This window comes from Amphiura filiformis, chromosome 20, assembly GCF_039555335.1.
Source record: "Amphiura filiformis chromosome 20, Afil_fr2py, whole genome shotgun sequence".
Classification (NCBI taxonomy): domain Eukaryota; kingdom Metazoa; phylum Echinodermata; class Ophiuroidea; order Amphilepidida; family Amphiuridae; genus Amphiura; species Amphiura filiformis.
Genome location: NC_092647.1, coordinates 8,379,016 through 8,431,573, shown reverse-complemented (window position 1 = coordinate 8,431,573; position 52,558 = coordinate 8,379,016). Strand labels below are relative to the sequence as shown.

At 34.6% G+C, this 52,558-nt stretch overlaps 1 protein-coding gene across 1 annotated transcript; it reads left to right on the top strand.

Moving 5' to 3' along the window:
* Positions 1-7,516: 7,516 nt before the first annotated feature.
* On the top strand, positions 7,517-47,682 carry LOC140142633 (uncharacterized). The gene is made up of 5 exons (XM_072164637.1): positions 7,517-7,956; positions 39,226-39,312; positions 41,745-41,858; positions 43,400-43,701; positions 45,603-47,682. Exons 1-5 carry the CDS (start codon positions 7,884-7,886, stop codon positions 45,624-45,626), a joined length of 600 nt encoding a protein of 199 aa, XP_072020738.1. The 5' UTR covers positions 7,517-7,883; the 3' UTR covers positions 45,627-47,682.
* Positions 47,683-52,558: the final 4,876 nt, after the last annotated feature.

Genomic DNA, 52,558 nt, shown 5'->3' with positions numbered 1-52,558 from the left:
ATCGTCGGCTTTTGCAGGCAACAGAATGCAGATTGGCTCACGATAGATGTCGTATTCCTCTATGTGGTTCACTCATTGATAAAATGAGTTTGCACATGATGCAGTCATGTCTACAGTAGAATTCATCTCGACCTTTGCAGGACTTAACCCCATTAAAAGCTATTAAACCAAGATAACACTCATTGAAACAGCTCAACTGATTAAATCGGATCTTCTCTGGTTGTGCACAAGTGACTGTTTTCATGTGCGATAGCGCAATAAAGCTGGTATTCATAGCTTCAGTTGGGTAACCGATTATAAAGGAAACGAAAGGAAACAATGTTATGTGTGGCTTTGTTCACGAAATCAGACAATGGCGTGCTTTTTGTAAACCAGCATTCTTGAATATGAGCAACATAATGATTTTTGACTTAACACGGTTTGGAAATAATTTCTTCATATTTTTGGTGTTATCTGTCGTTTACATGTCCTTCCTAAAACACAAAAGTACGACCCTCTCCAAACACCTAAATTAGCTAAAATTTAGGACATGTTACAAAACTATATTGTAGAATTTTAGAAGAGTACTTTTAATATTGGCCGGTTATTTTTCACACAGCGACGTTAACTAGGCAATGTACTAATACCTATAACATTAACTAAAACACCAAAGGACGAATATTTCCAAACATCTAAATTAGCTAAGAATTTAAGACATGTTAAAAAACTATATTTTCTAGAACTTTAGAAGAGTACTTTTAATATTGGCCGGTTATTTTCACACAGCGACGTTAACTAGTCATATCCCCATACTGTTAACGTAGGGCTATTTGTAAAGGTCACGCGTCAATGGGAAAGAGCACTGTGTATTGTGTATAGGAAAACGGACAGTAACTGCAGTATGATTCCTTGTAACAACACACACATTGCCGTCTGGAAACCGGGTCTGGTACTGATTTTGGGACAGCCAATAGACTTCAGCGCCGTATCAAATCTCATAAAAACCACACGACTGACGACTATGTGTTTATGTTTCCCGCACGAAAGCTTGTGTCTACACAGGGATATAAAGGGATAGGCATCGTAGCTATTACGTATTAACACACCGAATGATGTAGTTTAACTCTAGACAATAGGCGCCATATTGCAGGAGGGTTAGAGTTCATAGAGGAAACGTTAAAGGTTAGTAGATTAGGTCACCCAGGCACATCACTAATGTGTTTCACGAGTTGTAATACCGACAGGTAAAACATTGATTTTGTAAAATTCTCCCGATTTTTAAAATTACTAAATAAGGTTAGTACTTCAAACCATTCTTTGATGAATCTATGCAATATGACGGTAATTTTTGAAACATCTAAGAATCAATCTTAAACATCTTCATGATATTCATTTTTTGCGCATGGTCAAAGCATGCTCTTGCGCTATCCACAGACTATCCGGTGGAAACTTCAAAGCAACGATCATGCGTTAATATTTACAAAATGGCGAATGATGTAGTTTAAGTCGAACAATAGCGTGACCGGCGTGACGTAGTTTTTGGCATTGTTCCTATATGCACTTTCACCCTCCTGGTCTACATCTATTACTATACTTCTTTGGAAACGTTGACCTTTGACCATTCTTTGTATAACGCCCTGATATGACCTTGATATGTTCGCTTGATTGGGTACGTTATAGCATCCATTTCATTGAGGTGTTGGACTTTGTCAGTAATACCACAGAGAACCTATTCTTGAGAGGGCACTCTATTCACGTGGTTTCTTTTCCAACGCTAAAAGATCACGAATTTTGGTGGTTTGCAAATGAAAAGTGTCCGCACTATCGATTGATTACGTAACTGTTATGAATAATTTATTAGGTTTTTCAATGCAATCGCCTCGACCCATTAATACATATTATCTGTATTATCAAAGTACTTGGAATAGCAATACGGTGAGTTCACTGAACTACGCTCTAATACTGATGGAGTTTTAATGGCGTTTAATGGCGTTAATCAGGAGGGTGAAAGTGCATATAGGAACAATGCCAAAAACTACGTCACGCCTGTCACGCTATTGTTCGACTTAAACTACATCATTCGCCATTTTGTAAATATTAACGCATGATCGTTGCTTTGACGTTTCCACCGGATAGTCTGTGGATAGCGCAAGAGCATGCTTTGACCATGCGCAAAAAATGAATATCATGAAGATGTTTAAGATTGATTCTTAGATGTTTCAAAATTACCGTCATATTGCATAGATTCATCAAAGAATGGTTTGAAGTACTAACCTTATTTAGTAATTTTAAAAATTGGGAGAATTTTACAAAATCAATGTTTTTACCTGTCGGTATTACAACTCGTGAAACACATTAGTGATGTGCCTGGGTGACCTAATCTACTAACCTTTAACGTTTCCTCTATGAACTCTAACCCTCCTGCAATATGGCGCCTATTGTCTAGAGTTAAACTACATCTTTCGGTGTGTTACGTAATACTACGATGCCTATCCCATTATATCGATCCCTGCGTTAATCCTCTCCATACACAGATGAACAAATACAATAGATGCCGGTCAACACGTATGACCTCCTATGTGACATGTTATATGTGATGTACAAAAACCTGAATACCATAAAGATCAGTATTCGTTTGTGCATATGAACTGCACATTTACGTTGCTAAATATTACTCATTATATATAACGACAAATATTGGTATTATGACAATACGGTATATACATTGTATATAAAACGACTAATAGATCCTACTATCATGGCGTCAGGTCAATGATCATCATATCCCGTATGTTTCTTAAAATTCATTCATATTTGAGACAAATTGCTGTGCCCATTTTATAGGTGCACAGGTAGATCCGTGTTTTTTTAAATTTTCATTTCCTAGTAATGAAAGAATTAAGGTTTTCCACTGCACGGGGGCCACAAGGGTGATACTAATTTTAATGCTATATTTTCAAAACGAATACGTGTTCCCGGTTGGCTCTATAGCGATTTCACAGAAAAGGTATTTCTAGTGCAATGCAGCGTCGGACTCTAGCTGAGAGCGTAGCCTAAGTCATTACGGACTCCAAGAAGGGCTCTCCATACACAAATGAACAAACACAAAGGAGGGTAGTCTTCTCCGTGACCAGCTTGATTTCGATGGAGCGGAACCAAATTGGCTGCGGAGGAGACGGGTTATTTTGCCATGATAATTTTTCAGTGTCAGCCGCCTGGTAATACTTGCAGGGATACAATAGTTTAACATGGTGTGTGAGCATGGTGAAAGACTCATTATTGATTAGGCGCGGACATATTAAAGGCACAGGTCCTTTGCGTGTATAGCAGAAAATTATAATAGAATGTGTGAATAGAATGTTTGGAATTTTGCAACTAAAATACTAACTGCATTCTGCATTATGTATTTATTTATTTATTTAGGCCTATGCCTATTTATTTATTTACTGACTTATTTATTTATTTTATTTATTTGGTATATTAGTTAGTAGGCCTAGTTAGTAATATTCCATGATAGGCCTACGTCGGTTTATTATTGATTGTTGATAACTTGACAACTTGATTGATTGATCGATTGATAGTCATTTCACATTATATTCCTAGTTTATAGGCCAATTTGAATAACATCGTACCACACCACATTTCGCCATAATATATTCTAGAAACGCTTGCTGTTAGAATAAGAAAAATTTTAATTGTAATTATTGCACAGGTCACGACGACCCTGTGACTTTTCCGGAAAAAGCCGAGTGGCAGGTTTTTCAAATAAATATTTTCTGTGTAAAAACTGTACCATCAGATAGGTAATGGAATATATGAATATTAACTGTACATCTATCACAACAATTTTTGATAACAACTTGCGTCACAATTGATCTAGTATAGAAGGTAGATAATTTATTTCAATCTTATATACGCCATTTTTTTGGAATTAAGTGAAAATTAATTCTGTAAAAACTGTATTTTTAATGTAATTTTCACATTAGACCCGACAAAAGATTACCGTTTTGTTGTTATGATAATCTAATCTTTTGATTTTGTAAATAAAATTAGGGGTCTAATGTGGATTTAGGATGCAAATGGAACAATCCAATGCCTTGTCAAAATCATTTGCTTCAAAATGGAGTTCGGATGCACTTCGTAATACAACTTCCGCCACTGCGGGAAACCACATGCACAGCAGAGCACATGGCCGATATCAAAATCGATTTTATGTATTGTGTATGTAGGCCTATTCATAGGACCCTCGTATTAATTGTCTCTATGCGCTTGAGAATTCAACAATATAAATAATGGTAGCTTTATTATAATACACATTAATGTTTTAAGCAGATAAAATTCCAAAATATGATGCAGTAATGAAGTTGCGATTTATTAATATTATATGTATAAATTTTCACGATGACACTATCAAGTTCTTCGTGGTCGAACGGTCTAAGGCGCTGGACGTATGGTATACGTGATACTAGCCAAAGCGGTGAGCCGTGAGTTCGAACCCGCCTCTGCCAAACTTTAAAAAGAATTAAAATTAAAATTTTACTTTTTTAAAATTTCATATTGGGGAAATGTGACTGGGAGAATTTATGTATGGCGTGGAGTGGTGTGACATCGTACATTAGATAAATAGACCTATCAGTATTGATTTATTCTATTCAGCAATATCAAGGATTACTATCAAACTCCTCATAGCTGATTGTCAGTTGGCTCAGTGGTAACGCAGTAGGTTTTACAACACCGAGGTCCCGGGTTCGATTCCCACCTCTGCCTATTTTTTGCAAGGCTGAGAAAAAAAATGAAATTTCTGGACTGCAAACTTATTTGGCGCGCGATCTGAGCTGGTCCTTTTCTGGTGGCTGTGTCTGTTACAGGCACACTCCCTCTGCATCCAAACCAGGTTCACGCTCATTGCACCTCCCTTAAGGGAATTCTTTGTATCAGTAAGCCAAAGATTAGGTACCAGTTATGTTCACCCCATGTATATCCTACACAAATACAGGTATATCATAATTGGAACCAGCAGCAAATAGCTGCATCTTTCAGCTCAAATTTAAGACCTCATTCGTTGAAATTGTTCAAGAAATAAAGACACGACGATCCAAAAAGCCAAGGAAGATGCCATTTTGAAAGTTGCAGTTTGTGCCATTGCATGGCTTATTGATTTGTACACAAAGCGTTCGCGAACAAAAGAACTAGCGCCGTACTTCCATTGATTAGTACATTAAAACTAGCGATGTGCTTTCATTGATTAGAACAAACAAGTGCAACTTTTGATTTCGATTCTTCATTAGGTTTTAGGTCACCGTTTCTTTAATTCTCGACCAATTTCAACAAATAATGTCTTAAATCAGAGCTAAAGAGTACAGGTATTTGCTGCTTGTTTTAATTTTGACATATTCTTCTATATTTAGGATATTCAGGGGTGAACACAACCGGTACCTTAATTCTTTGGCTTACTGACATGTAGATAAAATGTTTATACAACATTAAAGTATGCAGGAATTGTTGCATATTTAATTGTGTGACGGGTGGGTGTGGTTAAGGGGTGGGGGTGTGTTTGGGGTGGGTGGGTGTGGGTGTTCTTCGTCTCATTCCTCGTCCTTATGTGCTATTTAATAGGAATATGCAGTGGAGATTAAACAGCTTTATATACTTATGTACAATGTTTTGTATATTCCATTTTCTTGTACATGTACATGCCATGCAGCTACGTCCTTGAATCATCGATCAATAATAATCGAGGTAGGGGATTGTGGGAATTCAACTATTTTTCAAACGAAAACAAATCGCGGTTCCGCAAGCGCTTTTGCTCAAAAATGTCGCGTGCTCACGCCTATTTTATCATTTTTTTCATTTCATTCCACTTTGTGCCTGAAACAAAATCTTAGTCCCCTATGATGGCCCACATCACCCTAGCGTAAATATTAATCGGTTCCGAAATTATCTTAAATTATAGGAGTACAGGTTATAGATTAAAACCATTTAGTTATACTAGTAGTATATTATTTTATTGTATATTATCCTTCGTCTTACCAAAAGCCCCTGGATGTCCCTTCATTGGTTTCCCCATGTGCACTAAAACGATTAAAAGGCGACCAAACAACTGTGGCTGATCAAAGGGCCATCCTTTGCGCTGATTACTGACACATGATTGAGGTTGCATGCTTTATGGTGAATTTGTTTGTTTGTTAATATTTATGTTTATGATTTTTCAAAGTGATGCGGAAAGTGTATGAAATAATGAACTATGCTTGTTTTTACCTATTTTCCCCACATTTTAAAAACCCCGCATCGCTCAAATAGCATAATTTATAATAGTAGAAAATATAAAGAAACGAAACGAAACCAGGTCGAGTAATAATTTCGGGCGTCAACGGACACTGTTTTATCATTTACATTATGTTGGTATGGTTAAATCAGTTATACATTTTATAAAATATAAATATTATAGTGGTGACCAGAGGTGTCGTACAAGCAACATTTATCAGAAACGGTTTCATGCACTGGTAATGTCTAAATGTTAAAGAGGTCTTAATTACGAGGACTGGTGATAACATGTACTCCTTTAAGAAGAACAAACTCTCAAATTCACTGAAAACGTAAGAAAAAAGTATTTTAAGTATCACATACATACAAACAGGCTTTTATTACCATGATTACCCACCATTTCATCCAATTTTACATCGCGCGTCAATGAACGTTATTGAAAATAAAGACAAACGAAATACTAAAACGAATGGTCACAAATTAACCACTGATTCTAGGTAGTATTAGCAAACCCAAATGCTGCTATCCTTGATCAAAAAGGAATTTGGATTATTCAAACTCACATTTTGTCTCACACCATTGTTAAACACATGCAGGCTTTACTGAAGAAAAGAAAAAACAATACTGATTTGCTAACTGATTTACGTAATATTATGAAGCCGTCGACTGAAGTATCTTGTTACGAGTTAATTCAAATGTGCCAATTGCATCTAAAAATCGACCTCGATTCATTCTTCCATCCTTTGTCAGTTATTCTACCAAACATATTACTATTTGAACCTAAAATCAGATCATGCGCTTTGACACCACCGTCATTTTTAGTGGGAAAATGCGTCGCAGTCTTACGCATGTGTCTTTGAAATATATATATAAATTGCGCATTTAATAAACAAAATGCAACTATATTTAATTCTTATTATACCTTTTAAAAGATGCAGCGTACTGTCGAATGAAATCCACAATAACGGGAGCTAGAAAAATAATACAGCGTGATTAATTTTCGTTATCAAAGGCTCCATTTGGAAATACAATGTAAGTACGAACAAGCCTAGTAATTAGTACAATGGTTCCTGACGTTATGTATTGTGAATAATTAGAATGATCATATTAACAGGAAATAAGAACATAAATAAAGACGGAGTAACTCCGTTTACCACATTGAACACAAATACCGAAAAGGTGTGATTCTGAGTGCGCGCGAGAAAATAACTTAATATAAAATGTGACGGCATGGTAGGATGACAGTTTGTCAGAAAGCCTGTCAAGTCACACTCCACAATCGTGGTTGATAACTCCGTTATTTGCCGATAGCAACGTGTAAAAAGTGGCAAAAAGGTGTGACCGAAAAACTTGGTGTCGATAGACACCGCTCTCTAGTTTTACACGCGTGACGTAATGCTTGTACCATCATTCCACCACTCCACGAGCTTTTAATAATAAACTTCAAAACTAGACAAGCTTCGCAGCGGACAGAACAAAAAGGCGCAGATGCTTCCATAAAAGGCAGTACTCATTTCAGAGCGTCGCTAGTTTCCGAGTTCTATTTTTATAATTATCGTATTTGAACAACGTTGATTTCTTATTTTTTTATTTTGTTTTTTGTTGTATTTGCGCTGGTCTGTTTGGCATTTGGAGCCATTATGAAGATGCCTAGTAACTATGTGGTGTTGCTTCCAGTCGCTCTATTAGCATTATTATCTCTCAGATATACAGGTAAGCTTACTGATTTTCATCTGTATTATAGCTAGCATTTTATCGTCTTCTCAAATGCTTGATTTATTGAAACTTGAGTTTAGTTTCATTTAAATTCATTTTAACCATTGCTAATCATATTTATCTAAATCTTAAAGTATAAAACCGATTTTAACATGCTTGATGGACTTGTTCTGATGAATTGCGTTTACGCTACTCTGCAAACTTGTCAAATATAACAGGTTAGCCATCATATGATATACAGGTATCTTATATAAGCATGATAATTGTAATACTTCAAATATACATTATGTTTTTAGTTATCAAAACAAGGAGAAAGTGTAAGAATATCGTGTATTACGTCGGCTTCGTAGAGCAATGCGATATACATTATTTAATCAATACCATGTTCTTTTCCTACAAAAGAATAAATGTTGACACTAATTAAACGCACATTGCAAATAAAAAGTCAATGATTAATTTGATTTATATCGAGATTGAATTATTGACTTTGCTCTTTTGCGTTTGGTCAAAACAACTGATTCGTTGTGTTTAATATGTAGGTCCAAAATAAAAATCGATTTTGTATGTTCTTTTACATAAGATTTTGAATTTATAATGTTTTGTCCAGTTTGCCAACAATATGCAAAATATTATATTAAATCCATTTTGTTAAGCATAAACGTGGTCGCTGGCGTTTGGTTATATACTTTCTGTGTTATTTAGTGCTTGTGCACAGAATCAAACAGAAACAATGTAGAAAAAAATGAAAACTGAATTTAAATACCGCTGAGACATGGAAATCTGAGTTGGTGTGTAAAATTAAAAATAAGGCGTCATTACACGGCTGCGTTTTAAATGCTCAGTTTAAAACGACGCCATAAAAACTGTAACGTAGTGATTAGACAAACGGGTGCGTTAAGGTTAGCAACTATTTCAAACTGTTGCGATTTGGTAGTTCACAGCATCTTGCAAATGGTAGAGAGCTTTGGCAAAATTGCATTGTTCATTTCATAGGGGGTGTGTAGGAGAATTCAAATATCACAGATATACTTTTGTAGGACCTGTGATTCTTGAGTTATGTTGTAAAAAGGACTGGAGCAACAACACTATTGTAAAACATACAAAACTCATTCGCAACAATAAATCAAGCAAGTTTTCAAAGCATATGATTTGTAGAATTAACTTTTGTAAAACATTAAAAATTGTTATTTTTCAATAATATATTGCTTGGATAATGAAACTCGTTTTTTTTTTGGCTGCTTCGTCTACCCTTAATAAAACTGTTCAATTTTTCCAACATTATAATAGTTCAGATCGTGAAACAGTTAGAGGTTAGTACAAGTGCTATTATAGTTTTAAAATCCCGATCATAAATATTTAAGGGTGTTTTACTTGGTATAAACAAAGCAATATATGCAACATAACTACATGCGATCCCAAGCAAAGAAACAGCAAACGAAAACTCTAAATAGCTTCAGTCCACTACTCGTAAGAACAGTATTTGACGTATTGATGGGTGACTTCGTTTCTATATAATTGCAATATTTTCATAATTCTTGTAACATCTCAGGTTTGAATAAATATTGCACCAGAGAATTGTTTTCTGTAGATATTTTGTTTCTGCCTCTGTGAGCAATGATAAAATTTAATCATCGTTAGCTGTAAGGTTTTGGAAATTCACTTTCATTACAACATAAGAAACAGAAACAGGATTTCCCTTTTTTAAACAAAGTCATTAACCCTTTGTGAATTGGGATCACTGGGTTTGTACGTAATACGATTTGGGGATCATTATCCTATGAGACTACACAAGGGAGACTTTCATTTTATACCAGAGTTGAAAATATGATGGAAGTTATGAACTTGATATGATCAGGCATAGCAAACCAATATGAATATAGAAGTTCAGTCACTGGTTGCGGCAGCTAATGTTTGATTCATTTAATTCAACAGAGCGTTCGTTTAGTTGGTTAGCCAAAACGTCGTATTCTCTGTGAATGAATTCAAACTCTTCTGACCTCTAAACTGGCTGTCGCTTGTGGTGATGGTGAGATAGTGATACATGTGCAAATGAATGAAATAGAGGTGCTATTGTAACGCCTTTTAACACCTATTTTAGACAGTTTATTTAAATGAAATAAACTGAAGCGGTCATCGTGTCCCGCTTGCGAACGCAGGGGTGTCTGAGGGGAGATGTGCCTGCCTGAGAAGTGAGAAACTCTTACAAAATAAAGGCCCAATTAAAGGCATTTGATGGCCCATTTTGGTAATAATATTGTGTACAATTTTAGTTGAAAAGCTGAAAATTGGCGAAATGAAGGCCGTATTAAATCCATTCGCTGACGGACAAGTTCTCAGTATTATTGATTGTATAAATTATTGTTTTAAACATTAAGTATCGGTTGTCCAAAGCGTGACTTGTTTATGCATATTGGTGTCTGAGGGATGTTCCCATAAGAAGTGAGAAAGTTTTGCAAACTGAAGGCTCGATTGAAGTCATTTGATGGACCATATTGGTACTATTATTGACGGTGTACAATAAAATAAGATTGAAAAGTCCGAAAATGAGGTAAATGATAGATTGAAAGCATATATTTTTATATAAGTTTTCATTAACCTCTAAATTAGATATAACTAGAAAAGTTTGGCGTGTAACAGATAATATACTCTGATACTTGACTCTAATAAACTGCTGTCATGGTTATAAACAATACTGTCAACATGGGATGCTGGACTCAGAGGACAGAATAACCAGCATCACGTGCATGTGTACCACTGTGTGATATTAGTTGCATCAGCCGCACACGTTTTATGCGCTAGCCACTAAGATAACCTTGGGGTCTTAAATATCATAAATAGGTTACTTTATTTATATATATTTTAATATATCATGAAAACAGCCTCGAGAATGATCATGATGATGAATGAAATAATCCATACAATCTATGCTTACGTTAAAGTTGGATGTGAAAATAATGCGCCACGATATCCAAACAAGCAAAGTATCGTCATCCTTAAACAAGATCGGGGCAGGCATTGTGGACATTGATGAAGTCAGACGATAATTTGTTGACACTACGACAAGCTCCCCGTTTCATTAATGCATATTTCCAAGATCTGAAAAAAATAAAATCACGAATATTTAAGTCAAAAGGTTTTTTGTTTATCGGTGTGTGGTGACGAAATTCCTCACAAAATAGGTAAGTCAGTTATATTAAAGCTATCAGAAGGTCAACGCGCAGAGGTAAGGGACAGTGGGGTATAAGAGCCATAGACATTTCTGTCTGAGGACCTACGTTTCGGAGACTCATTACTAAAATCCTCGTCATATACTATAGGTCCTCTGGGCGAGCTAGGTTATCATGTTTTGAAGTGTTTTTATGCGTATTCATCGGAAGTAATATAAACTCAACAAATGATTGGAAAGTTTATTCAAGCATTTATATCTCAAATTATTTGTGACGTGTTCTTATCGTGTTGCATATCAATGGATGGCTACTTTATTCCCCTTCACAATGACACCATATTTGAAACAATCACTTTTTTTACGCCTGAGTACACGTCGTGTGAATGTAGTAGGATCTCGGTCAGAATGTGCTAAATTGTGATGCGATCAAGGAATTTTTCCTTTTGTTTCCTGTTGTTCTGCAAAATCCAGATTTGCAAATGTTTTTTACTTATCCTATGAGAAACCAAAATAGTGATATTTCCGAGTTCCGACTGATTTTGCTTGATCGCATCACAATTGTTCATTATACTGTGCATCAAGCTTTAATCCAATATCACAATCTGGGACGTAATGCAATCCTCCAAGATGATAACACTCTCCCCCACAGAGTAATATGGGAGTAAAGAGAATGGAATGGCCTGACATCAGCCCAGACCAGCTCGTGCTGTGCGTGCGAGAGTAGCCAATGCAACCACATTGAATGACTTGCGAGGAATCCTGGTTGAAGAATGGAATGCTATCGTGCTCTCGTGCTATTGATGTCAGTGACTAGTGCTGTTTGAGCACACAATAATGGTCAATTTGGCATATTCTGTTTGAGACCCCACTACATTCACAAGACATGTATTCAGCCGTAAAAAAAGTGATTGTTTCAAATGTGGTGTCATTGTAAAGGGGAATAAAGTAGCTATCAATTGATATGCAATACGATATGAACACGTCACAACCCAGCAAACACAAAACGTTTTCGACATCATTCGCAAAAGGTTGTAAAAGGTTGTCAGAAAACGTTTAAATGTCGGGTTATATAAACAGTGGACTTCGGGTACATATATAAATGCGCATATATAAATGCGCACGTGACATCTACAAGTCGCCATACCGTGTTCAACGATGTAAGGTACCCGGATGTGCACAAATTCCACACGCAAAAGTATAGGCGAAAATGACATGTTACAAGGAAAATTGTTTTTGCAAAATAGTGGCATTGATTGCAAAGGGGAAAATAATTTGACCAGAAACATAAACTCTTTATTTGGATTTTCCATCACGGAAAAAAAAAATTAATGACAGAAAAGCTAGATATAGCTGATTTAAAAACTTATATTTCATTATTTCCGTGCTAAATGGGCGTGGCAATTGGCCATATTGATGACGAAATGTGATTCTTACTGGCATTAACATGATTAAGGTCAGAACTGAGTAGCTGCCGATGATGTTATTTGATAATTTTTGCACGTGATAATAGGGAACTTAGGGGCTGTCATTTTTTCGGAAGGAATGGGTCATGGATTTATTTCCTTGGGAGTCACGATAAATATCCCCCCCCCGTAGTGCCGCCACTGAACTCTAATTTTAACGTCAATTGACGAAACTATAACTTTAGCCCTTTTCGGAATAATGACCCTCTCGAACTAATAGGCTAGATGTCCCCGCCCGACCTCCTCAACCCTAACTTACCCATTCGCTCGCTCACATCACAGATGCTCACATCAAAAATTGACAAAAAACTAATTCAAAATGTGTTTTAAGCACCTTTTGTGTCCCCATGCTAAATCGGTGATCTGTACACCCTTTGACCATGTTGACGTACAATTTAGAGTATAAACACGTAGATGACTGTACATGATCTAATCATCCCGGCTGGAAGATGTTGAGGAAGACTCGTATACTATACATCACGCTCATACGTTATATGATAATTTGACGTACAATCACGTATGTGATGCATGGTTTGAGGTTTATTCAGCTAGTAAGTCAGATCTCGTCATACACATTATTGTCATGGTATTATATTGTAATTGTATACGTCAATTTTGTTCAGTTTGATTCAACCGGCTTATAAAGTTTTACTTTACACGGAAGGGAAAGTTAGCAAAAAACAATTAATTTATGAGTGTAAAAGGGGGAGGGTGGTTTTGGGGAAAAGGGGGGGCAAATAATATTTATAAAATTATAAATAAGGCGAGAAAAAAAGAAACCCTGTTCTACGGGCGGACGGACCTTTCAAGTAAGGTCGGTCGGTCGGTTGTTATTTTTTTCATTTTTTTTAAATAACCCAAAAATCACAAAAATCTGTAAATAAATTTCAATTTGAGAAAATACCCAAAACAATTATCCTGAAATTTCCGAAATTTGGGGTCGGCATTCATTTGTACAGGAAAAATTTGTTTCCCAATTTGTTCAAAATTGTTCGTTTTTCGTCGCCTAAGTACATAAATAAATAATTAATTAAATAAATAAATAAATAAATAAATAAATAAATAAATAAATAAATAAATAAATAAATAAATAAATAAATAAATAAATAAATAAATAAATAAATAAAAATAAACATTAGTTATGTTTGTACATTGGAGGGGGTGCTGTGCAATAATCATGATCCTTCGATATCCATGATTTATCCTTGCAAATTTATAGCATCGAACCTCCAGCCAATGTTCCTTGCCAGTGCTAGCCACGAAACAAGGTCACAACTGTAGCCACTCCTTCAATGGTCGCCATTTCAGTGATTGACAGTGATGTAATGCAAATATGGCGCTGGCTATCTGGTCACGTGCGCATTTATAAATGCGCATTTATATATACAACCGAAGTCTACTGATAAAGGGTACATTAATGGTATAAAACGTTTTCATAACATTAAATAACATTTGTTGGTAATTTACTGCACAGCAAACACAAATGTTTTACAGAAAACATTTAAATGTCGGGTTATATAAAGGGTATAAAAACATTTTAATAACATTCCAAAAACATTTTTGAAAACTTGGTACAAATCATTCTAAACAGAATGTTATTTTGGGGTTGAACAAATATTTTGCAAAAAATGTTTGCCCAAAATATTTACAATAACGTTTTTAAAATGTTTTCACGACCTTTATATAACCCGACATTGAAATGTTATTAAAACGTTTTGTAAAAAACATTTTAAGAACATTTCTGTGTTTGCTGGGTGCAAATATTTTAACATAATGTTATTTAAGGGGTACTACACCCATTGATTTTTTTTTTGCATTTTTTGCATTTTGTGAAGAAATTACAAAAAAAATTGGACAAAGTGGTATGCAAAATGAAGGGGGCAAATCTTCTCGTTTTATTGGTGGCATCGGTATCAATGTAGCTTACATGCTTTTGAAGATAGAAGCCAAAAGGAGGTACATCACTGATGATTTAAATTCACTTCATTTTGGAAAGCTTACTATCAACGGATTTCGTTAAAATTTTGGATATGTGTTGCTAACACATTAGGGAAATAATGTTGATATGTAAAATGGGAATAAGTGGTCTCTGATTTCTTTTATGACTTCATGAACTTGGTGCTCCACAACTAACAAATAACGATCCGGTTAAAATGCTTCTATTTTCAATGTCGAGCTATATTTTGTATTTTGAACTTGCAACACTATGTCACTGAAACTTAATTAAGCCATAGGTAACAGGTTACCACAACCACACTATAGCAATGTTGAAAAAGATTGTATTTTTTGTCACCTATACCTCCATATTAGGTAATTTTCCGTAAGCTTCATTTTTGTGATTTTGGTAACTATTTTATATTTATTTGCCCAATCCAACTCAACTAGGCAATCTAAATTGTACTCACCATTTACATCCCAAGGTATTTTAGTATATCCACCTCACACATTTCCATTATATATCCAGTAACAGACAAAATATCAAAATTGATGCCTCATTATGACATGTATGATATCACAGACTATCACATGTATTCAAAATTGATGCCTGAATTTGACCTGAACCAATTGACCTATAACCTGACCTTTGATGACCTTATAGCCTTTTTAAATCTCTTTTCCTAACAACATATTATAGAAGATACATACATGGTGTAGTATTAAATTGTCTATGTGGAAGAGATTATTTAGGCCTATTTAATTTATTCAGTGTTATAATCAGTGAGTATATTTCTATAGATAGTATAACAAAGGATTTAATGTATTCTATTCATGTATTCTACTTGGACATGTTCAATAGAATAAATTATGGTTTGTTATGAAACACACATCTCAGTTACCAGGATACAGTAAACAAAAAAATATATAGGGCTAAAATGATTTTCTAAAATGGTTTAAAACCACTTTTTATGTAGAGATATTTTATAAGTTCAGGACATGAGATGATGAACATATTTATATACTTTATAAATTTGCAACAAAAAAAAGAAGATGGGTACTGATGAAAATCAGGGTATTAATTCGCCTTAAGTGTTGACAAAATATTTGGCCGAAAATGTTTGCAAAAATAGTTTACAATGAAATTTCGAAAACATTTAAAAAATATTGTTGTAGTGTGTTTTCATACAAAACGTTTAAAACGATTTCATGACCTCTATATAACCCGACATTTTAATGTTATTAAAACGTTTTTACCTAAACCAAAACCCAAAATATAATTTATTTAAAACGTTTTAAAAACGTTTTTGTGTTTGCTGGGAAATAGATATAGATGTTTGCAAAAACCTTTCCAAACCTTTTTGAGCAGTTTTCGCAATAATATGCGGAACATGATAAACCCATGCGCGTCCTTTCGTTCTATGGTCTGTGCGCGGGACTACATGTTGTTTCAGTTTATTTACTTGATCATAGGATGATAGGATATAATATGTGATTCTAGATACGCATTATCCCACGTCTGTCAAATTGGAATATATCCCCACATTTTGTTGCTGTAATTAAAGGTTGAGATAGAAAAAGATCGAATGTCCTCAAATGAAAGACACTAAACACCAATTCATTTCATAGAAGCATCTTCTTTATTCATAATGTGATTACAGTAATGAGTCGGATGTCAGTACATAATATATTACTTAGTTGCGTTAGCAAAGGAGAAATCTTTCAAAAATAATGAAATTTCCGATACATTCTTTTGTGTGGTATTGAGTATGCTTTTGACGGTATACACAGTAACTGTGTCACTTCATCGGAGAAAGAGTTTACCACAGATATTCCTATTGCGAAATTAGAAGTAAATGAAGAAATCTTACTTAGAGTCAAAGGCACCCACCATTGAGGAGCATTAGACCGAAATCATGTTAAAAGAATACCGTTGAAGCTATAGTGTATAAAGAACAACCCAAGATTTTGCTGATTGCTTTTGGACTTCGTCTTAATTATTTTTATTTGTAAATAATTTGATGAAGTACCTGCTTGGCTGATTTCTAGAGGAAGATGAGATAGTTTTATTAATATAGTTAATGCCAGAATTGTGATAATTGAATTGTTAAATTCACAAGGATGACAAAGACATTTTGTTTATATTATGATTTGCATTTCCACTTCCCCCAAATTCCTAAGATAAAAAGTTAATCTATGAGATTTGGATGAGCGACAAATCCTAGCTTATATATTACCGATTCTTAATCTAATAGATGTTTAAATGTAAGATTAGCTAAATTTTAATCTATAGGATTATTATGACATCAATCACAATGAGAATGATATCGCAAACTTTGTTTTTGAGTTTTGAGTCATTACTATTAACACCCCAATGTCCTTCATTGTACAGAGTGAGTAAAAAAAAGTGCAATAGAGAAAAGAAGCAATTTTTATTTAAGAACCGAGTTGAACCTTTTAGGTTTTAAAACATGTTATATATGGTATATCCACCAGCGACCTTGTGTGATAATATCGAGGAATTAGCATTTACCGTTTTGTTTTTATTGCACAATTTATAGCGATACCCAATTTTAATATATGTCTAAGAGACTTCTAAAATTTGAATGTCAGCCCAGTTTTTGTAAGGTAGATTTGGAACAACTGTCACTTTCTTAATCTCATTGGCATTGAAATAAAATGGAGCAACCAAAATGTTATTGCCTTTGGTCTTGTATAAGGAGAAGAAACACTATTTGTTGTTATTTTTATTTTACCTTTACTTTAAAGATATTTATTCTCTATCAAAACATACAAATTTGTAGGCGGTTTTTTCAAATGTCAAAATGAAATGTGCCCAAATTGAAGTGGAGTGAATTACAAAATACCCAGTTGGACATATTGGGATTTGGAGTTGGGGTCGAGTGAGGTATGAAGGACTTAAAGTAATGTTAGAAAGTTTGTTTGAACAGAAAAAAAAGTTAAAGTCAGTTTCAGAGCTGATGCTTTTTATACCGTGCATTGTATGCTCTCATTCAAAATACATTGTACCTCTTGGACAAATAGCGAAATTGGGTATCGCAGCAAAAGGACTCATAAAAACTCAACGGTAGTCGCGATTCACTTCATATTTCACAGAAGGTGGCTATTGAGTGTGGCATTTATAGAATCAATAATGGGAAAGTTCGACTTGGTTCTTGCATAAAAATCGACTCTTTGCTCTATTGCACTCTTTTGACTCACCCTGTATACTCAATGTTTTCAACTATATAACAAACAGGCTTTGTCACAGTTTGATGATATTCACATCAAATAAAAGCTGTTGCAAGCTTTTTCACAACATTGTCCTCATTTCATTTCACCGAGTTACATACTATGACAGGTGTACATTACCTGATTGTGTTTCTTATCCCAATACAAATCATAGAAATGGCATTGTAACTGCGCCATTCGACTCAAGTGAGTACTTCTGTATCTATAATATTGTATATGCTTCTCTTGTTCCAGGTTATCAAATGTAGAGTTATCGGCTTTTCATAGTCATTATGTATGCGACAATATTATTATTTTCTGTCTGTTACACAAAACCAACATAACTAAAAACAGATAACACGAGAACAAACAGGTGCTGCACCAGCACCTGGACTCGAACTCGTATCGCCACATACCAATGCACAGCATCTAACGTCTTAACTGAATAAGCTAACTTAACTCGTATCGCCACATACCAATGCACAGCATCTAACGCCTTAACTGAATAAGCTAACTTAACTCGTATCGCCTCATACCAAAGAAGAATTACGCATCGCAACCTAGCACATTTAAACATGAATTTACAAATGGAAACATAACATGCATAGGCAGATATACCAGAATAAACTCCCGACATACCTGCCTGTGCGGGGACCTGAACCCCAGACCTCTCGCTTGTCGGGCGAGCGCTCTAACACTGAGCTACACAGACTGTCCCTGATAAACAGGACTCAAGTCTGGTACTTTTGGATATGAGCAGTCAAGGGTGAACAGTACAAACAACACATTACATACAAGTGTACGAGATCAATTAATGATGTTTACCCACCAGCCTAATATAATCATACACACAGAGAAAGAGGCTTACGCATCATACACTGGAACATGGAAGCATTCAAACATTACAAACTAGTGCACGAGATCAAATTAATGATGCTTAATCGTTATTCTTAATATATCAATATACAGGGGAAAGAAGAATTACGCACCACACACTAGCACATTTAAACATGAATTTACAAATGGAAAGATAACATGCATAGGCAAATATATCAGTGTAAAAGCTCTGGACATACCTGCCTGTGCGGAGACTTGAACCCCAGACCTCTCGCTTGTCGGGCGAGCGCTCTACCACTGAGCTACACAGACTGTCCGTGATAAACAGGACTCAAGTCTGGATAAGCTAACTTAACTCCTATTGCCACATACCAATGCACAGCATCTAACGCCTTAACTGAATAAGCTAACTTAACTCGTATCACCACATACCAATGCACAGCATCTAACGCCTTAACTGAATAAGCTAACTTAACTCGTATCGCCACATACCAATGCACAGCATCTAACGCCTTAACTGAATAAGCTAACTTAACTCGTATCGCCACATGCCAATGCACAGCATCTAACACCTTAACTGAATAAGCTAACTTAACTCTCACATAGTTGTAACAAGCAAATAAAAAAAACCGTTTTGAATTAATGTTATGTAGAAATCATATAAACATAATGCATAAATGTTACATCAGAAATTATACATCAACGTGCAGAGGAGCTATTTAAAGTTGTTATAAATTGCTAATAATTTTCAATTATGTTATTTTGACTACCTTAACTAACCATTACTGTACATTCCATCCAATATGTATCAAATATGAACAATCATTTTAAAATAAAATAATTACACACAATTTAATCATTTCTTATCGAACTCAAATCGATTTACACGGTCTTTACTAAGACAAGATTTTACAATAATTTTCTACTTTGAATAATGAATTGTTCGTTTTCTATAGACATAGAAAATGTAATTCAATTAATAATTTCATCTCACAAAGGAAACGAATTGACCTAATGGAGAGGGGTTTTGTAATGAGCAAAGTAATAAGAATCGGCCACAGGAGTAACCTATTTACGCTATTAAAGACCCCAAGGTCACCCTGGCTATTGCAGAAATAAGCCACTAAACATTGTGAAGCCGTTGGCTGTGAAGTCTGGTTTTCTATAGTACATTAGAATTCAAGGAAACGTTTTACAAACATAATACTTGTGTCTTAAAAGCATCTGATCAAATCTGATCATGGATATTTTTCTCGAGAAATAAAACAAAGCTTTTACACCCATGCTGGTCATGAAAATGAAAATGAATTTGGGAGAAAATGAAGGAGAGGATAAGCGCAGAAAAGCTTTAAGTTTTGCTCCACCTAGAATAAAACAAAGATAGACAAAAATATATGGATAATTAAACATGACAAAACAAACAATAAAAACGATATATGATATTATAATATATATATATATATATATATATGCATGTAAATATTGATAGAAAAAACAATTAAAGGCACACCCATCATAGCAATGCAGCTTAAACCGAAGAAAATCACTGCCAGAGTTGACTTTGATAATATTGATATTTTGTTTTTATATTTTTATTATTGTTATTATTTAATATTATTATATTTTGAGTCTATTTAATAGTATTTTGCGTTGATATGTTATATTTAATCGCATTTGAACGATGCTATAGATGGTTTAACATTATGCCACATCTTTAACTTATTAAATGTATGGGTAGTTATAACGCTATTGATATATTTCCATACTATTTTTGATACACGACGATATGCAGGACCGTTTTATTAGTCAATATAAATATTTGCTAATATTATTTGAAGAAACAATGAAGAGTGCCATGTTATTCAATATTAAGTATTGTTTTAAGAAGGAAATATAACAAAAGGCAGTGAACAACATAGTGAATTTAAACACAAAGAGATGTGACAAGGAAAGACATAACGATAAACCCAAGATGTGAATGAATCCTGCTTTGTTATAACTTGCACATGCCTTGCTTTCCTTCGGAGCAGAGCGATTCAAATTGACAACTATCTGATTCCCAAGTAAATATACAGTATTTTGTTGTTATTTTATTTCAGATATTTAATTTTAGAGCAGGCTGCTGCCTCCCATGTCAAATGGTATAGCATCTGTCATACGTATTCTATATACTGCCTTGGTACAGGAACATTAAGGTTATATTATTTTGTAAAATTAAATGCAGCGAAGACGTATCACAAGAGGGTAAAGCTGAATGTATACTCCATCGCTGAGCGATAGCGATTGGTTTTTAGAGGTAGAGCGCTTTTTGTTGCCTTTGAGAAAGCGCGCTACCTCATTGGTAAAATATTAATCGCTCGTCGCTCAGCGATGGCGTATAACGCTCGTCGCTCAGCGATGGCGTATAACGCTCGTCGCTCAGCGATGGCGTATAAATTCAGCTTAAAAGCTATACTTGAAGCTTAGAAAGTGATAGTCTCACTTACAGCATGATCAAATCGGATTGTTTTTTGCTCTTGGATTGACAACATCGTATCAAAAGATAATACATTGACGTTCTGCTTATAAAATTGAATACAGTGATGCCATATGAAGATTTGCTTGATAATCAAGCCCTAGATTTGTGGAAAAGTGATTACATTTTAACAGTATAATGATTATGCAACGCAATGTAAACTCTATCCTTCCAAACTAAACATGTTAAATGTGATAAAGCAATTTACTTTCCCCTGGTTAAAGTCGAGTGATTAGCTCAACTCAAGTGATCATGTCAAGTTAAGTCTGGTAAAAACACAGTGTTTATCATGGTTGTATGATACCACCTTTAAATACATGTATGATCGACTCATCTGGGCTCAAACCTAAGATGTTATCATGTTAAGATATACCAACCGTAATATCCCGCATTTCGAAACAGTATTATAAGCGAATGGTATTCAATTGAATCTCAATGCGAACTCGTCCTCCTTGCATTCACCGTGTTCACCAAGCAAATTACTGGCAGTGTTACCACTAATTTAAATAATGTGATATGTAAGGCAACCCCCCTAATTTAATGTAAAGATGTGTCCGTTGATAAATAAGATGAGACTACCAAACACTTCCGAGGGCTTGTAAACCAATTAGCATTAGCCCGTCTCTTACGGTAATAATGTCCGTTTTGCAAGTATGGGAGCGACGCAGTACATAACTTTGTTATCTTTCCTTTGCATTACCAAATAAAATCCGCTGCCTGAAACTGGGCTAGGATGATTTGCACTTGAATAAAATTAACACAAGGTATATATGTAATTAATTAAGTTTAACAAATTATAATTTTATCGTTCAAAATAAACAGTGAGGAGAGACTTATCAATTGAAATATGGAACAGGCACACTGATGAATATTTGTACACTTTCTAATTTCGAACATTCTAATGAAGTTTGTTTTGTTCAACTTCTCGATGCATGCATAGCGGAAGGGAAATGATGTCTATTTCATAACCACTTCATCACACCTTTGTGTGTACTCTCATTGTATTAGAAAGCTGCAGGGCATTCATCCAGCATCCTAAGTTTTAAACTTACCCACGCCGATCTAAATAAATTATGACAAATTACCATCATTTTACCCAAGGGACACGATGCCTTTTCACGCCTTAAATGAGTGTATTTGACAACATGCTTTGGAGCGTGAAACATATGAAGTCATCTGGGTTCGCCAAAGAAATTCCCTCATCAATTCAATCTGCAATTTTAATTCGCTGACCGTCCACAAGGCACGGGGAAAAATTTCGAGTAATTTAATCACACAATTCTGCGTTGGAATAATGATTGCGAAAATTTTATTAAAATGTTTTTCTCACTCATGTTACTTTAATTGACAGAAATATATTTATTTCATTCGCATTTTAGGCAGGCCGAATTTTTGTATGATTCATATGTTTTTCGGGGTTTTTTTTATTGCAAAACAATTTTAAAAGTTTTTAAAAGATGTGCTTTGTTACTTTCCTTAGCATAACTCTATAAACTATTGATGATTCTATTACCGGTATAATATGGTAATATGATATAGTTGTGACAATAAATGTGCATAAATTCTAACTTGTTATGCTTGTATAACTTATTAGCAGAAATAATCCTGATATTTCAATGAAGAAGAAGAAGAAGAAAAATAAGATGAAAGGGGCTATATCATATCATGTCATATCAAGCATATTGTTTCTTGTGACGTAAAAGCCATTGCTGGTATCTGACGGTACACCGCAGCACGCCATAATGAGAAGTTTAAAAAAGTTTTAGAATAAAATAAAACAATGCTAATTAATGCGCAGGCTAAGGAAGCCTAATCACCTTTTAGAAATAGCCGAGTGGGAGGGTTTCCAATTAAATAATAATTGTCACCTAAAGATTCTTTGTGTAAGCATCCGATGTATATCCATAATGTATATCGATATGTGATACCCAAGGCAAGGTATTTATTTAAATTTTATATGCGCTATTATTATTTAGTGAAAATGAAGACCGAAAAGATCGTTAAATATCTATATAAAATTCCATAGAACCTCAATAAAGATTACTGTTTTGATTTTATGGTAATTGTCATGGTGCTTGTCAATATTGTTAATACTATACGGTATACCCGGTATGTTGGGGTTGTGTATATACCCAGCAAACACAAAACGTTTTCAACATCATTCGCAAAAGGTTACAAAAGGTTGTCAGAAAACGTTTAAATGTCGGGTTATATAAAGGGTATATTAAGGGTATAAAGCGTTTTCATAACATTAAAAACATTTTTGATAATCTACTGCTCAGCAAATACAAATTGTTTTACAGAAAACGTTTAAATGTCGGGTTATATAAAGGGTATAAAAACGTTTTAATAACATTCCAAAAACATTTTTGAAAACTTGGTACAAATCATTCTAAACAGAATGTTATTTTTAGTTGAAAAATATTTTGCAAAAAATGTTTGCCCAAAATATTTACAATAACGTTTTTAAAATGTTTTTACGACCTTTATATAACCCGACATTTAAATGTTATTAAAACGTTTTGTAAAAACATTTTAAGAACATTTCTGTGTTTGCTGGATGTAAATATTTTAACATAATGTTATTTAAGTATTGACAAAATATTTGGCCAAAAATGTTTGCAAAAATAGTTTACAATGACATTTCGAAAACATTTTTAAAATATTGTTGTAGTGTGTTTTCATACAAAACGTTTTAAAACGATTTCATGACCTTTATATAACCCGACATTTTAATGTTATTAAAACGTTTTTACTTAAACCAAAACCCAAAATATAACTTATTTATTAAAACGTTTTTGTGTTTGCTGGGTAGCTTCAATTTCAAGATAACTACTCATGAAGCAGGTGGCCGACTGGACCAAGGCGCGCGCTGGTTCTATATTAACTGACATTAGTGCAGTTTTGAAAATTTCATTTTAGGGAAACGAGGCTAGGCGAATTTATATATGTATGGCTAATGCGGCCCTTACACGTTCAATATTATTGATCAATATCAAAGACCCTAGAAATATACAAGGTTGGATACAAAATCTACCATTGAACACGCACAATGGTAGATTTTGTATCCACTCCTGCATCTAGGGTCCCCAATATTGATCAATATTTTGATCGTGTATGGGCCGCATTAGGATGGTACAATCTGATCATTAAGTCGTAAAATCGCCACCTTAGATTTGAAGGTAACTTTGTCTATGCACAGATCTGTGGTCTATGTCGCTACTTCGCTAGCCTCGACTGGACGCTGGAGCGATTATGTGTGATTGCTAGCGATTTTTTAAGTTGAGAAGAAAATACTCATTAGCATTCCGACATTCCGTATGGTTCAGATAAAGCCCTATGATGTATCTTTTTGGCTAATATGCCGCATCACAAGATTAGTATTACATGGCCACGGTAATAAACAAATGTATAATGGCAATTCTGTCCTCTGGACTACAAATCCATCATTTCTATATTGCTTAGAGAATACACTATTTTGGTATGTTTCTTAACATGAAATGCTGTACTAACTCCCACATTAATTTTATTCAACTACATTATTACCAACGGCAGACAATTATCATTCGCTTTAAATTTATAAGAATGTGTGAAATATGTCTGGCTGTGTGTATCTTTACCATAACTCTGTCAGTTTTTGTTCTAAATTTATATCATAACATTTTGATAGATTCACGCGATATATATTTGATATGAGTTGATGGATTACAAGTTATATTAAGATGTCAAAGACGCCACAGGTTGTTGCGATAGAAACCGTCTTGTTCACGCCTTCACATACCATGCTTTGCCATTTCACTGCTTTCGGTATCAATTGTTAATAAGCTTTTTCTGATGTTCAACTTTACCCACTAAACTTTTCCCCTCCTTTGTGATGAAACATTAATGAGTGGGTATTGTGTATGCATGAGAAATTCTAATTTAGTCCAATTACAGTTGATTCAAACTTCATTATTATTAACAATCAGTTGAAGCCCAAGAGCTATGTACTGGTCTTACTTTAACTTCCGAATATGTTTGAAATGTCACGTTTTGAAAATACAGTGATTGCATTTTGTCATTCAAAGAATTAAATTTAGATTTTGTTATCAAATTATCTTGATTATTACTAAATTTTCTTACGGGTATATAAGTATTGCAATAAAAATTAGAAGAGTGAAAAAATATCAAAATAATGAGTTTTGAATATTGCAGGGAAGATAAAGACGTATTCCACAATATAGCATTGCTGATTTTAGGAGTACTAGATTGTTTTAACTTTAAGGACAAACTTCCAATTCTCTAAAGCACAATTGATATTGCATTTATGTGTCCCAAATGAGCTTTATTAAGTCGTTTGACAAAGCTTTTCACACGTCTGGTTATGAAATAAAGCGGAAGTTGTTTTTAATTGTTTTTTTACTAAATCTACTATGCTTGGATACTTATCAAGAGTGACGTAGGTGCGTATTTCGCTGGTCGCAGTATCAAGTCGCGCACTGACCTAATCGTGCACAGCGTAAACGTACAAGGGCGGTTTGTTGGCACGCTTACGGCGCAATTGTATATAACGTCATGTATAATAAAAGTGTATGACGTCATCACAATATCAACGTAGCCTACCATCATGTGCTGACTAGGGCCAACTAACTATGAAATCGCAAACCTATACGCATACTTTACCCGAACAGGGCGTAATTACGCAATGCTGATGCTTATTCAATCTACAGCAGTATTCTAAAGTCCCACCCAGCTAGCTGTCCAGTTGGAAAACCAAACGTTCACGACGCTTACATATTTAACTACCCGTAACCACTCGGGTATTAGCCCACCCCCTAGATGGCAGTTTCACTTCAAAAATGGGGGTGGGCTTATAACCGGGGAAGGGCTAGTGCTTGAATTTAAAAATAAGAACAATCACCCCCATTTGTATATACCCTATGCACCAGTAATTTCTATCTTCTATGTCAATTTCTTAAAATTATAAGTGTGGAATGTTAATTATCAACTGATATTTTTTATATTTGTTCTTAAATATGAGAGCAAAGCATTGATTTGATTTAAGAACTTGGCCAGAATTTAGTACTGGGCGTATACCTGAGTGCACCCTTGTTCCCAGAATGTTTTGAAAAATAGGGGTGGGCTTATAGCCGAAGGTGGGCTTATACCTGAGTGGTTACGGTATATATAAGTTCAACGATGATTCCAACTTTATGATTTACTGAAGATAGTTCCATGGTTTATTTCTAGAAGCATTATTATGACACATTTGTGCAGTCTGTTAAATACATACGGCAAAATGACTCCTTAACAATAAAAACTGTTGATATTCAGTGAAGGTGATGGAATGTATGAATTATCTAGTGAGATTGTGACATCCTAACAAAATATCAAAGGTTATGCCTTGACATAGTTAACACGGAAATTCTCTGATAAAAGTTTTGGACAAATAATTTGCAGGTACCCTATTCATAGACTATGTGTAAAACAGAACGCTTTAAAATGAGAAATGGTTCCAATGGGCTCAGTTTAGATAAACTATCAACATCCCTATAGCTTGAGTCGGTAAAGCAACTTCCTGCGTCGCCTGAATCTATAGGTAGTTCTGGTGTGGGTTACACTCGGACTGATTTCAAAGTTCGTCAAAGATAGAGAGACTATAGGGTACAGGAAGCTAATATTATGGGCCCAAAGGACATTGGTTTTTGGTAAATGCTTCACATGACAAAATCTTCTGAATTCCCACATTCTCTGAACCATGTACCAACAGATCATTACTCTCAAGCTTACACCTTTCAAGAATAATGAAGATAATCTCAGGCCGGACCATCTACCAATGATAAGAATTGTGACTTTCAATGCTTTTAGGCTTCGTTATGTTTTGACAAAATCTGTCTTCAAATTTGATGCAGGTATAGCCTCATTAAACATTGTGTTTTTCTGAAAATAAATATCGTTGGATTTGAAAAAAAAATCTCAGTGCATCTTTTTAAAAGTCTTAAAGGTCTAAGAATTCTTGTTTTAGTAATCGTTTTATTCTGAGCTAAAGGAAAATATTTGTGGCTAGTGTTTATTAACTGCATTCAAACATCATGGCTTTTTTTTTTTAATTCACTTCATTTTGAAAAGCTTACTATCAAAGGATGTCGTTAAAATATTGTCTAACACATTAGAGAAATAATGTTGATATGTAAAATAGGAATAAGTGGTTTATGTTTTGTTTAATGAATTGGTTAAAATGTTTCAATTTTCAGTGTTGAGTTATAACTAGCGACATTATTTCCCTGAAACATAATTAAGAGATAGGGAAAAAGTTTCCACGAACAAACTACAGCACCTACTATTTAACCTTTATTTGTCCAATCCAGTGCAACTAAATACTCACCATTTACACCCCAAAGTATATTAATATATCCATCATATGAATATGCATCCTGTAAAGGACAAACTAGACAAAATATCAAATTGGATGCCTCATAATGATATCACATGTACTTTATATCAAAATGGATGCCTCGTTTGATGTAGATTTTCAAACAATACACGAGAGAATCTACATAGTATTTAATTTGTTACCATTCATTGCGGAGGGATTTGTCTTAGCGTGTTTATAGGCACAGTTTGTAAAGCTGCAAAGACAATTAATTCTATTCAAGTACTCTATACTTGAATAGAATAAATTATCCTTTGTTAAGAGATACACAGCTGAGTTACTATAATTCCTTAGCAACAGTAAACAGACAATTTATAGGGCACAAATTATATACTAAGATGAAATAAAAGCACTTTGTAGGTAGAGATAATTTATAATTTAAGTCCATGAGTTGATGGACATAATTATTTATGTACTTCATAATTTGCCAGAAAAAAAGAAGGAAGAGAGATATTGATGAAAATCATGCTATTCCGTAACCTTAAAATTAGAAAGGGAAAATTAACTTACTGATTTTGCATTTGTGCGTGTTCATTCACAACCTCTGGAATCTCTTAGATAAGCCAATTATGTTTAACCGTGCAGTGTACACTATACGCAATGTTGCTGAATCATGGAATGGCTGCTTATGCAAGCAGTAACAGTATTTTAAAAGCCCCGCCCAGCTGCCTAGCTAGAATACCAATCGTTAACGACGCTCGCTTACTAATTTTAATAGGAACGATGTTTCCAACTCTATAGTTTAGGTTATGAAGATGTTTACAGGTTTTATTTTTTGTTAAGTTTTATTATGACACATTTGTGCAGTTTGTTAAATACATAAGGCAAAATGACTCCTTAAAATTAAAAACTGTTGATATTCAGTGAAGGTGATGGAATGTATGAATTGTGAGACTGTGACATCCTAACAAAATATCAAAGGTTATGCCTTGACATAGTTAACACGAACATTCTCAGATAAAAGTTTAAAGCAGTCATAGACTGTGAACAATGGGAAACTTAAAAATGAGAACCGCTTCCACTGAGCTCAGTTTGAACAAACTATCAACATCCCTATAGCTTGAGTTGACAAAGCAACTCTCCGGCGTCGCCTAAATCTATAGGTTGTTTGGGGCTCGCTTACACTCAGACTGATGTCAAAGTTCATCAACGACAGGAAGACTACATGGTCTAAAAAACTGAGTAGGTTGGGCATATTGTCTCATTTGATTTACTCAGCGGGGACCCAGTAATGGCTGCTATTGAGGTGTAAGAATGCGTGAAATTGGATTCGTCTATAAGTATGAGTTGATATCAAGTTCCGTAGGTTGGTAGTAACTTCCGTTTTATGCTTAAGAGGTCCATATTACCCCCAAGTTACCCTATCCCATCATGCACTATTTCATGGGACCCTTCCGTCGTATTCGGCCCGGATAGTGTGACAATAAATACATCATCCCGGGAGTGTCTAGTTTTGATCATTAGGATACGGACATTTTGGATGGCGTCATCATCGAAGAAATCTTCTTCACAAAATACTAATGACGGACGATGACTGATACTACGAGGCAAACAACAACTTATATTTTATAGGTGCAAAACTTACAACAGGCACCTAATTTGTCACTATTGGCACTCGTTTCAGAAATGTCAAAACCGCTAATTTCTTAAACAGATGTTCTACATCGCTCTATATAACCGTATCACTCGTGTATTCAATAATTATAGGCCTATATTTGTAATATCGATGGACTTTACGATGATCCGCATGGAATAAGTATAATCGCAAAGACCCTTCGTGAGCATCAGTTCTACGAGGTTAGTGCACTGTGTCATTCCATGGTACAGTGCATGATGGGATATCGGTAGAAAGGTTTATGGTAAATGGAGCGATGATTCCAACTTTATGGATATCATGGTTATTGAAGACTTCGTGTGAATATCATCTCTAGAAGCAATGTTATGACACATTTGTGCAGTCTGTTACATACGGCAAAATGACTCCTTAACAATAAAAACTGTTGATATTCAGTGAAGGTGATGGAATGTATGAATCCTAATATGAATTATCTAGTGAGACTGTGACATCCTAATATCAAAGGTTATGCCTTGACATAGTTAACACGGATATTCTCAGATAAAAGTTTAAAGTACATGTAAATAGATAAATAATTTGAACGTACTATGTAAAATACAACGCTCTAGTTTGAAAAACGCTTCCACTGGACTCAGTTTGGATGAACTATCAACAACCCTATAGCTTGAGCTAGCAAGACAACTTCCTTCCTGCGTCGCCTTAATCTATAGCCTGTAGGTTCGAATCTCGCTTACACTCACTGTCGTTTAATCTTTTCTGTTTCGGGAGCTCTATTGTTCAGAAACAAAAACGCAAGGGATTATGTGAGTTGATCTGTTCCTTGAATTTATTTCAATAGAGATGCCTGTTGTTAATAAAGGCTGGATAAGACAAGATTGTGGAACACCCACAGTGTATGGAAGACCGGTGTTTTAGTGGTCTAGCGCCCCCTTCGCTGGTCAATGAATGACAAATAATATACATTTAAAATAGATTTGAGTCTGGCAATTTTGCCTGAAGCAATTATCAGATTACCAATTCCAATGAAAGAAATCCAATTAGTTTCACTTCAACGCACTTTTTTTTATTGTTGCATATTACCAAGTTTTAAGGTGTATTTGGGACGAAAATAATTCCCCGTTTCATCTCTACATAACCATAAGGTGCGCTTCAGACTCCGTATTGTACGTGCAATATTGTATGTACAATATTTTTCGTGACGTCAGAAAGTATTGCACGTACAATAAAAAGTATGTACCGGGAAAATATATATTTTGCCACAATCATTGGTTGCTTAATTGATACGGAGTTGCCAAATTTCTAAGAGTGGTAAATTTAGTGCAGTGTTCGTGCACGGAATGATGAACATCTTTTATGTCTTCTTGTATTCAACTGTACTTGAATTATTACATAATCAATGGGCACCTTTAAAGTTAATAATATTAATACTGATATTAATATAAAAAATATTAAAATTGCAATGATAATATAAATGGCACATTCAGTTCTTATTCATTTATTTATTTATTTATAGATTTATTTATTTAGGCCTATTTGTTTATTTATTTATTTATTTATTGATTGATTGATTACTGATTGATTAATTGATTTAGAGATTCGTTTATATTTAGTCATATATTGATTTAGTCAGTTTCTTAAGTATTATTTGTAGGCCTATGTATTTATTCTGGTTTAGATTTTATTGATATTGATATTTTATTATTTTTTAAGTTTTGGCATAGCATTTGTTACATTATAACACGTTGTGTTATGAATTTGCAACACCTTTTTACATGTTGATATCGGTGAGGCATGTTATGATGGTGTATGTTATAGGCCTACCTATGATCATCACAATACATCCATAAACGTGTTAATGCAGTAACCGTAGCTTTTATAGGGGCACGGAGCCCCCCAATTGATCTGAATTTTAGAAAATGCATAGGAAAACTGCCAAAACGGCTTGTGTCCCTCCCCCTCATCAGACCCGGATGCAACGCCTTCTATACTTTTTCATTAATTATAGGCCTATTAATAGTAATGCGTTGAGATCTTAAAAAGTAATATCCGCCTTTATTTCTTTCTTTTTGAAATGATATACTCGTTACAAAAACAAATCAGCATGGAAAACATTTTTTTTCGTCAGAGGCAGATATTTGGTCTAATCAGTGTAAGCTACAAAATAAATAGACGATCTTTTAAAATCATTTTTAAATGGCTTTTTTTTTCAACCTTATTGTTTGTATTTGTAATGTTCACACAATCTGACAATGTCCCAACTTATACATAATGTGAATCGAGCCATTTAACATGTGCTTGTAGGACAACGATTTTGAATTAAACATGTTAATTGTGATATCTTAATTCCCCTAGAACACCACAGTTAAGCGTCAGAAATTGTAAGTGGGTTTTCTTTTATTTTACCTCATTATTTCGTTAAAAGTACTCGAAAACCCTCCTAAGAGTTGTTACTAATAAATATTTCATAATTTTGGGCAAAGAATAGCCAAATAGTTGACCGAAATCGTATATTTGTACCAATATTTGACTGAAATCGTATATTAGCATTACCGTCCCTTCGTGGCTTTATTGCAAGCCAAAGTGCTGCTAAATGTGAAACGAGATTACTTGAAATATATATTTCAGAGTTGAAAGAGTTTCAGCTATACGAACATATTTCTGAATATGTCTCTCTGATTGGTTGATTGTCAAGAGGATTACGGCATCCTCAAAGCCTCCTGCTGTAATTCTCTATTCGATATCTATTATAGGACCGATCTTTTGAAATCCATACAAGCGTGTCAAATGAAATAGTCTCGAATCATAATTTGTGCACGATACAACGTTGATAGGCCTACCGTACGTCAGATTTCGGAATTTTATTGAAAATAGGCATAAATTACATTGAACAGGTTGAATGCTGGCAAAAGTAGACAAAATAACTATGGGTCGAATTTACATTAATCAGTGTCCTGGGCCTGGGTAACATTTAGGACTCCTTCCCGGCGCATTCTAAAACAATAATTCACCAAATGTCCTTGCTTTCATTTTCTCATTTAATTTGTTTTAATTTTAATTAATTTCTTTATCCACTGGCTCTGTGGTAAATCCGGCGGTATTGCCAAATATTTCTCGTCCGTTATCCGTGTTAATCTATTTATTTATTAAAATCCTGTAATCACATGTATAGGCCTAGTGTATTTGATAACAAAGTTGTTTTTATTTTTGATTGGAATTTGGGTTCCATAGATTTACAAGTGGTCTGTTTTTACACGATTTCATATATAAAATATGTTTGGGCATGGCGGAATTAGTATATGATTAAAATAGACATACTCTTAGGCCCCCTTTTTTTAATGTTTGTACATTATTAATATTAATGTACAAAATGCAAACGAATGTATATATATTTGATTGTTTTGATGTTTACTCATAATTATGTCTGGAAAGTCAGGGATAAAACTAAGGAGTATCGGTATTTAGTTTCCTGGGAAAGTGGATCAGATGAGCAGTGAGTAAAAACATTCCCTCTAAATGTTTATTTTATTTTTATTTGATAATGAATTTATTAGGCCTACTGGTAAAGTGCAGAAAAAAACCCAAACGCACTCTAGGATTTTTCATCAGCAGCAGTAGAAATTTCTCTTGCATAGATTTTCGGGTGACCTCGCTTGGATTTAGCAAACAATGAACCGTCAGGGTTATAGCGCGTTATTTAATCTGATTCAACTCGTCGTGGCACGTATATTTATTGGACGTGCAATACTTTTTGACGTCACGAAAAATATTGTACATACAATATTGCACGTACAATAAGGAGTCTGAAGCGCACCTATGACCGATTTTTGCGCGATTGCACGAACAAGTTTACGTAATTCTTGGCAACACTGATTACTAGTGATTAATGTATATTTCTACGCTGAGCTATTTTCACGAGCCACTCCCGCCTAGGCGGAAGTACCTATACACCCAACGCAAGTCAATTGAAGCCGTACAATTTATCGCGAATTTACGACCGTAAAATTTAGACACTTCTTTTATCTAGATAAGCATCAACCCTCTCATCTCACATTTGCATGTCAAAAATTAACGTAACTCCCGAAACCGAAAACAGAAATTATCTTCGTTCAACTTTTCTGTATAGGCAAAAAAAGACCGAAACCGAAAACTGAAACCGAAAGCGAAACAGAAACAGAAAAGATAAAACGACGGTCAGATTTATTTCAAGGGTTTATAAAATACATTGAACTCCAAGGTACAGGAAGGTAATGTTTTGGGCGCATTAGTTTTAGGAAAAACTTCACATTACATGACTCTATATGTCTAAAATGACTCCATATTGGGAGTCAAATGACTCCTGTGTCCTGTGTAGAGTCATCAACGGTGACTCTTCAGCATAGTCAATAAATTATGACTCTTTAAGTGAGTCAGATGACTCTCAATACCGAGTCATTTTAGACATACATGTAGAGTCGCAGAGTGGCTGGACTTTGCTTTTAGAGTCACCCTGACTCCAGTTTGGCTTTCAGTGTGCAGAAACTGATTATGTGCCCACATGTTTTGATCAGTTTCACATGACAAAATATTCTAAATTATCATCTTCTTCAACAAAATTACTATGAACATCGAATACCCGGTAAAAGCTTCACATTACAAAATTTTATGTTAAAACCAACAGGCAAAATGACTCCTTGATAATATAAAACTGCTGATATTCAGTCAAGGTGATGAAATGTAGGAATCATAATAAGAATTATTTAGTGAGATTGTGATATACCTGTAGTTAAAGAAATGCTTCCAATTGGCTCAGTTTTGATAAACTATCAACAGCTTTATAGCTTGAAGCTGCTTCAGTTGGGAAAGCAACTTCCTGCGTCGCCTAAATCTATAGATAATGCTGATGTCGCTTACCCTCAGACTTATATCAAGGGTTCACAAAAGACAGGGAGACTGTAGGGTACAGGAAGCTCATATTATGGGCCCAAAGGACAGTAGTGTTTCATAACGCTTCACATGACAAAATCTGATGAATTCTCATATTCTTTAACAAGATTACTCTGAACGAATGGATCAATACTCGACAAATTTCCACCTTTCTACATTATGCTGCATCAGCGATTTAAGACCGGATCATCCACCATTGTCCATAGTGCTATAAATTTGACTTCGAATGCTTAGATTTAGAAATGCTACCTTAAATTATTTTAACCCGTTTGATATTTTTGTCTGTGTAAATGGTTTAGAATCTTACGTAATAAATTGAGCACATTATCAGAACCCCGGATCAGAACTGCCTAATTCTTTTACCTAAGAGCCACATTATTAATCACAAATATTGTTCATCAAAATCAAATTTTGGCCAACATTTGCAAGGATAAGAACGAATTATAGCCTTGAGCATTTTCAGTACCTTTTTATACTTCAGTCTCTGGCGGGCGTACCGGCGAACGATTGCTCCATGAAAACTGTACTTCGCTGTTCCTTGTCGGGCAACGCTGATTGAATGAAAAGAAATCGCTTGTGGCAGCGAGTAAAGGGCCAAATCTGATACTTAATAAATGCCAAACACCTGAACACCGTGGCTTTTCTCACACCCATTTCAGTGACATTCTGTCATTTTATGTTCTTCCTTGTAATTCACTAACTCGATCTTCTCTCCTCGTACTTGTAAGTGAACCAACGCTTAAATTACAGTGACGTTGAACCAATAATGATTGACGCATTCCTGTTGCCAAATTGGTTTGGTTCCTACCTCCAGGTAGCGGACGCCTAAATGTTTTGTTTGATTTGCACGTTTTGCTATTGGCGATAAGAAGTACATTACTTGAATTTATTCCATAAGATACTTGCTTCGGGGATGTTATAGCTTTTCAATTTTTTGATGTGACTAGCTTTTAGCTGTAAAATATTTAGGCAAAATGTCATCGAGTTACAGTGCTCTGGTCAAGTTTGTGAATGCGTCCCATTATCATGAAAATAACATTACAGCATCGCGTCGCTCCGAGGAAGTGTGAGATGTTTTGTCTGGACACATTAAAGGCATTTTGGTTGCTGTAGTATTACGTATTATTGTGCCCAGCAGTGATAATGCATTCCCGGATTTATGTATATACGAACTATGGTCATATGACTGATAATGATCAGGTGAAAAATACATTACAAATGCCATTAACTATCAAATATGTCACATCGTGATTGCTTTGTAGAGAAATAAATCATTGCCGAGTACCTATATACAATAAGGTCAAGTACATTGCCTTTAAACTTGTAATATAATGAACATAAAATAATCATGCTTTGCAAATTGAATATTTTATTAATAACATTTTTCTCTCTACTGATAAATGTATAAATTTATATAATCACAAGAAAGTCTTATGTTGAATTTGTGATTTTTTTAAAACCCTCAGGCTTTGATCGTCAATTGATTCGTTGCCTATAAAAATGAATATTTTACTGTGAATACTACGTCGATGTTATTGAAATTAACGGGCACATGTTTGGAGTCATTCTTTAAATCTTCATGCTGTTGTTGAACATTAATTTTGATAATATGCTTGCGGAAAATGGCTCCAAAACATTTCAAATACAAGGAGCTGCTTCAAAAAAATATTGCTTATTGTAAAATGTTAGTATTGAATGCATATATAATAAAGCCTTTATGTTTATTTCAACTGTATTAGTTGGTTGCTTGTAACATTGAATGTCCAAGGTACCACGAGGCATCAACACTGTATGGTTGATGTGTATTGCAACAGAAGTTGGACATAAGTTGTTTGGACTTTGAATAAAAATTGTGAGCTATTGTCAACTGAATGTTGATTGTTTGCTTGGCATTATTTTGTTTATGGTAAGATTATTCAGCGTTATTGTATTTGCGCTATTTTCTGACGGCCTCATAGATATGTCAAAACTTCATTTGTCTGCTGTTGTTGCTGAAAAACAAACACCTTATACAATCAAACTACTTTTCAAGCAATTCACTAATGGATTCATTCAAAGCAAAACTCGTCGTCCGTATTCCATAGTGGCGTATAGTGGGGCGATGCGAATAAACAACTTTTCGAGAAAATCGGGTTTGAAGAAATGGCAATTTAAAATCGAGTTGTGTAAATCAGACATTTATTATATTTTGTAAATGATGTGAAATTTCTGTAGTAAACTAAATAGATTTTATTGTTATATATTTTTCAAAAGAAATAAATACATACTATTGCTGGCAAGCTGAAAATAAAACTATACGTCACTATGGAAAACAAACAAAACGCAATACCCTAACCTAACGTTAACCGTACGCCACCTCGGTCGCCGTGTAATCCCTATGGCGTTACTTTTCGTCGTTCGTATTCCATAGTGGCGTATAGGTCCGATACGTGTACGCCACTATGACATACGATGTTTCTCATTTTTGCCGATATTTCATAATTATAAAATGTGTATAAAAAGTGGCGTATGGTCGATACGCCACTATGGAATACGAAAAATGTCACTTTGTAACTATACGCCACATTTAATTAATTAATTACTAATTAATTAGCTAATTATGACTGATGAGACTTAGAAAAAATGAAAGAGAACATTATTAAAAACATATGTGCCAATTTTCAAAAAAATGACCAAAATCACTATACGCCACTATGGAATACAGCCGACGAACTGTAAGATTGTAAGATTGTAAGACTGTAAGATAAGACAAATTTATTATAAAAGCACAATATATTAGTTTTCACTGTCAGATTACTCTGGTCAGAGAAAAGAATATGCCCTTCTAATTTTGAACCGAACATAATGAGGTATAATTTTAAAAAATCACTATTTCATTCCAGCGCCTATATCGTTAATGAATATATCGATGAATCTGATTAGTTCATTAAAGTACACTATAAAAAATATTGTGTAAAAATCAGTACTTGGACTCAAAAATAGGGGTACTCTTCAGCAAATCTTCCCTTATTTTTTTTTTTGGCAAATACCAGTATGTTTGTATTGAATGTACACAAAAAAAGCCTTTATATTTTTAATATCCTTTAATATCCGAGGTACCATCAGACATCAGCATTGTATGGCCGATGTGTATTGAAACATAAGTTGGACATAAGTTGTTTAGACTTTGAAAACACCAACCGACCAAACGTAGGTTAAGATGTTGAATAAAAAGTTGTGAGCTATTTTCAATTGAATGTTGTTGTTGTTTTGATCGACATTTATTTTGTTAAATATAAGATTATTCAGCGGTATTGTATTTGCGCTACATTATGTAAAACGTCTATATTTTGCCTGCTGTTGTTCATTCAAAGCAGTATTGTAAGATTCATTAAAAATTGATTAAAAAACACAATATATTAGTTTTCACCATCAAATTATATGCCCTATTAATTTTAAACCGAACATAATGAGATATAATTAGAGAAAATCACTATTTCATTCCAGCGCTCAGGTCGTTAATGAATATATCGGTGAATCTGATTAGTTCAATAAAGTACACTATAAAAAATATTGTGTAAAAATCAGAATTTGAACTAAAAATAGGGGTACTCTTCAGCACACTATAGCCAAGTATGTTTGCATTGAATTTATAATTTTATCATATCTCCAAGTTCCATCGTTAATTTATGTTTTCATACCATTTCTAGGAGTGCCCTTGAATTTCAGTTTGCTTATAATTTCTGTTTTTTGTATTATGGCTGTTTTCTAATGTAGTTTGTTTATGATCTCTTGTGCATGTAATTTCCAGAAATGGATTAATAAAGTTTAACTTGACTTGACTTGACTTGATAATTATATGAAAAGCCTTTATGTTTATTTCAACCGTTATATGGTTGATTTGTTCAACGCTGAATGTCCGAGGTACCACCAGACATCAGCACTGTATGCCGATGTGTATTCATAAATTGATATAAGCTGTTTAGACTTTGAAAACTTAACCGACCAAACGAAGATTAAGATATTGAATAAAAATTGTGATATATTTTCAACTAAATCTTGACATTTTGCTCGACATTTATTTTCTTTATGATAAGATTATTCATCGTCCCCGCAAACAAAACGTTTTGTGTGAATCATTCGCAAAAGGTTAGAAAATGTTGCAAGAAAACGTTTAAATGTCGGGTTATATAAAGGGTATATAAAGGGTATAAAACATTTTCATAACATTCAAAATATTTTTTGATAACTTACTGCAAATATTCTAACATAATGTTTTTTAAGTGTTGATAAAATATTTGGCGAAAAATGTTTGCCAAAAATATTTTACAATAACATTTAGAAAACCTTTTAAAAATATTGTTGTAGTGTATTTTCATGCAAAACGTTTTCCTTTATATAACCCGACGATTAATGTTACCAGAATTACCAAAACCAAACACCAAAAATATAACTTGTTTAAAACGTTTTTTAAATATTTGTGTTTGCTGGGGTTTTATATTGTATTTTTTCTGAAGGTAAACTTCTTAGATATGTAAAAACGTTTTAAAAAAGTTATATTTTTTTGGTGCTGGGTTTTGGTAAAAGCATTTTAATATCATTGATTAGCGGGTTATGTATTTGCGCTATTTTCTGAAGGTAAGCTTCTTATGTAAAAACTTCATTTGTCTGCTGTTGTTGTTGAAAAACAAACACCTTATACAATCAAACTACTTTTCAAGCAATTCATTAATGGATTCATTCAAAGCAAAACTGTAAGATTGCTGAAAAAATTGATTAAAAAAGCACAATATATTAGTTTTCACTGTCAAATTATATGCCCTTTTAATTTGGAACCGAAAATAATGAGGTATAATTGACATGATTGAAGAAAATCACTATTTCATTCTAGTGCCCAGGTCGTTAATGAATATATCGGTGAATCTGATATTAAAGTGCATTAAAGTACGGGTGTAAAAATCAGAATATGGACTAAAAACAGGGGGTACTCTTCAGCAAATCTTACACTATATTGGTTCTTGCAAATACCCAGTATGTTTGTATTGAATGTATATAAAAAAGCCTTTATGTTTTTAATGTCCGAGGTACCACCAGACATCAGCACTATATTGAAACATAAGTTGGATATAATTGGTGTGTACTTCACAATCAAAAGTTACGTTGTATATAGCGAGGCGTTATGCCAAGGGAACAATGGCTACCATTTTGTTTCATTTGTTTTTCTTTCAGTATTAGCCGATAGCTACGAATGTCAAGACGAAGATGACGTGTCATGCGCAAAAGATATATTGGCAAAATGCATCAGATTTGGCAATAGTAAGTACATTAATACTCTAATAGTTCAAAACTTATTTTTTCGAGATGGCGCCGACGGCCACCATCTTGGATTTCTGGGTAAAAATGAGGTCGTAATGTCAAAGTAATGTCAGAATCGGAATCCTTGTACTCGACATATCCGAAAAAGTGTCTTTGTGCATGATTATAGGTGCTCTGGTTCAAAACTTAAATTTTCAAAATGGTGGCGGCGGCCATTTTGGATTTTGGCCTCTAGCGAAAAATGCCGGGATTTTCGCTAGGGACATGGTGGCTATTTTTTTCTAAATGGTCCATAGAAGTCGAATCAATCGTCAAACCTTACTAGCCAGAGAGTGGTCACCAAATTGAAGTTTTTGACTTAAGGGATCCAAAATGAGCGTTTATTGCGTTTTGACAGTATTTTTTGTGGGTCATTAGACCACCTCAGACCTATCGAATTGCATTCTGAATACGAAGCATGTCTTTCTGATATCAAATAATTTTCATTTTTAAAAATCACAATATAATACAAATTTTATGACAAATTATAAAATTTGATATTTTTCAAATTTTGATATATAACAGTCCTCGAAGTAAATTATATAAATCTAATGATATATTCTTAAAGTGTATGTAGCAGGGAGGAAAAGCCGACGGTCAATTGAAAATTTTGACCTTTTATATTGAAGATATGGATTTTTTTCCCAAAAAGACCTAATTTTTTTGGTGTTTTGGGAAAAAAATCCATATCTTCAATACGAAAGGTCAAAATTTTCAATTGATCGTCGGCTTTTCATCCCACCAACATACACTTTAAGTATAAAGCATCAGATTTATTAAGTTTACTTCAAGTACTGTTAAATATCAAAAATATCAATATTTAATGATTTGCCATAAAATGTGTATTAAATTGCGAATTTCAAAAAATCAAAATTATTTGATATCAGAATGACATTCTTCATATTCAGAATGCAATTCGATATGTCTGATGTGCTCTAATGTCCCAAAATAAATACTGTCCAAACGTTCATACCCCAGCCCTTAACTGTACGTTAAAATCTAATGCTCTCGTACATTGAGAGTTTCTATCGATAGTTTGTCAATTGTGAAAATGTCTGCCTCAAAAGTTAACTTTATAAAATTACCTGTCTTTTGAAATCTTTTTCTCTCTCCCTCTCCCATCCCCCTTTCTGAGGTCGCTCGTTTTCATGTTTTAGAATTACAAATCCTATTATCATCAGAGGGCGTAAAAGAGAATAAGGACCGCCACACAGTCGTTGTGGGGTCTTTGTCTTTACACATCAGAATGAAATCATCCTTTATGCATTGATAACGACACCATGGACACAGGCATACCATTAACACGTTAAAAGATGTAACATTTATTACAATACTCCTCTAGAAAAATAGAGTGTGATATGGGACGTGTCGAATATTGAATAAGTAATAAATGGTAAACCAACTTCTAGTCATTAATTAAATAATTTGACCTTGTAAGTGACATACTACTTTTGATGAATCTGGTGACAAGAGCATTGACATCAACGTTTCCATCAAAAAGTTATCAAGTGTGTCTGATTGAGTTTAGTCAAAGTTTTTGCCATATGAGTCAATTTGTTAATCATTGCTCGAAATTAATTGAACTTTGCATATAGATAAAATTAAAATATTTTAAATATTTTCTTAATTTGTGCAGAAAGTATAAAATGAGGTTTACCGTGCCTTGTCTTTTGCAATGGATCAATAATAACTTAAAAGAAACTCCTTTCACTTAATAAGATAATAATATTCTTGACTTTACTTATTACGTGGTTTTAAACTTTTCAATTCAACCGCATGCAAAAATATTTCTGCAAAAGTCTGTCACCATCTATTTATATCCTCTCTTTTTTTTCCATTCTCTACTCTGTTGTATATGTATTTTTCTGAACATATTCTTATACTTCTTTGTATACTCTTTCACAATATCGGAAAAACATAATGTAGACGATTGAATATTTAATAATGATCGCAGCATACATACAAAATGTTGAAATGAAACATGAAATTGTATACAGCAATCCATATGAAATCAGTATTGTAATATAAAATCGATTTTTATTATTTTGTTTTCCCACAAAATATTTTCTCTATCTGCTATACCCATTAATTTTGAGCCGAACTAATGACAACAATGAAAGAAATATTTCATTCTAGCGTGTTGCGCACGAATTTGTGTCGATCGTATGAAGTCAATCGGCTCAATATGTTATCATTGGTTATTAACAGCCTGTAGAATTTGGCGCGCAAATGAGACATTTTAGCCATTTGCAAATACCAATATTTTTAGTGCAAAGTGGAATGATTTAGTTTCGCATCCCGATATTTTATTAAAAATCTCAAATTTGGTTACAAATACAATACTTTAGGCCTTGGTTTAGGAGTCTGATAATGGTATTTTGTTACTTTGACAGGTTACAGTAATAGATGTGGAGCTTTGTGTCATGTAGCTTTAGAGAATCTCAATGGTAACATGGATCTAGAAAAACGAGCACAGAGGAGAAAGCAAAATAAAAACTTGTCAAACTGTAAGTATCCACAATAATCATGTTGATTTCAGAACTATCCTAGGATATCAATCAGCTTAGATCTCAATACATTATATTGTTATCACACAAAATCATGTTATTATACATTCAATACTATCTGCTCCAGACTATTACTATTAAACCATTTTGGGCTGGAATGTTCTGCCACATCATCAAGTGTGTGACGAGCAAAAATATTACCTTAACCAAAACAGCACATCTTACTGAGAATTGACTGCATTTACGGAGTAAGCTTATTTCTATCTTCCCTTCTGCGTTCCGTGTACTTTTTCTTTGTATGGGTTTCATTCACGGTCATTGCTTTAATTGATTGGGACCCCATTGGAAATAAGCTTACACCTTTTGATGCTGTTGATAGGTTGGATTCCTGGAGTTCATCGTTTTGACAGTGGTGTTGTGAATTTGTATTTCTAAAATGTCACGTAAAATCCTTTTTGTAAATGGTGTGCACTAGCCGTCAATATTTGGCAATCTGGGCAGATCGTATGAGCAGTCTGCAGTGTTACTCACTGAGAGCGCATCTTTAAATAAATATTAAAAGATGTTTACGTTGCTTCATATACCGTAAGAATAATGTTCTTTTTTCTTGTTACTAATACATACAACAAACATTCCTGGTAATTAATGTAATTTTAAAATATAATGTACTATTATCATTTGGGTACGATGTGTGAATCATAATTATAGTGTATTTAAATGTTTCAGGATGAATTCATCCTCAGCACCTGATTCATCAGAAAATGAATTTAGAGAAAACCTTCTGATAATTACAAACACTCGCTGAGCAGCAAGATCTTCCCTCTAAGCTTTTAATCCGATAAGCTGATTATCTATTTGTTTTCATGAATTGGAAGACATTCTTTGATGTATTACTGAGCTCAATCATCTGAAATTACTGGAGCGTGAGCCACCCAGGCTGGTGGCTCAGCATAGTATTTTATTAACAGAAGGTTTTCCAAGTTCGTTTCCTAATGTATGATTTAACTGGTCCTACTCAATTATTTAATAATGCCAATTAAATTGAAGATCGTAGCAAAAACGTTGGCAAAATAGGAAAGATAGCTTTAGAATAAACTTTCTGATCTTTTCAAATATTTGTATTTTATTGCTTTTTTTAATTTGATACAATGATATATTTCTTTTTTTGACAAATGTCCATGCAAGAGGATTGTTTCGTGGGTATACTTTCTTAAATGTCCATGCAAGAGGATTGTTTCGTGGGTATACTTTCTTAAATGTCCATGCAAGAGGATTGTTTCGTGGGTATACTTTAAGAAAGTCGGTGATGCATTCCCTAAACATTATCTCATGAATTTAAGTGAATTTTGATCTTTCATATGAAATTTCTTCTTCGCTGCAAATACAACGTTTGCAATTAATGTAGTTCAAAGTTATAACGTCTTTGATTTTCAGTGAAACTTTTCGGTAAAAAAACACCACATATTCTTAACTCTTTACATTAAGTATCGCTTGGATGTGGGGCTAATTGTTTCCATACTTTCGTCTCTTCCAATTAACAGTAGGTGCTATGCAGTTACTGCCAATGCGTAAACGTGACGTATCAGATGTATTGGTCGATTCACCGGTCAACACCAAATTGGCACAGGCTCTCGGCCTTCCGAAGAGAAAGAGGGATACACATTCAGCACTGGAGACTGCTATTGATAAGAGAGTGGACAAGACAATAGCTCAACAATTGGGTCTTCTTAAAAAGAGAGCTGTAGACGACGTTGCCATGAGGTCTACCAGGGCGATTGGCGGATATTCTGATACATGTGCTATTGTATTGGAAGAGGTAGCCACCAGACTTGTTGGCCAGCAGGTAATTCACTTAAACATTATATAACGTAAGGAAGATGTGAGAAAGGCACTGAATAGTCACTGTCTAGGCACACTGCAAACAGGTCAGACAATGTTCAATGCAGTTCATGTTTGGTAATGACTAAATGGATCACGAGGCCTTTTCATAAACCCAATGTAATAAACCCCCGCTACTTTCAACAAGAAATTTCATTTTTTAGTGGTCAGTGGCCTGCTTTTACATAATATAGTTCACATAATCCATGTTGTGCAAAATATGTGCCGTGTATAGAGAGAATATTAGTGAGCGTGTGACTATAAAAAAAACCCACCACCATTGATGCAATGTGTTTGTATTCACCTTGAAAGCGTAATTTAAAAGTTTGATATTATCCGACACTACCTATGAATGTGTTTCGATCAAAAAACAACTGCCGTTTTCACGAATATCAAATCAATATGAAACTATGAATATTTGGTGATATTTCAACCTAATCAATATCAATTAATTACAAATATGCATTTCATGTTTTGAATCTAATTAATTCATGAAATCATTTCCGGTTATACTAGAAATAGCTCATATGCAACATTCATATCCGTCACAGTGATTTCGATAGATCACTTTTTTGCAATTTCCATTTAATATTCTTTTATAATTACATGCAATATTCTCTTGCCGACACATTTCTCAGGCAGTAATAGTCATGTGCCTTACTTCACTCATATGATGTTTGAATAAATCAATTGATAAACAAAAATGAGAGCTTCTGCTATAAATGTTTGGTCAATACTGTAAGTGCAAATTAATTGATTCGAAATTAGCATAATGTAAAATGGTTTGCAAGTGTTTCGTTTCTGTTCAAATCTTATCAAAATTGTAAAAAGGTACGTGTACACTAGTGTTGGAGTGCCCGTTCAAAGCGAGGAATTGTGAAAGATCTACGCATACAAACCGAGGAAAATGACAAAGCGAGAAACGAGCGAGGATTACGAAGTGAAGATTTCTACATTATTAAATAGGCGTACCTCACTACATGGAGTGTATGAAAAACACACTTATAAGCTTCCCTCGCTCTATTCGACGTAGAAGTGACGTAATAATCGGATTAACTACCATAGCAATAGATGAATACAATTTTTGAATATATCACACGGCACTACAAGCAGGTTGCACTCATCACATGTGTCTGTCTGCAATCATAGATTGAATACAATTCCACTCTTTTTAAAGATACTAATCTAACAGGTGCGAGTGATCAGCATGATATGAATATTCTATAGAATTACGATCCAGGTCTTTATCCCTGTTCTTTGCATCTATGGTTCAATGCATAGGTTGGACTCTATCTCTAACATATAGACGAATCCAAGTAGCCAAGTCATGGTCAGGATTTGGTCGGACATCTTTGGGTAGCCGCTAGCACCAACCTGGTGTTTTGAGCGTCCGATTGTGCAAATAAAAGCCGCCTAACACCTAGAGAAGATGCAAGGACGAGGAGGGTTAATAGAATAATAGCTAATAATATATATAATGGAAATAATTCCGCAGGTAATCCCGTCGCATCTATTCATATACATAGTCCTTTTGTTCGCAAGTACATCAATGCATAGATACCGCGTATAGTTAATCCGATTATTATGTCACTTCAACAACGAATAGACCATGATGTGTGTTTTGTCGAAGGGAACTGTATTGTGTTATTCTTTTGTCTACCTGTGTTTTCGCGGAAGGTGTAAAACGGGTGATGGAATGCAGTTTAAAATTTCCGCCAAGGCCGAATCATTTCACATTTTGAGTGCATTGTAGCCGACGGCTACCCAACTAAAGGCTGCTAGTCAGGTGTAGGAATGCGTGTATTTGAATTCGTCTATAAGTTAATCAACTACATTATTTATTGTTTGCTGCATTTTATGTTTCAGCCTCAATACCGGGACCACGAATAAATTACAACGAAATTCAACCATCGTCATAATGATTATGCACCGTTATTAGTACCGTGAGCATAGTATAGGATGGGATTACAAATAGACAGAAGGGTTATTGCTGGTGGGTGTCACACGTAATACATCTGTTCTACAGGTTTGGAATACATGAAACTGCACTTTGCAAGGTGTGCTTCACTATGGAGTGGACACAAACTAAAGATCCTAAATAACCAAAACTTGAACAGTTTAAATAATGAACAATAGAGTGGTATTACACATTATAATTTATAACTGTCCACAATAACAACACGAGTACTTTAGTAATGAAATCATCATATATTATAAAATCGTTCAGTGTTATTTTTTTATATGCATGTACTACCTTTTTCGATGAGCAAATGTCTGAATTGCGCATTTATTATAATATTTTGTCATATTCGTTTAGGCTATCAAGGACTATAATTGACCAAAGAAAGCCGTCAATTTTGGGGGTTTATTCATAAATACCGTTCAGTATTGAGGGTGAAAAATTGTTTAGTCAAATTGTCTAGAATCCTATACAAAGTAGGACTCAAATTTCTGATCCAATTGGACCCACATAAAATATTTTGTCGAAAGTCATCCGTACTTGTTATCATCCTACCTAAACTACGTCTTAATTTTGTGTTAAGATCAGAAGTTATTTAGTTCTGAGAAATGTAATGGTGGGGTTTTAATAAATAAAATAAGACATCGTAAGTGCTTTCAGCTTTGCTGTTGCGGTATAAGACTATTGTATGTGATTGTCTTGCATTCTACGCTTAGCAGAATATAAGACTATCGTAAGTGCAACACTTAAGTAACACTTACGATAGACGCAACAGCAAAACTAAAAGCACTTACAATATTGTTACTATTTATTTTTCTTGTTTGACCACGAAAAGGTGTGAAATGATACATTTTGGTTGTCAAAATGATGACCCCCATTTTTATAGTTATAGATAATTACAGGAAGTAAACAAAGCGAAATAAAACAAATCAAATAAAACCCCTCGTTTAAGAGATGGTACAAAAACATGTCATGTTAACATATTAAAGTATTTTTGAAAGATCACATGTTTGTAATACGAACGTTTATCAGTCTCGTCGCTTGTTATTAACATTCATATTCGCATTTTATTGTTTTATTTGAAGCCATTGTCAGCGTATAGCAAGAAACATAAGTATGTATAATGCATACGAGAAATTAGGTCGTAAATTATGCCCTATAGTTATAGGGCTAGGTTAAGTGCAAAGAAAGCGTTGAGTCATCTTAATTACATATAGATCGTTACTAAACCACCAGATCTCTGCTAGACCACTCAGCAATATTTAGGTTTTCTCTATACATGTACTCTGATCAGCTCGTAATCGGCGGTAAATGTTAGGCTTTTACCACTACGCCGAAAAATAGACCCACATTAAGAGTGATATAGTTGACCTGTCTGGTCTATATTGTGTTTGTTAAAAAAAGTAGGCCATTTATATATGAAGTTAAGTTCATGATATTTCTGACGAGTTGTCACAAGATAAATCTCAAAAGAAAATTGATATTAATCCGCGATGTTATAAGGCCCGCCGATCACGAGCTGATCAAACTGTACGCTTGTAATTATAACAGATATTTATATTGTTTTTGAGTTTGCATGCTTCAATGTATAGGCCTTTTCATATGCTTTCAGACTTCAAAGTGTATTTTGCTTTGGCTGCAGATTTCTAAAATCGTAAAGATCCCGCACGATTTCTAGTCAAAATTATGTCCATTCGTTGTTAATTTAAAGACAGAATGGGTCCAATTTTACAAGTCAAATCTTGTAATTTAGAAGTCGTGAAGGATGTTATTTTATAAGAAATTGAGTCGAAACAAGTTAGACACTTTTTAAGAGAGCAAATTAAATCGAAACTAGAGATTATGGTGATTATTATGTAAATAATAGAATAAAACGATTTCAATAATATAATCTGTACATAAGTGTGATAAGTATTCATAATCATGATCATGATTAAGAATAATTGCTGTATTATTAAAAGCAGAAATTAAAACGTAAAGTCAAAAGCCGAAAGTCAATAGTCGTTTTATTTTCCACGTTTTGTTACAGGAATTATGAAGTTGTTCACAATAGTCATAATCATATTCTAATTGGCACGCCTCAGTCGTAGATGGGGTAAACATGGTAAACGATATCGATAATCAGGAACATTTCCTGATCGTTTACATCTGTTTATTTTACAAAGGATATCACGTGATTATAAAAAAAAAAACGTGTGATAAATTTTTATCTCGGTTTCGTTTATATGTTACGTGATTAGCGATGTCAAGACTATTTACCCCATTAACGCTGAAACGTGACTATCACAAAAGTGGTATAGAACTTAAATAAATATTTCTCATATCATAGGTGTCAAGAGGGAGGGACAGGGGAAATGACCCCAACATGTTTTTAGATGGGGTACAATGATACCAAATTCCCCCACATTTTTGGGCAACTTTAATCATAAAGTTAAAGGATGAGACTTTTGCCCTGGAAACTTTTCAAGTCATAATTGTAACATTTGCTGAGGAGGACGCCTTCAATATAAACTAACTTACCCTCCAAAAATCAAGACATTTAGTTGCTGTAGTTTTGTCAAAATCCAAGATTTGGAATAAAACGCAGGAACCGTCATGGTCATGACCGTCGTTTAATTATTACGATGGAAACATTAGTCTACCGCGTACACGATATTCATAACACAGAATCACACACTCTCAGAACATTGGATAAAAAATGGATGGGTAGGAAACAGTTGGTTAACAAATGCCCAACAATGGTTAAGATTCTTGAAGTTGGGCAAAATACAGTTTAATACATGGATGGTCAAACCTGTCAATATGGTATTTACATAGGTTGGGTAAATTCAGAGTTCAAAATTACCAATGTTGGTTAAAAGTTTACCAACCTTGGTAAAGAACATTCTTTTCCCGCCAATAAAGTTGGGTAAAGTATGGAAAATATATTATAAAGTATATCATTTTATCGGGTATAACACTTAGTTCAATTGTGTGCGAGGCCGAGACTGCGATCAAGACTTACGATGATTTCTCGGCGACAACTACCACCACCGTGCCGGTAAGCTTAATTTGTGCATGTAGGCTATATTGTGTATCATGTTACATATACAATACATGCATGTGTGCATACCGTCACTATCATGACCATGTACACAGGGAATATTCCGCTTACTGGCCCCATGCAAGCACAAGCGGCATTGATTGGGGTAACCAACTGTTAAGCTTACCGGTTGTGGCGGTAGAGCTGTCGCCGATAAATCATCGTAAGTCTTGATCGCAGTCTCGGCCTCGCACACAATTGAACTAAGTGTTATACCCGATAAAATAATATACTTTATAATATATTTTCCTACCTTCAAACGTCTCCAATAGATCTTGAAGACCCCAATGCCACAACTGCGTAATGTCACAAGAGCGCAAGTTTGTAACCACACCATTTTCATACGTCTTCACAGTATTGGTCTTCATCCCAAATTCTTGGGATGAAGACCTATTCATTCATTCATATTTTATTTTTATCAATCATCAAAATGCATGTAATACATAAAAGTCAACAAAGTAATACAAAAATATATGAAGCTAGAATATTAAATACAATCAGGAATCAATAGTATAATCAAGTAGTTACGATTAAATCAATATAATGTAAGTTAATACAGTAATATAATAATGCATGCTTAAGCAGACTACATTTTAAATGGCAGTAATGATAATAATAATAATAATAATAATAATAATAATGATGATGATAATAATAATAATAACACTAATAATAATAATGATAATACAATATAGTACTGCATGATTAATTATTAAGCAAGATTAAGCAAGCATTAGATTATACAAAATATATGAATGATCATTGATATAATGAATAGTCAAAACCTATACTGTGAAGACGTATGGAAATGGTGTAGTGCTGTTCTGACTGTAGTGTATCACACAGCCATGCAAAACTTTGCCAACACCCATGTGGATTGGCAGGTCAGACACTGGACTCCTTTTCTCTTTCACAATGAGTCTAGGTTTTAGTGTTTGATGAGTCTACAAATGCCCTCTTGGTCTCCAGCAAACACAAAATTGTTCTTTAACGGGGTACTACACCCCTGTGGTAAATTTGTGGCTATTTTTTGCATTTTTCTCAAAAAATAATAACACACTGGTAACAAAAATTATGTATATTTTTGGGGCAAGGAATCCAATTACTACACTGAAATTTCAGTGACTCAAGACAAGCGGTTCAGTATATATGATAGGAAATGAGGTACATCCTAGCGGTACCTTATTTTTTATCATAAATAACGAACCGCTTGCCTTGGGTCACTGAAATTCAGTGTAGTAATTGGATTCCTTGCCCCTATAATATACATAACTTTTGTTACCACTGTGTTATTAGTTTTTGAGAAAAATGAAAAAATAGACACAAATTTTCGAGGGGTGTAGTACCCCCTTAAACGTTTATTCAAAACGTTTTAATAACATTTAAATGTCGGGTTATATAAAGGTCATGAAAACGTTTTTAAAACGTTATTGTAAAATATATTGAACAAACATTTTGTCAACACTTAAATAACATTTTGTTTGGAAGGTTTTGCACCAAGTTTTCAAAATGATTTTTTGAATGTTATTTTTATACCCTTTATATAACCCGACTAAGAAGGGCTTCATTGAGAGCTTCCACTGTCTACGGAGGGCGTGGCTGACTTCGAACTGTACGCTAAAGCTGGTTGCACAAAATTAATGTTCAGTGGGATTCAGACCCTGGTATTGAGCTGACCACTCCATGCACTGAATGCCTTGCCCACAGCTCTGTGCGGACTGGCACTGTCAAGTTCTTTACCCTGCACCAGCGTGCCTCAACATCGGCTTTCCCACCAAGCCTATATTAATGACTTCAGCAAGAAAATACCACCAGGTCGTCCACCAACCAGATGGAAGGACTAAATTCAGAGGGACCTGGGAATGAACCCACAAGAAGCAAAGACACAAACAGCAGACAGATTTGAATGGAGGAGGCTTACTCGGCAGGGGCAAAGGGTCACAACGTCCTGTGCAGATAAGTCAGTTAGTCAAAGCACCAGCGTATTGGGAAGAAGAATTTTTATTGATGTAGCGCTGTACATTAATCACACCCTAGGAAAGGGCCCTCAATGCTGATTCCTTCCCCAGACCATTACTGAGCCACTGCTAAGTTGATCGTGTTCCACCATGTGTTCCGCGTCCAAACGCTGCCCTCTCTATCTCCAGATTGGACACGTCTATCATAAGTCGAGACACAAAATCTTGACTCGGCGGTAAAGAGGACGTAAGTCCAGTGTCTGACCTGCCAGTCCACATGAGCAATGCTCATTGAGCATAGACAAAGTTAAATCCGGCTCTGTGTACAGACGGGGCATGTACCACAACTACTCTTCTGGCATAAAGACTGTGAAGACGTGTGCGAATGGTCTAGTCACACTTGTGGCAGTGTGGAAGGCAACAGGCAGTTGGACCGCTGTGTGCAATTGGTTTCTGAGGGTAAGAATTCTCAGGTTACGGTCCTGAGGAAAGGTTGTGGCCCAAGAGTGACCTTGTCCAGCTGTCCTCCTAGGGTACTCGCCAGTACCTCTGCACAACCATGATAACGACAATCTGTGCCAATCCCATTCTTTTCAGCCACTTGCCTCTGAGTCATCCCATCCTCAACCATTTGAACAGCCTTGGCAACCTTCTTAACCTCAGTCATAATCTTCGAACAACCTCATAAGTCTCATTATTTCGCAAAGACTGTAAATGATGGACATTTTGAGGGTGTGCTGGGTCTATTTAATACACTTCGCCCCTTTTTTTTATATTAACCCTTCAGTTATGTGTTTCAGAGTCCAGCTGACTGAGACTCTGAAACGCATGAATGAGCAATTGCAGCAACTCATATTGTTTGGTGCTTAACCCAGAACTACGAAGGGGGATTGTACCCACCCCTAAGGTTTCTTATCCGCAATAAATAAATAAATAAATAAATAAATAAATAAATAAATAAATAAATAAATAAATAAATAAATAAATAAATAAATAAATAAATAAATAAATAAATAAATAAACGCGCGTGTTTGCGCCCAAACGACCTAAGCTAATCTTAGATCCATCTTTTGCGGTTATTTTATTGATAACATTTTACCAAGCACCTCACCCGGGGTATAACCGGCCATCGAAATTGACAATAGGGGGTGGTGGTGAGGAACACCATTGGGGTGGTGAGGCACACTGTAAAAGCCACAATTTTCATTTCGCTCTTGTAAAATTATTCCAAGGTCTACTGACTTTTTACTTGTTAGTTAGGTTGAAATTGCCGTTTCCTTTTATATTTTGGAGAAAATTCGGTGAAAATCGCTTGTCGTAGAATTTATAGCCGAAAAACAATTTTGCCTATACTTTTATACATAGCGACATTAAATGGGGCATGTTTTGTACTTATTTTGGTATCACTGGATAGTGGAGACACATTGGTACAACGGTATATGACGTTTATAATTGAAAATTAGCCACGATTTATCAGCATTTTAAAGAGATGTTAACTGACCAAGATAAACAATCGAGTATACACATGACAATTAACTACATGTAAACCAGCCGCCAATCTTAAAATCTACCAAAAAACGTTGACAACGTAAAGAAAGCAGCAAGTTTAAAAAGCCCCACCTCGGCTCACTTTTTGAAACTTGGTCCCATTTGTAAAACGTACTGATTTCCTGGGACTGATTTAAACTTTATCATAATATTATCAACTTCAAACATTTCCAGATGTGTTATGTGTCTTTAATGTGCGATGCGATATTAATTTGTAAGATCAGAAAGGTTATAATCTTGCTCTTGCATGGTAAGCCAACATCCTATATATGTT

Excerpts from the sequence above, each read along its gene's own strand:
- LOC140142633 (XM_072164637.1), top strand. The coding sequence starts at position 7,884 with ATGAAGATGCCTAGTAACTATGTGGTGTTGCTTCCAGTCGCTCTATTA. Across the intron at positions 7,957-39,225 it reads ATTATCTCTCAGATATACAG|TATTAGCCGATAGCTACGAA; the intron begins GTAAGCTTACTG and ends TTTTTCTTTCAG. Across the intron at positions 39,313-41,744 it reads ATGCATCAGATTTGGCAATA|GTTACAGTAATAGATGTGGA; the intron begins GTAAGTACATTA and ends TTACTTTGACAG.